This window comes from Aegilops tauschii, chromosome 1 (genome assembly GCF_002575655.3).
Source record: "Aegilops tauschii subsp. strangulata cultivar AL8/78 chromosome 1, Aet v6.0, whole genome shotgun sequence".
In the NCBI taxonomy this organism is placed as follows: Eukaryota; Viridiplantae; Streptophyta; class Magnoliopsida; order Poales; family Poaceae; genus Aegilops; species Aegilops tauschii.
In genome coordinates, this window is record NC_053035.3 from 242,552,214 (window position 1) to 242,624,302 (window position 72,089).

General features: G+C 44.1%; 1 protein-coding gene across 11 annotated transcripts; it reads left to right on the forward strand.

The window, feature by feature from the left end:
* Window positions 1-10,643: 10,643 nt before the first annotated feature.
* On the forward strand, window positions 10,644-16,974 carry LOC109745705 (U1 small nuclear ribonucleoprotein 70 kDa). 11 transcript variants are annotated; one of them, XR_006671397.2, is made up of 12 exons: window positions 10,646-10,875; window positions 10,969-11,083; window positions 11,225-11,304; window positions 11,826-11,901; window positions 11,987-12,051; window positions 12,163-12,225; window positions 13,774-13,855; window positions 13,939-14,101; window positions 14,413-14,481; window positions 14,560-15,208; window positions 15,484-15,545; window positions 15,691-15,817. XR_006671397.2 is itself a non-coding variant. In XM_045234232.2 (11 exons), the coding sequence occupies exons 1-10, from the start codon at window positions 10,777-10,779 to the stop codon at window positions 15,191-15,193; spliced, it is 1,446 nt and encodes a 481-aa protein (XP_045090167.1). In that variant the 5' UTR covers window positions 10,646-10,776; the 3' UTR covers window positions 15,194-15,208; window positions 16,646-16,974. The 11 variants fall into 11 exon arrangements, 3 of the variants coding, with proteins under 3 accessions (XP_045090167.1, XP_020160409.1, XP_020160410.1); XR_012205848.1 differs by lacking the exons at window positions 15,484-15,545; window positions 15,691-15,817 and adding an exon at window positions 16,646-16,974 and having other exon boundaries at window positions 12,163-13,686; XR_012205845.1 differs by lacking the exons at window positions 15,484-15,545; window positions 15,691-15,817 and adding an exon at window positions 16,646-16,974 and having other exon boundaries at window positions 12,163-13,612.
* Window positions 16,975-72,089: the final 55,115 nt, after the last annotated feature.

Genomic DNA, 72,089 nt, shown 5'->3' on the forward strand with positions numbered 1-72,089 from the left:
TTCCATCAAATGGTGTTAGCCCTTGTCGCTAGCTTTCCAACAAACTTGGTTTCGTTGAATTTGGAGTCCGTTTGCAGAAGTTGTGTCAGTTTTGGTGTCCTTATAAAAGCTGCAGCAGTACTACCGCTCGTGGGAGCGGTACTACCGCTTGGAGGGGATGTAATTTTTTACTACCGCTCTTGGGAGCGGTACTACCGCTTGGAGCAGTACTACCGCGGCTACTTCTGTGGCTACTTTCGCTCCGGACCAAAAACTCGTCACGAGTCTAGTGGTGGTAGGCACGGATGTATTTTTTTAGCACCACTCGTAAGCAGTAGTACCGCTACCCTTTGAGGTAGTACCGCTACCCCTAGCGGTAGTACCGTGAGGTCGAGCGGTAGTACCGCTCTGTGCGGGCTGTGAGCATAACGGTTGGATTTTTTCCCACCTATAAAAGGGGGTCTTCTTCCCCAATGAACCTTATCCTTGGAGCTCTTGTTCTTCCCCCATTGTTGACCTTCTTCGAGCTTGCTATCTCTCAATCCCTCCATGGATTCTTGCTAGTTTTTGGGGAAAAGGAGAGAGGAGATCTAGATCCACATTTCCACCAATCACTTTCTCCTCTATGTGAGGGGAACCCCTTGGATCTAGATCTTGGAGTTCTTGGTGTTCTCCTTCTTGTTCTCCCTCTCATTTTACTCCCTAGCATTAGTTGCTTTGGTGGGATTTGGGAGAGAAGGACTTGGGCACTCTGTGTGCCCTTGCCATTGCATTTGGTGCATCGGTTTGAGTTCTCCACGGTGATACGTGGAAGTTACAAGTTGAGAAGCTTATTACTCTTGGGTGCTTGGTACCCTTGAGCTTGTTCCTCTTGGGTGCTTGGGCGCCCTAGACGGTTGGTGGTGTTTGGAGCTCAATCATTATGGTGCAAAGCTCCGGGCAAGCGTCGGGGTCTCCAATTAGGTTGTGGAGATCGCCCCGAGCAATTTGACGGGTACCGGTGACCGCCCCAAGGGTTGCCAAAGTGTACGGGTTCGGTGACCACCCCCAAGGGTTGCCATTTGTACGGGTTCGGTGACCGCCCTCAAGGGTCCCTTAGTGGAATCACGACATCTTGCATTGTGCGAGGGCGTGAGGAGATTACGGTGGCCCTAGTGGCTTCTTGGGGAGCATTGTGCCTCCACACCGCTCCAAACGGAGATTAGCATCCGCAAGGGTGTGAACTTCGGGATACATCGTCGTCTCCGCGTGCCTCGGTTATCTCTTACCCGAGCCCTTTACTTATGCACTTTACTTTGTGATAGCCATATTATTTCTTGTCATATATCTTGCTATCACCTAGTAGTTTATCTTTCTTAGCATAAGTTGTTGGTGCACATAGGTGAGCCTAGTTGTTGTAGGTTTTGTGCTTGACAAGTTAACCGCTAGGTTTATTCCGCATTTGTTCAAGCCTAAACCGTAATTATTTTAAAGCGCCTATTCACCCCCTCTAGGCGACATCCTCGATCTTTCAAATAGCTCTGTTGATTTCAATTTCAATTGTGTATACAGTTGACTTCTCATATCATGCACATTACTAGCATCACAACAGAGCCAATAGTGTTGTTGTACATGTAGACCCGTGGTACCCATCTGAAATCTTGTTGTGTCGTGTAGTTTCCCACGCTTTGTATTCTTTCACTGCTGCTTTGTCTTAAACTGATATGATTTGAACCGTGTCTCTATTTTGATTTGGCAAGACAATGCAGTGACCATAGGACATATATATATATATATATATATATATATATATGTTTGTTTGATGCTTTTATTATGTACTAGTACTTGGCAATAGAAGACTTGGTTGTTTAATCCTGTCCACCTTACTACTGAACTGGTTCACCGAAATGAGTTTCATATACTAGTACATGCTAAACCTGTTATGTGTCTGCTTGTTTCTTCTTTTAGAATGCTGACAGAATATTGGGGAAGAGTGCCTTATTAAGCAATGGTAAAGGAAGTAATGCAGATAAGGTTCAGGATAGTGACACGTCCTTGTTGGTCTCCAACAAAGCTGATAAAACAGCTAAGGAAGACTATCTCGAAGACAGTGAGACAACCCCAAAGTCCTGTCTTGGTTTAGTGTTCGAGTTACTGGCCACTACCGCTTGCACAAGCTATTCAAACTCACTGTCTGAATCAGTTCGGTTTCTTGAGTCTCAACTACAAGCTGAAAGACATCGATCAGCTGTGCTGCGACAAGAAGCGGAAGGACTGCGGAAGGCCGTGGAGCATTTAGATGCATACTTTATGGTGCAACATCAAGCGTTGGAGGATTTTAGCGCCAACCAGGACAAAGCTAATAAGCTTGCTAAGCTTATTGCCAGCATGGTGGATACCCAGGATAACGTTTCTTGAGCTCTTCTAAAGTTGTTTCAGTTATGCTCTTGTTTTGCTACTGCGTTTATTTGCACTGGTGGCCAATTTTGACGGCCAGTGTATGTAATATGCTGCTTTGTTCCCTATATTTGCACTGGTGGCGAACTTTGATGCCAAGTGGATGTAATATGTGTAATAGCGGTAATAGGCTAGCGTTAATTGCTTGCTTATTTATTTCCTTATTGTCTTGTTTAGTTGTTTGCTTGTAGTCACTGCAGTTCTTTTTCTGTGTGTTTTCTAGTGGCCACAATAACCTATTTTTGGAAACTAGGCCAAAATAATCATGGCAACACACGGACTGTTGTAACCATGGGCCTCCTGCGGGCCGTATGATCCATGGACCTTCTACGCGCCGTGGGATCCATTGACCTTCTATACGGGCCGTAGGATCCATGGGCCTTCTACGGGTCGTACGATCCATGGGCCTTTTACGGGCCGTACGATCCATGGGCCTTTTACGGGCCGTAGGATCCATGAGCCTTCTACGGGGCGTATCATCATTTCACCAATCATGGGTTGTACTATTCATGGACCATAACGGGCCGTTAATAGGCCGTATTTGTAGCGACCAGACCTCAAATGGTCTGTGCTGCTGTGCACCAGTGTCATCCCTGGATCAGTAATGCTGACACGCACAGTACAAATGGAGGATTTATAACAGAGTAGCAATCACACTTATTACATCGAATATCTCCGAAGAAAAAATAAGTATGATAAATATGGCTTAAGGCCATCTAAATACGATAACAGCGGAAGACTTGGAAGATAAGTGAGTCCATCAACTCCAACGGCATCACTGAGTATAAGACCACGACCTAAGGCACCTTACTCGTCGTCTGAAAAGTCTGCAACATGAAACGTTGCAGCCCGAAAACGGGTCAGCACATGGAATATGCTGGCAAAATAACACATAGAGAATAATGAACATGATAATGCTATACTACATGCATGTATGGCTGGTGGAAAGCTCTATGGTTACAGTTTTGCGAAAAGCCAATTTTTCCCTACTGCAAAGGAATAAATTTTATTTAACTATCATGGTGGTTGTTGAACATTGAGATGGTTGACAGCATCTCAATCCCAATTAAGAATCATCATTAAACCCAACAAAATTAATTAAAGTAACATGATGAGATTCACATGATAATCCAGTACTAGATACTCAAGTTGTCCATAACCGGGGACACGGCTAACCATGATTAGTTTGTACACTCTGCAGAGGTTTGTGCACTTTTCCCCACAAGACTCGATCGCCTCCGCTTGATTCTCGCACTACATGATGTTTGAGAAACGGATGACCGAGACACAGTCTTTCAGAAGTGTTTGCACCTTACGTATGGGTAGACAGTTACACCTACTTTCCCCTACATCTGCTAGTCTACCACTGTAAGAGTTCACACAACTTAATCAACTATGCTAGAGCCCATAATAGCTTGCGGCTGCACACGGAAGTTTCTAGCATGAAAAATCTTATGATCCCTTTGAACCTGGGTGGCGGTCCAAAAGAAAAACAGGCAATCCTGGAATACCCAGGTACCTCAATCCACCCAGATGTGAGTTTTAGTTGCCACCTTAAGTAAACCATTAATTAACAATCTCACATCTGTCATGGAAATCTCTCAAACCCAATCCACGTCTACGAGCATAGCATGGCAATATAGTAGCAACGTAGAAGTAACTCCCAAGGGTTTGATAAATAAAACAGGTAATAGGTACTACCTCAACTACTTCCCAATACCCACAGTTTAATTAGATCCTAATCATGCAATGTTTGAGGAATTGATCTAATGCAATAAAACTGGGTATGGAAAGGTATGATCAAAGTGTTACTTGCCTTGCTGATGATCCGCGAAACCTAGCGATTCGAAGTAACAAGCGGCGCACTCCGGGTACTCTATCGCAAACAAACAAGCAAACAATAAGTACTCATCTAATGCACAGGTAAAACTCGAATGAAAGATCCAACCAGAAAGTTCAACTTAAGAACTCCGGTTTGCAAAAAGAATCAACTCGAACGAAGCAACGAAAGTCAAACGGCGAAAGAAACAAGCTTCGTTTACTAATCTAGATCTAGGTCAAATTTTACAGTAGCAAAAACTTGTTTGAGTAGGTTAAACGGAAAGAGAATTTCAAGACGAAACTCTAGGCGCTTGAATCACCTGATTCCGATAAACGAGCGAAAAGTTAAACGAAAACGAAGATCCGATCAGAAATTGAGATCTGAAATAATCGGAAAAAAATCCGACGAAAAAGAAAAACTGACGAACGGTTAAAGAATGGACGTTCGTTAACAGAGAAAATCCGACGAACACGTTCGTTGAAACGAACGGGTCGGTGAACGTTCACAAAATAATAAAACTGAAGAAAATAAACCAATCTAGGTTTTTTTTTTAAAAACGAACGTTTTTTTTTCTTTCAGAAAACCGACAAACGGCATCGGGACGATACCTCGTCGGGACGGGCTCCGGCGAGGTCGGCGGGGTCCGGCGAAGGGGCGGCGAGGGGCGGCGGGATGCGGCGGGGCTTGGGGTGGCGAGGGGGCGGCGAACGGCGGTGGCCTTCGGGCGTCGGGGCTCCGGCTCCGGCGGGCTCGGCTCGGGGCGGGTGCGGGTACGGGGTGAGGGGGGGGCGGCAGTATATAAGGAGGGGGGCCTGCTTGGAGGAGGGGAAAGGCGGCGGCGGCGGCGGGCGGCGTGCGCGCGGAGGAGACGCGGGGATGGGTCGGCGGCTCGGCCGGGCCTCGGCCCGGTCGGGCGCGGCGCGAATTTTTTTTAAACATTCCGCCGAGAAAAATTCATAAAAAATAAATAAAAATCCAAAAAAATAAAACAAAATTTTCCCCGTCTAGTTAAAATAATTAGAACAGGGTGAAGATTTTTTTGACATAAAATGCAGTTTTGAAAACGTGCAATTTTTTGAATGCAATTAAAATTGCAAATAAAATCCGAGTAAAATCCAATAAATGATTTTAATATTTTTCCTCCAATATTTCAATTGTTTTGGAGAAGTCATATTTTCTCCTCTCATTAAATTTCAAATGAAATATTTTTCCGGAGAGAAAAATAATTAAAACCAAAATCCCCGTTTTATTATTTGATGAAAATCAAATATGAAAAATTCGGGAAAATCCCCAACTCTCTCCGAGGGTCCTTGAGTTGCTTAGGATTTATCGAGGATTTGTCAGAAATGCAAAAAAATTATGATATGCAATGATGATCTATGTATAACATTCCAAATTGAAAATTTGGGATGTTACAGTATTTGATAACTCTATGAAAACAGCCCAACGGGTTTTTTTGACATGAAAACGGCACAACGTATTAACGGGCCACAAACGGGCCGACTGTAACCATGGGCTGAATTTGGCCCACAAGTAGAAAATGACAGTAACGGGCCGTAAGTAACCGAATGCTGGAAATGAGCCCAAGAATAAATGGGCCCTGAGAAGGCCGAAAGATAACATGGGCTGGAAACGGCCCAATGGAATAATGGGCCATTAATGGGTATGCAGTGATACACTGTTCATTACGGGCCAGTTTCACCACGGGCCGTTAATGGGCCAAGAGTTACAAAGGGCCTCATATGGGCTGAAAGATGTCATGGGCCATACATGGGACGGAAGTTAAAACGGGCTGGAATCATATTGGACGGCCTAGATGATGATACTGGGCCTAATTCGGAGAGGTCGTAACGGGCCCTGGGTTAGCGGGTTGTAAATGGGCTATATGCGAACAGACCGTTAACAGGCTTTCCGTGGGCCGGCCCGCCACATTTTGACCAAGTCAAACGGGCCGGCCTTTTCACAGGAATGGGCCTCTCTTGGGCCGTGCCACATGTCGACGTATCATAGGCGCCTTGTGTCCAATGAGTGGATGACATCTGTCCCAACGGTGAGCCGACACATGTTTCCTCCAGCCAATGATGATTTTACATGTGGAAAATCCCCATTGGTCGGGGCTGTTAACGGGTTATCGGATCCAAAACCGGACCCGATAGCTTAACGGCGTTCCGTTACGGTGGATGACACGTGTCGGTCACCCTCGACGAAAGCACTTCTGTGACGCGCGATTTATCGTCATGGATGTGGACACTTCCGTGATGATAATTTTGGTAATGTCATGATACACTTCTACGATAGCATAGGTATGACTATCTTGATTCTGTCATAAAATCGTCATGGATGTACATGCATGACAAAAAACGTGACCTACTGTGACAAACACGTATCATCACGGAAGTGTATTTTTTTGTAGTGTGTGTTGTGAAGTTTTCAAGTTTTTGGGTAAAGATTTGATGGATTTTGGAACAAGGAGTGCCAAGAGCCTAAGCTTGGGGATGCCCAAGGCACCCCAAGGTAAAATTTAAGGACAACCGAAAGCCTAATAAGCTTGGGGATGCCCCGGAAGGCATCCCCTCTTTCGTCTTCGTCTATCGGTAACTTTACTTGAGGCTATATTTTTATTCACCACATGGTATGTGTTTTGCTTGGAGCGTCTTGTATGATTTGAGTCTTTGTTTTTTAGTTTACCACAATCATCCTTGCTGTACACACCTTTTGGAGAGAGACACATGAATCAGAATTTATTAGAATACTCTATGTGCTTCACTTACATCTTTTGAGCTAGATAATTTTGCTCTAGTGCTTCACTTATATCTTTTAGAGCACGGTGGTGGTTTTATTTTATAGAAATTATTGATCTCTCATGCTTCACTTATATTATTTTGAGAGTCTTTTAGAACAGCATGCTAATTTGCTTTGGCTCTAAAATTAGTCCTAATATGATAGGCATCCAAGATGGGTATAATAAAAACTTTCATATAGAGTGCATTAATTACTATGAGAAGTTTGATACTTGATAGTTGTTTTGAGATATAAAGATGGTAATATTAGAGTCGTGCTAGTCGAGTAATTGTGGAATTGAGAAATACTTGTGTTGAAGTTTGCAAGTCCCGTAGCATGCACGTATGGTAAACATTGTGTGACAAATTTGAAGCATGAGGTGTTCTTTGATTACTTTCCTTATGAGTGACGATCGGGGATGAGCGATGGTCTTTTCCTACCAATCTACCCCCCTAGGAGCATGCCGTAGTGCTTGATTTTGACGACTTGTAGATTTTTGCAATAAGTATGTGAGTTTTTTATGACTAATGTTGAGTCCATGGATTATACGCACTCTCACCCTTCCATCGTTGCTAGCCTCTTCGGTACCGTGCATTACCCTTTCTCACCTCGAGAGTTGGTGCAAACTTCGCCGGTGCATCCAAACCCCGTGATATGATACGCTCTATCACACATAAGCCTCCTTATATCTTCCTTAAAACAACCACCATACCTACCTATTATGGCATTTCCATAGCCATTCCGAGATATATTGGCTTTGCATGATCATGTAGTTGACATCGTATTAGTGGCAAAGCCACCTTCATAATTTTTTCATACATGTCACTCTTGATTCATTGCACATCCCGGTATACCGCCGAAGGCATTCACATATAGTCATATTTTGTTCTAAGTATCGAGTTGTAATTCTTGAGTTGTAAGTAAATGAAAGTGTGATGATTTCCATTATTAGAGCATTGTCCCATGTGAGGAAATGATGATGGAGACCATGATTCCCCCACAAGTCGGGATGAGACTCCGGACGAAAAATAAAATAAAATAAAAAATAATAATAATAAAAGAGGCCAAAGAAGCCAAAAAAAAGAGAGCCATAAAAAAAGAGAGAAGGCCCAAATAAAAAAATAAGAGAAAAAGAGAGAAGGGCAATGTTACTATCCTTTTTACACACTTGTGCTTCAAAGTAGCACCAAGATCTTCATGATAGAGAGTCTCTTATTTTGTCACTTTCATATACTAGTGGAAAATTTTCATTATAGAACTTGGCTTGTATATTCCGATGATGGGCTTCCTCAAAATGCCCTAGGTCTTCGTGAGCAAGCAAGTTGGATGCACACCCACTTAGTTTTTTTGTTGAGCTTTCATATATTTATAGCTCTGGTGCATCCATTGCATGACAATCCCTACTCCTTGCATTGCCATCAATTGATAGGCATCTCCATAGCCCTTTGATTAGCCGCGTCAATGTGAGACTTTCTTCTTTTTTTGTCTTCTCACACAACCTCCATCATCATATTCTATTCCACCCAAAGTGATATGTCCATGGCTCGCGCTCATATATTGCGTGAAAGTTGAAAGAGTTTGAAAAGGCTAAGTGAAACAATTGCTTGGCTTGTCATCGGGGTTGTGCATGATGGGAGCATTTTGTGTGACGAAAATGAAGCATGACCAAACTATATGATTTTGTAGGGATAAGCTTTCTTTGGCTATGTTATTTTGATAAGACATATTTGCTTGGTTAGCATGCTTGAAGTATTATTATTTTTATGTCAATATTAAACCTTTGTCTAGAATCTTTTGGATCTAAACACTCTTGCCACAATAAAGAATTACATTGAAAATTATGTTAGGTAGCATTCCACATCAAATATTCTGTTTTTATCATTTACCTACTCGAGGACGAGCAGGAATTAAGCTTCGGGATGCTTGATACGTCTCCAACGTATCTATAATTTTTGATTGTTCCATGCTATTATATTATCTGTTTTGGATGTTTAATGGGCTTTACTATGCATTTTTATATTATTTTTGGGACTAACCTATTAACCGAAGGCCCAGTGCAAATTGCTGTTTTTTTGCCTATTTCAGTGCTTCGCAGAAAAGGAATATCAAACGGAACCAAATCTTCGATCTTTTTTGGAACAAACGCAATTCAGGAGACTTGGAGTGGAAGTCAAGGAAGCAACGAGGCGGCCACGAGGCAGGAGGGCGCGCCGGGGGGGGGGGGGGGGGGTAGGCGCGCCCCCCACCCTCATGTGCCCCTCGTAGCTCCACCGACCTACTTCTTTCGCCTATATATACTCTTATACCCTGAAAACATCCAGGGGAGTAACGAAACCAGTTTTCCACCGCCACAACCTTCTGCCGTGAGATCCCATCTTGGGGCCTTTTCCGGTGATCTGCCGGAGGGGATTCGATCACGGAGGGCTTCTACATCAACACCATAGCCTCTCCGATGATGTGTGAGTAGTTTACCACAGACCTTCGGGTCCATAGTTATTAGCTAGATGGCTTCTTCTCTCTCTTTGATTCTCAATACAAAGTTCTCCTTGATGTTCTTGGAGATCTATTCGATGTAATTCTTTTGGCGGTGTGTTTGTCGAGATCCGTGAACTGTGGGTTTATGATCAAGATTATCTATGAACAATATTTGATTCTTCTCTGAATTCTTATATGCATGATTTAACATTTTTGCAAGTCTTTTCGAATTATCGGTTTAGTTTGGCCTACTAGATTGATCTTTCTTGCAGTGGGAGAAGTGCTTAGATTTGGGTTCAATGTTGCGGTGCTCGATCCCAGTGACAGAAAGGGAACCAACACGTATTGTATTGTTGCCATCGAGGATAAAAAGATAGGGTTTATATCATATTGATTGAGTTTATCCCTCTACATCATGTCATCTTGCCTAATGCGTTACTCTATTCTTACGAACTTAATACTCTAGATGCATGCTGTATAGCGGTCGATGTATGGAGTAATAGTAGTAGATGCAGAATCATTTCGGTCTACTTGACACGGACGTGATGCCTATGTTCATGATCATGCCTAGATATTCTCATAACTATGCACTTTTCTATCAATTGCTCGGCAGTAATTTGTTCACCCACCGTAATATATGCTATCTTGGGAGAAGCCACTAGTGAAACCTATAGCCCCCGGGTCTATTTTACATCATATTAGTTTATCATCAACTTGCCAATTTTTATTGCCGTTTATTTTGCAATCTTTACTTTCCAATCTATACAACAAAAATACCAAATTTTTTTGTCTTATTATCTTTATCAGATCTCACTTTTGCAAGTGGCCGTGAAGGGATTGACAACCCCTTTATCGCGTTGATTGCAAGGTTCTTAATTGTTTGTGCAGGTACTAGGCGATTTGCGTATAGTCTACTACTGGATTGATACCTTGTTCTCAAAAACTGAGGAAAATACTTACACTACTTTGTTGTATCACCCTTTCCTATTCAAATGAAAACCAACGCATGCTAAGAGATAGCAGCAACCGACAGGGTTTGGTCGTCCGCCGCACGAGTGTGGGCTCCACAGGTCAGGGTTGGGAGCAGAAGCTAACATGTTTTTTTTTTCTTTTTTTTTTTATAATTAGGAGAAGCTGACATGTAGGCCGCTCACGACTACGGGTCCATCGAATCAGTGACGGAACCGGCCCACGCCCACAGGCTCCGTTAAAAACTGACCAAACCCTCTCCCCACAATCCTTCGAACAATCTCCTCCGAGCTCGCAAATCCGCCGCCGCCGCCATGGGCGACTACGGGAACGCGATGATGAGGAACCAGGATGCGGGCGTGCAGTCTCGCGTGAAGGCGCAGAGCCGTGCCAACCTCCTCCAGCTCAAGCTCGTAAGCCTTCGCCGCGCCCCCTCTAGACCTAACCCTAGCCTTCGATCTGTCTTTCTATCCGAGATTTGATTCTGTGTTGCTATTCGGTGGCAGATCGGGCAGAGCCATCCGACGGGGCTGACGACGAACCTGCTGAAGCTGTTCGAGCCACGCGCCCCGCTCGAGCACAAGCCGCCGCTCGAGAAGCGCAAGTTGCCGGCTTACTCTGGTAATTCCCATCGTGCATCTTGTCAATTTAAGTACTCCGTAATGAAATTGCCCCCTTAATTCAAAAAATCCCCATCGTGCAACTCTGTTTGTGCTTGATGCCAGCGGCCTTGCTGATGGACTGTTTTTGATCGGTTTGCAGGGATGTCGCAGTTTGTATCGCGGTTCGCAGAGCCTGGTGACCCCGAGTATGCTCCGCCCGTCCCCACGTGCGAGACTAGGGTATGTTTTTGGCCTTTGTTGCTGCAGTTTGTGCTCAATCAGCAGGCATGGACATTCTGTGGTGGTATCCTTGTCCCAAGTTGTGTAGTCAGTAATCATATAGATATAGTACCTCTTATGTGCAGCCATTCTGTAGTGGCACTGGTATCCTTCCCCCCAAGTTGTGTGCTCATGATCATATAGTACCTCGTGATATGCAATTATGTTTAGGAGTTTACATGGGGGGTGTGGGGGGGGGGGGGTACTTGGGCTTTTTAGTGCACCTGAAATAATCAAATAAAAAATAAATTACAGTGGTGAGCTCCCAGTAATTAAGTTGTCAATGCTGTCATGTGAATTTTGATAATAAGGCTTTCTAAACAGCATGGACATTTGTGATTGATCCAATGAAATAATGCAAAGTTAATTTCTTGCATGACTACATATAAATTAGCGAGCTATAGATTCAAATATTACTCAAGTTTTATACTTATTTATTGCTAGTCTATCTCTTATTTTACTATTAAATTTTATGTAAATAGGCTGAAAAGAAGGATAGAATTCGTCAACTTAAGCTTGAGGAAGGTGCAGCTAAGGTTGCTGAAGAGCTCCAGAAGTGTAAGTTGTTTCTGAAGCCACACTGCCCTTTTCGTGTTATATATATGTACTACTAACATTGTTATTTTTAAACTATTTTATGTAGACGACCCACAAAATGACCCCAATGTCACTGGAGATCCATACAAAACACTCTTTGTTGCACGACTTGTGAGTATTTTACCCCATCATTCAGATTTTCTTATTTCCTGTGAAAACAGTGCAATCAATAAGTTTTTTTTTTGTAACTTAGTTCTTACTGAATTTGTGAAACTGTTGCAGGGCTACGAGACATCCGAGCAGAAGGTTAAAAGGGACTTTGAAGCTTATGGGCCTATTAAAAGGGTAAGTGTACATGGTAAATACCAGTACAGGTGATGTTATTCCTCATTGGTAAGGTTTTCAGTTATTCTGGTTGCTAAACTATCGTGGGTGAAATCTGGGGAAAAACTGCTTTGCTGCCTTATATAGCCTCCTGGCAGCTGCTGTCACAAAGTGCTACTTGGGAATGAGGTCATTCTGCATGTTCTCTTGTTGCTTCCACCAAGTTCGGAACCTTTCATACCAAGATAGAAAGAACCTTAGACACACAAAACATAATTAAAGCTGTTAGTTAGCTTTGTTCTGTTTAATGTTTTTTGGGGAGTACAGCATGTGTTCTTTGGAACTTTTTCCAAAGAACGTTGAAAACCTATTTTTCCATGTTCTATTTCCTTACTCTTTCTTGTTCTTAGCAAATTTAGTATGCGAGCCGACATTATATTTTCTCTTTGCTGCGTATTCGTGTACGTTTTTTTGGGTAATATATTGGATAGGCATCTTTCAATTTGGGGGGTCATGACACCATTTCTCCCTGTAAGCCATAGATGTCCATATGGAAATCGTTGCATTCCTTGGTAGATAATTAAACAGAGTTCAGACGAGGCAGCAATCAGTTTGGTATACTGTATGAATCCTTGGCAAGCCATTTAATCTGTGCACTGTTGGTAGAACATTTGAAGACTGTAAATTTCTCTGGTAAAAGAAATGTGCATGCAAAGGTAATTTTGATGCTCGATTTCTTGAGAAAAATAGTGAGGAACAGAGCAAACAATTTGCTTTTGCCATGGCACCACAAGGTAGTGTTGCTTTCATGATTGGTTCTTTCCTGCCCCACAAAATCTCCCATATTGATTAACTGGAGCTGACAAAGCATGAAGAATTCTTACAATGGCAGAAGTGTAGATCACTTTTGTCTTAAAGAGCAGCTTATCTGCAGGCGATTTCTACGCCCTGTGACCTAATTGGGTAGGTCCACTGGTGAGTAGTATTTGTAGTTACTTTCCGTGAGCTGTTATGGTACTAGCGCTGCTGCCAAGTTCTGCTTCTCATGGAGGAAACAACACAAAAGTATAATGCGTATGGTATCTCTCAACTCCTAGAGTTGAAGAGTCTACTCCATTTCCATGTGTGTAAGGAATACTTACCTACCCTGCACTATTATCACCTTGATTAATGTAATTGCTTTGGCTATTTTGTTTTCTTCGCCACAAAGGTTGAACAAATTATAAGCAACAACGGTGAGGGCAACTTGTTATAGTATTTAGTCTCTGCAGTACATTTTTTCCCTTTATTAAGCAAGTTCCCTGGTAAGGGGGTGTGGGATGTATTTTCCAACATGTGCGAATCGGCGAGACTTCATGTTCATGTGTGCTGGATTTCAATCCTTATGCGGAAGCTCTACATATGCAAGGTTAGCACGGCTAGTTAGGCTAGTGCCTTCCTGTCGTGCAACAATGAAATATGTTTTTAGCCAAACAAACTAGTGTATGTATTGATAGCCAGTAGTATTTCTTAAGTTGAATGCAGGTTTATTTCTAAAAAATCTTTAATTACTGTTTTTGAGCTTTGCAGGTACGGCTCATAACTGACAAGGTAACAAATAAACCTAGAGGATATGCATTCGTAGAGTATGCACACACTCGGGACATGAAAAGTAAGTCCATTGGTCATTCAAACTCAATGTAGGCTTGTATGGCTTGTTGATGCCTGACCCATTTCATGCTTTGTTGTCACCAGGTGCTTATAAGCAAGCTGATGGGAGAAAAGTGGATAACAAAAGGGTGCTTGTTGATGTAGAGCGTGGTAGAACTGTTCCAAATTGGCGTCCTAGGAGATTGGGTGGTGGACTTGGATCAAGCAGGATTGGTGGTGAAGATGCTGCCCAGAAGCATTCTGCCAGGTAAGAATACTTAATTTTCTTGTTACTGCATTTCTCTCTACTGTCTGATATACCTTTATACTTATGTATTAACGGTCTATAATGAGTTTGACATTGTTCATCCACACTGATGTTTGATACTGCATTATTGTTGATATATCAGGGTATAACGCGGTATTAACATGCATATGATAGTAACTTTGGTTCTGTTTCTGTGTATAGCTGGTGGTGCAGAACGTTTTGGGGGGCTTTAGGGTATTATTGGTGTTGACCGTATGTTCCATGATGTAATTAGTATCTCGTGCTAATATGTTTTGGTTACCACTTATCAGAGAGCAACAGAATGCTGCTGGACGACCCAGATCAGAAGAGCCTAGGAGGGATGATCGTCCTGCAGATCGGTAAGCATTTTATATCCTTATATATTGCTCACTGTTACCTTGATGCTTATATTATTTGCTTCAATACTTTTGCTGCAGGGATCGTGAGAAATCTCGTGATAGGGTACGGGAAAGAGATCGTGACGAAAAAACTCGTGAACGCTCGCATGACAGGACCCGTGATCGTGATCCAAGGGAAGATAGACACCACCATAGAGATCGTGAGAGAACTCGTGATAGGGACCGAGAACGGGACCAGGAGAGAGACCGTGGGCGTGACCGGCGTGATAGGGATAGGCACAAGGATCATGGCCGGGATAGAGACCAGGATAGAGACAGGAAACGTGAGCGCTCTCATGGCAGGGGCAGAGACCGTGACAGAGATTACGAGCGTGCAAGTCATGAACAGGACCCTGGCAGGGACCGAGATTACAAGCGTGCGCGCCATGAACATGATCGTGGTCACTTGCAGGAGAGTGATGCTGATTATGGCAATGGTGAGCTTGGCTATAACCAGCATGAGCACCACAGAAGTCACGAACAGTATGGTTATGGCCTAGATGGACATGAGCGCTCAAAGCGACATGAGCATTACCGGGATGATCCACACAGTAAAATGGCAACCAACCATCAGGGGCAACCTGAAAATGCAGAACCTGCAGTCCCCGAGGAAGGGGAGGCATATGAAGAAGGGGACTACCAGCATATCCAAGCGAGTGAATACAGGAACTAAAACTTGATAGCTGTGGTAAGGCTTTGTTAACACAGTAATATTCGCATCATTTCAGCTGTTCCCAGTGGTTCTCTCGCCTTTTTCTTGTCGGCACTTCCAGTCTTATCCCACTTATTTTGTGTGTGTTTGTTTGTTGTATGCTATTTGTAATAATTTGCTGGATAATGCTTGTGGTTTGTGTTCACTTGTTAGTGATGTTCTATGTAATTTTGAAGCCAATGGCCAATCAATGTGAACTTGTTACTTGCCTAATGCGGCTTGAGTTTATGCATTTTTGTTGGTTTTGACAGTTCCTGTAGATGCAAGCGTAACATGGGCGTGGTTGCTGGTTATAAAGTGGACTGTGGATCAAGTTACTCATTTCTTTTACTTTGTTTCTTGTTTCCTTGTAAATGATTTTGTTGATCATCTGAGGAATGTAGTTTTTGCTGTTGAAAAAAAGCTTAGGGGCTTTTACTATACTAAATGTTCTTTTTTTTGCTGTTGCGTCTTTGCAGTTTGCTTCTGTCAACATTGTAAACTGAGAAGTCAGAGGCCTTGAAATGGCAAACGGAGCTTAGAGCATCTGTAACTCCTTTTGAATCGGATATTGGATAGGCTAAGCAGTGTAGCCCGATTTCTCTATGGTTTTGCTGAACTTGCCTTTTGGGCCCTTTAGGGGGAACTGGTCAAGCCTTTGGGCCTTTGTGGTTCTTTTTGAAGAAAATGGTAGTGGGTGTAGCCTGATTTCTCTATGGTTTTGCTGAACTTCAAGCCTTTGGGGCCAGTTAGGGAATTTTGATGGATGGTGGCACTAAGATGTACTCCCTCCGTCCAGAAATACTCGTCGGAGAGATGGATGTATCTAGACGTATTTTTGTTTTAGATGCATCCATTTTCATCCATTTCTACGACAAGTATTTCCGGACGGAGGGAGTATAAGGAAGTGTACATCTCCAACACAGCCCGAAAATTGGTGCCCCAAAATGCGCTGTTTTGACACAAATAACCGTTTTCTCGTTGTCCTATGTGATCTTCTGCAACAACCAAAGTGTTGTATATGTGTAGCATTTGTTGTTGCATTTCAGGGCTGCCCAAATTTTTTTAGGGTAAATTTCACAAATAGAACAACATTTGGATCTTCTTTTTGGCTTGAAAAGTGGGGAACCATGGCTACTACCCTATTACAAAGCTGCTATTGCAGATAGTATGGTTGAAAGGGATGGCATGGGTACTTCGGGCCCTTCAAACTAAGTTATTTAATGAGGGATTTATGGGTTTCTCCTGCTAATTACTTAAAATCATGAACTGAGGGAAACCAATGCCTGAGATCCGTTATCTCCTGTGTCTGAGCTTGATTGCACATCTTTTCGCTTGAGACCTCTTTCGCTTGGCCATACGAGGAAAGATGTCTTACGAGGTGAGTTAGACAACGTACGTACTGAGCCTGCTGTTGCATCTGTCTCTTTTCAGGATTGTGTGTGTGCGCGCGCTTGTTCTTAAGGAAACGTGCAAATCACCCAATCATATCAGGATGGATCCAATGGGTGAGATTTTTGTCTGTATTGATCTCTTACCCAAGAAGAAGGGCGCCATGGAAGAGTTTGGGGTCCAAAGCCACACCTTCTTTCCCCCATAGGAATAGAGGTTAGGAGCTACCGGCAGGGGGTGTTACATTCAATCTGACCGATGGCTCTAGATAAGTGAAAGTGCAACTAATCCCGAGTGGTTTTGGTAATCCATAACAACATATATGTCATTGAACTAATGCTTATTCAAGATAGATTCCACAAAAGTTTAATGATTGGCATGGCAAGGCACATGAGAATATGGACCCCTCAAAATACTAAGGACATGGATTGACAAAGCTTTCATACTCTACATTTTTGGTTAAGTAACTCAAGATCACATTGAGTCCATAGGAAAGTCAATACTATTAAAAGGGATGAGGTTTTGATCATGACTCAATTGCTAAGTACTTGATGATATTGCTCCAAAAACCCTCTACCACTTTCTTCAAATCATGTATGTCCAAAACCCTAAATAGCCAACTCGGTCCCATGGAAAACATCTACTCTGGACCCATCGAGTTGATCCTATACACCGCCAGAGCCAAACCCTAGAATTTTGGTCTCACCGAGATTGCGATCGGTCTCACCGAGTTGCAACGACCAAGTTTCTTGTTGCAAGTCGATTTCTGGAGCGGGAGACAAAATGAATCGAACTCTCCTTTATTGATGATCGACATGCTATTTATACAATGGGAACGGTCGCGTCCCTAATTTGTAGAGGCGTCTCTCCAAGAACCGTCATGACAGTTCCTACAATCCTGGAACTACACGTGACGGTCAGAGAGCGGGGATTACCCCCTATAACCGCAAGGGTTATATTTCAACACTCCCCTAATCACCGCTTGATTGTATTATAGTTCATCATCTGTAAAAGTCTCCTCCAAAAACCCTGTGGGAAAAAATGTGAGTAGTGTTTAATATGTTGCCAAAACTCCTGCAAACCCAGTGGTAAAATAAGGAGAAAATAACGCAACATATAATAGTTGTTGTCTCCCTTAACTCAATATGTGAGAACCATAGAGTTTAGAGGACAGTAAATATTTCGTATATACTTTCCTAAAAACCCCGGTGGGGAAAACGGAAAGTATGACATATAATCTTGTGTTGATATTGTTTCGAATTGAGATCGAGAGAGGATCGAATGAATCAATTGTCTTATTCCATTGATGATCACATATTTATACAAGGGGAACCGGCGATACGAGAAGATGCGCCTGTTCGAGGGGATGCGAGGAGCGGATGCGACGGTTGCCTAGAGAGGCTCCCGCACGTACGAGGCAGCGGTTGCCTCGAGAGGATCCCGTGCATACTGTTATTTACAACAAGGATTATCTCTAATAATTAAATCCTAACACTCCCCTAATCCTTGGTTGTCCTTGTGACTGGTCATCCTTTGGAATCATCTCCTCCAAAAACCCTGTGGGAAATATATGAGTAGTGTAGGATATGCTGGTAAAACTCCTTCAAACCCTGTGGGAAAATAAGGAGAAATTGATCCAACATATAATGATTATTGCCTCTGTTAACTCAATATGAAGTATTTCCATAGAATTTAGAGGGCAATAAATATGTCGTATATACTTTCCTAAAAACCCCGGAGGGGAAAACAGAAAGTATGACATATAATTATGTTGATATCACCTCATTAAAAACCTTTATGAGAACCTGTATAGTAAACTCATGAAGGGAAAAAGAGTATAATATGATGTATTGAACAAGAACAATTCAGGAAGATACTCCCCCTGATTCTTGCAAAATTAGAAGCCGTGGCATACTAATTCCATGAACATATTTCTGAAACGTAGAAGTTGGTAGGGACTTTGTGAGAAAATCAGTCACATGATTTGACTTGCAAGATATGCAATATAGTGATATTGCTTATTATGTAACCTGTTTGCATCCGGGCAACACAAGCAACATTATCTTTGAGATAATGGTTGGTGGATGTAGCCACGAGGTATGTTTCGAAGACTCTCATGGGATGGCTACCACACCTAACAGGAACACAAAGCTTGTCTATGATCTGACATAGTAGGGATCTGATCGGTGTATCCAATGATATTGGTTTCCAGATTTCTCTGATAATGAAAGATTAGGACAAGATGTTTGATGCATTGGAGATATCGAAAGATATTCTTGAGTCTCAGCCAATTGCTTTTGGCGGATCCAATGCATGCACTGTGATATGGAACCTTAGGTCCCAACACCTTATTTCCATCTTCTCATGGTCTAGATGAATCTTTCTCTATGGGTAGAGAACAAATAACCATGGAAATTATGAACGCATAAGGCTTGTCCACAATCAATTTCTCCAATATTCTGGATATAGACAACATGGTGTACCATAATGCATGAGTGAAGGTGCTCGAGGTTTAACCAAATCCTTTATCTCAAATTCCGTCATTTAGATGATCACACAATTCGTCGTTGCAGGAGTACTCCTTGTATATGACGATCATGCATGGATAATCATCATTGTAGGAGTAATCCTTGCATGTAAGGAACTCACTACGTCGCTTGTACCAAATGTACCGACAATAATAAGCCATATGATGACTTATTAATTTTACACAATGTATGTTGCGTTTTGCATTTCGATTCAGAAGTGAGATTCCATCGGGAACCATCTATATCTGAATCTAGTGATCCACATGGATATGTAATCACTACATCTATCAACTGTAAAGATAGATGATTTTGTACTGCCAATGATATAAGTTATCGGAAAGAGATTCCACCTCTAGAGAATAGTTGGGTATCTGCGTGAACCCTTGTGCTACAATACTTGCTCTATGTTTCACCACCTCGTTGTTCTCAATTCTGTTTCCAGAAGAAAACTGGTGTAGGTATTGCTTATGAATACCTTCCCATTATCGAGCAATATTATTTCTACCTAGATTATACCCTTTGCTTGAGTTTAGTCCGAGTGTTGTTCACACTTTGCCATGGCTATGGTCTTTGTATCTGAATCACTTGAAAGGTTTTTTCAATCTAGTTGAGAAATATATGTCGACAATTGTAGACTTCTGGTTATATGATTCTCCAGAATCTATATATCAATATATAGTTGATGGAAATATCATTACCCATGGTGACTACTCGCGATTTCCCAATGCGATTGAGTCGGGTATTCCGATGTCCCGGTCATTGTGTGCACCATGACCTGGGTTGGTGGAGGTTTCCCGTCCACTGGGTGTATACTACTCATTAGGTGTCTGTCAACGTGAAGTTGACTTGCATTTACTGATTCACAGGCCTTGATATCCTTGCTTGCGAGAAGCTGAATCCTGATGTACTATTGCCGTACTTCTCCCCCTGTTGCTTTGAACGGGGAGTTGAGTGGTTTTAGTTGGTACCTCCACTCTTTCCGACATATTTTTCAGGATTGTATGACACCTTTATATTTAGTAAATGAATGTGGCAGGTTATTTGCAATGAGTTGCAAATCTTCCGAACGCATGGTTCAGATCTTTGAGTACGTGGATTTGAGGTAGAAATGTGTTGAGCATTCCACTAATTTCCTGGCATTCTTTATGGTACTTGAAATCTCCCCCTAATGCATGGAAATGTTTCTCATTGAATCAACATACTGGCCTTGAATGACTCCCCATGCGAGGGGCTCGAGGTATTGACGGAAACACAATTATTCCTCACATAGATCTCAACTATATGTTGAGGGGCCAATGATGTATGCGGGTGGTGATATCGGTATGCAACCGAATTACCGCAGATAGGAAATACTTGGTAGATATCCACATATCAAAGATAGAGGGGAATGATATTATGCAGTTGTGTCATGATCGTGTAAAACTGCATGACTCCAACGTAAAGTTGGTAAGTTGCAATTCCAAAGTAAAGATAATGCAATGAGCTTAACTCTTTGGATAGGATTCTACCAAACCATTTTGAGTCTAGACATTAGGACAAATTGCGAAACTTCAATCCAAGGGCCATAGAGAAGGCACTCAAGGAGAATTCTGCAATATTATCCATTCGATTTGCTTGAAACCGATGTCAGCATAATGAACCAATGGTTTCGTGTGAATAAAGCACATACTTAAGACTATCATGTAGATATGTCTTTTAGAACCACGGAATACCTGAATAGTCTAGTAAATGGATGGGAAGAGCCACTTACCTCAACTTGATGCATTCAAGGAGTCTGAGTGGTTTAGCGTAGACTTTAAGGTGTGCGAGCCTTAAAATTAGCTTCCCTGTGTCACTTGTAGTGCACATAAAATCCAAATGGTGTTAGAATTTAGCATCATAATAATCCTAAACTACTGGAATTGCTGATAGTTTTGGTTTCAACCCAATGTCTCGATGACGAAGGCGAGTATGCCAAGTTTGTCATGTACAAGATACTCTGGAAAACTATCTCGTACACAACATGTGCTACGGGTGTGTTGTATGTGTAGTACAATCCAGATGATACACAGAGAATGTGCTTGCCATATCCATTGCATATGGTAAAGAGAAGTTATTTATCTTTGTTATCATCATAAGTTTTGCTATGGAAACTATTTTGATGGATACCTCCATAGTTTAGTAGGGTACGATTTAAATCTGTGAAGCAATAAAGCATCCCAGCGTTACTCGAGTACCCACAGGGATAGTAAATATGACTCGAGTTGAGCCAACAAATACCTCATCGCGTCTATCGACTTTAAAATATCTCCTTTCTCTCAATGCGAGTGGAAACATTGGACTTCCCCGAGTATAGAGTTTGTGGTGCATATGTCCACAAGGCACATATCATTTTTCATCGGATTGACTCCCGTAGAAATCTATATATAGACATGAAGATTCCCAATATGAAAATCACTGTCAGATATATAGAATACATACAAATGTATTTGTACCAAAGTGCTGATACAATATATTGTGATATACAATATATGATGACAACAATACTTATGTTCTTATTAGAACATCAGAAATGGACATAAATTTTATTGACCACTCAGGAGATTGAGAGACTAGACAAAGTCTTCAAACATGTTAGTTGATGCATATTCAACCTTCATGTTCTCCATGCTCATAGGGTCCCGTGGCTGCTGATAGTCATGTTGGAGGGATGAAGTGAGATTCAAACCTTTGCCCTTGAGATTCTTTACGTCCCAGGAATAGCTGATACAGAATAACCAGATGCTGAGATCTGGATCGATATAATGCCTTAAGATTTATAAGGCAACATATTTTTTTCTGTTAGCGGTGTGATTCCGACCAGAGGAAAATCCTGCGGTCTTGGATTGCACACATTATTCCACGAGACACAGGAGCAATCATGATGTCCATGGCCCAGATAGGGCAGTGGTGGCCATTGAGGGCTAATGCCTCAAACTCTATAGCCATATGTTACCTCTATGGGTATACCAGAGATAATTAATTTACAACCAATAAATTAAAGACCATCATGGTTGATGTTGTAATGAACTTAGCAAAATCAATGGGTATTTCAAGAAGTTATCTTGAAACCATTAGTGTGAATCTCAAATTGCTAGATATGACATCTTGAAGATAATCACCGAAAGGGAGTAGATCTCGTAGCACTAGGGAGTACAATCTGATGAAATCAGTAGATACTCACTTCTAATGTCTTATGCCATAACATAGTAAAATGCATGGGAGAGCACAATGTTGTGCAATCATAATGTCAAATATGACAAAATGTAGGCTTAAACGGTAGTGGTGATGATCTGCAAAGCAGTAGATCTACACACCACCTTGGGATCCCAATACATCAATTTGAAGAAATCACTAAGAATTTTGCATCTGTATTTGCAAGAAATTGAAAATCTCAATTGCAAATAGACGTATTAATCTCGACATGTGGCGAACATAGAGAAAATATACATCTTTGAAAGATTCCGGAATACATCGTACTCACAGAGAAACAGTAGTGTAGAAGTAATTAATTTATCTTTGCAAGAGATTAAAAATCTCAATTGCTAATAGATGTAATTAATCTCGACACGTGTTAAACGTGAAGATATATATCATCAGTTTCGGATCTGGAATACATTGATATTCAACAGAAGACAGTACTAGATGTACTGATTTTAACAGTTTAAAGTGGGAACTAAATCATCGCTTGAAAATACTGTTAAAGCACAAATCAACTAAAAGATGAAATGCGCTAGACGACATGTTTTAGCCGCTCATGGGCCATGGCTTAATTACCAGCCACATGCCACGTGAAGGCATGGGTGGTAATCCACGGCCTGGTCAACGGAAGAGATAAGGCAGAGCGACCAGAGGTAAACCCCCCAGCCGCTTTCTATCCCAAGTCCACACCGAGACAGGCGGAGACGGCCGGCCGGCCGCATCACCAGCGGCGAGAAGATCTCCCGCCGCGCTTGTCCTCGGAAGAGGAGCCACCGCGAAGGTGGGTGCCGGGAGAGACGTCGTTGTAGGCGCCATCCGCAAGCGCGAGCATTGCTGCTGCGTGGCCGGAGCGGCTGCTCGACGACAGGCTCTCCAGCGGAATGACGAGGGCCACGAGGCGGCGACGAGCGCCTGTGCGCGGGCGTCTGGGACGGCGAGGCAGTGTCGGCATCGACGCCGGAGCCAAAGGTGAAGACGGAGGCCCCGGTCGGCACGGACACGAAGGCGAGCGCGTGACAGGCGACGACCTCGACGACCACAGAGGTCGGAGATGGCAGCGGCGTGGCCACGTGCTCATCGTCGTCAAGAACGACGATGACCGTGCACTTCATGCTGAAAACAGCGGAGTCCGCCAATACCATGGCGGTGGTGGCGAACGACGAAACGGTGGCCACAGCCGTCGTTGCGAAGAAGGCAAAGAAACAGGGAAAGAAGATTCCCAGGCATTGTTTTCCTTTCTCACCTTTTGCCTCTCCTGTTCTCTTCTATTTTCTATGATCAGTGGAGGCCAACGCCTGTCTGTTCTCCTTTGTACAAATTTTTTCCTTCCTAAAGAATTTCTTTCGGTTCTGCTTGCATAGCGATCGATTCTTCTGGCCATGCTCATAAGCGATTCCTTATGCATAATTGAGAACCAGTTATTAGATCGTAGGAAGACCAAATCATATAGATGTTGTCCTGATCGATGAAGTTCTCTAGGAGCATGCATCGCATGCCAGCGCCTGCTTTAACGACATGTTCGCGTGCCCTTGCTGATGGGAAGGCCGAGGGCCTTCAGCCGCGAGGAGCCACGACAGCATGGCGTTGAGGCCGACGGAGTCCATCACGCCAGAGAGCGTCGCGCCATGTCCAGGTCTCGTCGTTGGCGTTTGGGCGTAACCGCTGCCTGGTGAGATCCCAAATCCCAATATCTCTCTCGGAACTCGGTAGAGCGTGCAGTGGCCATGGGCAGGAGAGTGCGCAGCCGGGTGCTACCTCTTGAGCATGCGTTGGTTTTTCCTTGAAGAGGAAAGGGTGATGCAGCAAAGTAGCGTAAGTATTTCCCTCAGTTTTTGAGAACCAAGGTATCAATCCAGTAGGAGACTACACGCAAGTCCCTTGTACCTGCACAAATAAATAAGAACCTTGCAACCAACGCGATAAAGGGGTTGTCAATCCCTTCACGGCCACTTGCAAAAGTGAGATATGATAAAGATAATAAGATAAATATTTTTGGTATTTTTGTGCTATAGATAAAGATTGCAAGATAAATAGTAAACTAGAATTGTAGATTGAAAACTTATATGATGTAAAGTAGACCCGGGGGCCATAGGTTTCACTAGTGGCTTCTCTCAAGATAACATGTATTACGGTGGGTGAACAAATTACTGCCGAGAAATTGATAGAATAGTGCATAGTTATGATGACATCTAAGGCAATGATCATGAATATAGGCATCACGTCCGTGTCAAGTAGACCGAAACGATTATGCATCTACTACTATTACTCCACACATCGACCGCTATCCAGCATGCATCTAGAGTATTAAGTTCATAAGAACGGAGTAACGCATTAGGCAAGATGACATGATGTAGAGGGATAAACTCAAGCAATATGATATAAACCCCATCTTTTTATCCTCGATGGCAACAATACAATACGTGCCTTGCTGCCCCTGCTGTCACTGGGAAAGGACACCGCAGGATTGAACCCAAAGCTAAGTACTTCTCCCATTGCAAGAAAGATCAATCTAGTAGGCCAAACTAAACCGATAATTCGAAGAGACTTGCAAAGATATCAAATCATGCATATAAGAATTCAGAGAAGAATCAAATAATATTCATAGATAATCAAATTCATAAACCCATCGGATCTCGGAAAACACACCGCAAAAAGAGTTACATCGAATAGATCTGCAAGAGAATCGAGGAGAACTTTGTATTGAGATCCAAAGAGAGAGAAGAGTCCATCTAGCTAATAACTATGGACCCGAAGGTCTGTGGTAAACTACTCACGCATCATCGGAGAGGCCATGGTGTTGATGTAGAAGCCCTCCGTGATCGATTCCCCCTCCGACAGAGCGCCGGAAAAGGCCCCAGGATCTCACGGGTATAGAAGGTTGCGGCGGTGGAAACAGGGTTTCATGGTGCTCCTGGATGTTTTCAGGGTATATGAGTATATATAGGCGAAAGAAGTAGGTCGGTGGAGCCACGAGGGGCCCACGAGGGTGGGGGGCGCGCCTACCCCCTGGGTGCACCCTCCTACCTCGTGGCCTCCTCGTTGCTTCTTTGACGTCCACTCCAAGTCTCCTGGATTGCGTTTGCTCCAAAAACGATCCTCACGAAGGTTTCATTCTGTTTGATATTCCTTTTCTGCGAAATACCGAAGTAGGCAAAAAAAAACAGCTATTTGCACGTGGCTTTCGGTTAATAGGTTAGTCGCAAAAATAATATAAAAGTGCATAATAAAGCCCATTAAACATCCAAAACAGATAATATAATAGCATGGAACAATAAAAAATTATAGATACGTTGGAGACGTATCAAGCATCCCCAAGCTTAATTCCTGCTCGTCCTCGAGTAGGTAAATGATAAAAACAGAATTTTTGATGTGGAATGCTACCTAACATAATTTTCAATGTAATTCTCTTTATTGTGGCATGAATGTTCAGATCCAACAGATTCAAGATAAAAGTTCAATATTGACATAAAAATAGTAATACTTCAAGCATACTAGCCAAGCAATTATGTCTTATCAAAATAACACAACCAAAGAAAGCTCATCCCTACAAAATCATATAGTTTGGCCATGCTTCATTTTCGTCACACAAAATGCTCCCATTATGCATAACCCCGATGACAAGCCGAGCAATTGGTTCATACTTTTTAATGCGCTCCGGCCTTCTCAACCCTTACGCAATACATGAGCGCAAGCCAAGGATATAGCACTATAGGTGGAATAGCATATGATGATGGGGGTTATGAGAGAAGACAAAAAGGGAGAAAGTCTCACATTGATGCGGCTAATCAGCGGGCTATGGAGGTGCCCATCAATTGATGTCAATGCGAGGAATAGGGATTGCCATGCAACGGATGCACTAGAGCTATAAGTGTATGAAAGCTCAAACTGAAAACTAAGTGGGTATGCATCCAACTTGCTTGCTCACGAAGACCTTGGGCATTTGAGGAAGCCCATCGTCGGAATATACAAGCCAAGTTCTATATGCCACTAGTATATGAAAGTGACAAAACAAGAGACTCTCTATCATGAAGATCATGGTGCTATTTTGAAGCACAAGTGTGGAAAAAGGATAGTAACATTGTCCCTTCTCTCTTTTTCTCTCATTTTTTTGTTTGGCCTTCTTTGGCCTCTTTTTTTATTTGGGCTTCTTTGGCCTCTTTTTTATTTTTATAGTCTTTCCTCACATGGGACAATGTTCTAATAATGATGATCATCACACTTTTATTTACTCATAACTCAATGTTACAACTCGACACTAGAAAAAAATATGACTCTATGTGAATGCCTCCGGCGGTGTAGAGGGATATGCAATGAATCAAGAGCGACATGTATGAAAGAATTTATGAAAGTGGCTTTGCCACAAATACGATGTCAAATACATGATCATGCAAAGCAATATGACAATGATGGAGCGTGTCATAATAAACGGAATGGTGGAAAGTTGCTTGGCAATATATCTCGGAATGGCTATGGAAATGCCATAATAGGTAGGTATGGTGGCTGTTTTGAGAAAGATATAAGGAGGCTTATGTGTGATAGAGAGTATCGTATCACGCGGTTTGGATGCACCGGCGAAGTTTGCACCAACTCTCAAGGTGAGAAAGGGCAGTGCACAGTACCGTAGAGGCTAGCAAATTGCGAAAGGGTAAGAGTGCGTATAATCCATGGACTCACATTAGTCATAAAGAACTCTTATACTTATTGCAAAAGTTTATTAGCCCTCGAAGCAAAGTACTACTACGCATGCCCCTAGAGGGATAGATTGGTAGGAAAAGACCATCGCTCGTCCCCGACCGCCACTCATAAGGAAAGCACTCAAAGAACACCCCATGCTTCAAATTTGTCACACAACGTTTACCATACGTGCATTCTACAGGACTTGCCAACTTTAACACAAGTATTTCTCAATTTCACAATTACCCAACTAGCATGACTCTAACATTACCACCTTTATATCTCAAAACCATTATCAAGTATCAAATTTATCATAGTATTTAATGCACTCTATATGAACGTTTTTATCATACCCATCTTGAATGCCTATCATATTAGGACAAATTTTATAGCCAAAGCAAATTACCATGCTGTTCTAAAGACTCTCAAAATAATATAAGTGAAGCATGAGAGATCAATAATTTCTATAAAATAAAACCACCACCGTGCTCTAAAAATAGAAGTGAAGCACTTGAGCAAAATTATCTAGCTCAAAACATATAAGTGCACATAGAATATTCTAATAAATTCCGATTCATGTGTGTCTCTCTCAAAAGGTGTGTACAGCAAGGATGATTGTGGTAAACTAGAAAGCAAAGACTCAAATCATACAAGACGCTGCAAGCAAAACACATATCATGTGGTGAATAAAAATATAGCCTCAAGTAAAGTTACCGATAGACGAAGATGAAAGAGGGGATGCCTTCCGGGGCATCCCCAAGCTTAGGCTTTTGGTTGTCCTTGAATTTTACCTTGGGGTGCCTTGGGCATCCCCAAGCTCCTTATTCCATAATCCATCAAATCTTTACCCAAAAACTTGAAAACTTCACAACACAAAACTCAACAGAAAATCTCATGAGCTCCGTTAGTATAAGAAAACAAACCACCACCTTAAGGTACTGTAATGAACTCATTCTTTATTTATATTGGTGTTAAACCTACTGTATTCCAACTTCCCTATGGTTCACAGCCCCCGATAGTAGCCATAGATTCATCAAAATAAGTAAACAACACACGAAAAATAGAATCTGTCAAAAACAGAACAGTCTGTAGTAATTAGATTTGTTCGAACACTTCTGGAACTCCAAAAATTCTGAAAAACTAGGACAACCTGGATAATTTGTATATTTATCTACTGCAAAATTAATTGGCAATTTATCACGTTATGGTAAATTTTAACAATTATTTTTGTGAGTGCAAAGTTTCTGTCTTTTTCAGCAAGATCAAACAACTATCACCCAAGAAGATCCTATTGGTTCTACTTGGCACAAACACTAATTAAAACATAAAAACACATCCAAACAGAGTCTAGATGATTTATTTATTACTAAACAGGAAAAAAAAATCAAGGAACAAAAAATAAAATTGGGTTGCCTCTCAAAAAGCGCTATCGTTTAACGCCCCTAGCTAGGCATAAAGATTTCAATGATGCTCACACGAAGACAAGAATTGAAGCACAAAGAGAGCATCATATAGCACGTGACAAACAGATCTAAGTCTAACATACTTCCTATGCATAGGCATTTTATAAGCAAACAAATTATCAAGACAACCAAAAACTAGCATATGTAAGGAAGCGGAAAGAAACAATAGCAATCTCAACATAACGAGAGGTAATTTAGTAACATGAAAATTTCTACAATCATATTTTCCTCTCTCATAATAATTACATGTAGGATCATAAGCAAATTCAACAATATAGCTATCACAAAACATATCCTTAACACGATCAACATGTATGCAAAGTTGACACTCTTCCAAAATAGTGGGATTAACATTAACTAAAGTCATGACCTCTCCAAACCCACTTTTATAAAGAATACCATAAGATTGAACATTCTCCAAATATGTGGGATCTAAAGTTGACACTCTTCCAAACCCACTTTCAATATTATTGCAAACACTATTATCAATCTCATATTCATCATGGGGCTTAAATAAATTTTCAAGATCAAAAGAAGAATCACCCCAATCATGATCATTGCAACAAATAGTAGTCATAGCAAAACTAGCATCCCCAAACTTGATGTTTTGCATATCATTAACACAATTGAGTTCAATAGAATTTATAATAACATCATTGCAATCATGCTTTTCATCAAATGAACAATCAAGTATGGGCGCAATAGCAACGATCTCATATTTAACATAAGGAACTATAGCAAATTCGTCTTCAAAAATATTGGCATCCTGGCCACAAGAATAGCAAGCATCATGTTCATCAAGGGAAATTTCAATCAAATCATCGGAATCATCATTATCTATAGGTTCATGCATATCATTATTTTCTTCTAGAGCAACGGTCATTCTCTCAATAAATTCTTTGACATAGACATTATGAGCATAGTTTTCATAGCAATATTGAAGTATGTCAAAATTTTCAGATTCGTAGAGAGTAATATCATACTTTTCAATCAAAGAAGCAACTTTATAAGCACCCTTAAAGCAACAAATTCTTCAATTCGTTCGATATCGTAGTAACTATAAACACCCTTTGCATAAGAAGATAAGATTTCATTATCATTAAACTCACATAGGTAGGGAAGGTGTTTTTTAGGGTTCTTAGAGCAACAAGTAAAATCATAAATTTCACAAAGATTCCAAGCATAACACAACAATCTGTTTATTTGATCCCATAAGAGTCTCCCTTTTTCAGACAAACGATGACACACAAAATGAGCATGCTCATCTAAAGATTTCCCATCAACTAGGCTAGTTGGGGCTTCAGCACGAGCGCATAAGGATCGAAGATGATCCAAGTAGAACACTTCAAGTGGATCCATATCAATAGATTTTTAGCAAGCAAAGATGCAAGAAAATAGAAGGCACATGGAAACACAAGCAAAAAGACATAGGGAAGAAGGCAAAGAAAAGGCAAAGGTGAAGTGGGGGAGAGGAAAACGAGAGGCAAATGGCAAATAATGTAATGCGAGGGATAAGCGTTTTTTGATGGGTACTTGGTATGTCTTGACTTGTGCGTAGATCTCCCTGGCAACAACGCCAGAAATCCTTCTTGCTACCTCTTGAGCATGCGTTGGTTTTCCCTTGAAGAGGAAAGGGTGATGCAACAAAGTAGCGTAAGTATTTCCCTCAGTTTTTGAGAACCAAGGTATCAATCCAGTAGGAGACTACAAGCAAGTCCCTCGTACCTGCACAAACAAATAAGAACCTTGCAACCAACGCGATAAAGGGGTTGTCAATCCCTTCACGGCCACTTGCAAAAGTGAGATCTGATAAAGATAATAAGATAAATATTTTTGGTATTTTTGTGGTATAGATAAAGATTGCAAGATAAATAGTAAACTAGAATTGTAGATTGAAAACTTATATGATGTAAAGTAGACCCGGGGGCCATAGGTTTCACTAGTGGCTTCTCTCAAGATAGCATGTATTACGGTGGGTGAACAAATTACTGCCGAGAAATTGATAGAATAGTGCATAGTTATGATGACATCTAAGGCAATGATCATGAATATAGGCATCACGTCCGTGTCAAGTAGACCGAAACGACTCTGCATCTACTACTATTACTCCACACATCGACCGCTATCCAGCAAGAGTATTAAGTTCATAAGAACGGAGTAACGCATTAGGCAAGATGACATGATGTAGAGGGATAAACTCAAGCAATATGATATAAACCCCATCTTTTTATCCTCGATGGCAACAATACAATACGTGCCTTGCTTCCCCTGCTGTCACTGGGAAAGGACACCGCAGGATTGAACCCAAATGTAAGCACTTCTCCCATTGCAAGAAAGATCAATCTAGTAGGCCAAACTAAACCGATAATTCGAAGAGACTTGCAAAGATATCAAATCATGCATATAAGAATTCAGAGAAGAATCAAATAATATTCATAGATAATAAAATTCATAAACCCACAATTCATCGGATCTCGGCAAACACACCGCAAAAATAGTTACATCAAATAGATCTCCAAGAGAATCGGGGAGAACTTTGTATTGAGATCCAAAGAGAGAGAAGAAGCCATCTAGCTAATAACTATGGACTCGAAGGTTTGTGGTAAACTACTCACGCATCATCGAAGAGGCCATGGTGTTGATGTAGAAGCCCTCCGTGATCGATTCCCCCTCTAGCAGAGCGCCGGAAAAGGCCCCAAGATGGGATCTCACGGGTATAGAAGGTTGCGGCGGTAGAAATAGGGTTTCGTGGTGCTCCTGGATGTTTTCAGGGTATATGAGTATATATAGGCGAAAGAAGTAGGTCGGTGGAGCCACGAGGGGCCCACGAGGGTGGGGGCGCGCCTACCCCCCTGGGCGCGCCCTCCTACCTCGTGGCTGCCTCGTTGCTTCCTTGACGTCCACTCCAAGTCTCCTGGATTGCGTTTGTTCCAAAAACGATCCTCGCGAAGGTTTCATTCCGTTTGGATTCCGTTTGATATTCCTTTTCTGCGAAACACTGAGATAGGCAAAAAACAGCAATTTGCACTGGGCTTTTGGTTAATAGGTTAGTCCCCAAAATAATATAAAAGTGCATAATAAATCCCATTAAACATCCAAAATAGATAATATAATAGCATGGAACAATAAAAAATTATAGATACGTTGGAGACGTATCACCGGGCGCGGGGGCGCATCGCAGCGTGGGGCCGCGGAGGCCGGGGAGCGGCGCCGACGCGGCCAGGAATGGCCACGGCACGGGCGGGCGTGGCCACGGCTGGCGACGAGGGCGCGAGGCGTGGCCATGCGGCATGTTTTGTGGCCTAGTGCTCTCGGTTACAAGCGTGCTGATAACGTGTTTCGAATTGAGATCGAGAGAGAGGATCGAATGAATCAACTATCTTATTCCATTGATGATCACATATTTATACAAGGGGAACCGGCGATATGAGAAGATGCGCCTGTTCGAGGGGATGCGAGGAGCGGATGCGACCGTTGCCTGAAGAGGCTCCCGCACGTATGAGGCAGTGGTTGCCTCGAGAGGATCCTGTGCATACTGTTATTTACAACAAGGATTATCTCTAATAATTAAATCCTAACAGATATTACCTCATTAAAAACCTTTATGAGAACATGTATAGTAAACTCATGAAGGAAAAAAGAGTATAATATGATGCATTGAACATGAACAATTTAGGAAGATACCCCCCTGATTCTTGCAAATTCCAAAGCCGTCACATACCAATTCCATGAACATGTTTCTGGAATGTAAAAGTTGGTAGAGACTTGGTGAACAAATCAGTTGCATGATTTGACTTGCAAGATATGCAATATAAAGATATTGCTTATTAGTAACCTGTTTGCATCCGGGCAACACAAGCAACATTATCTTTGAGATAATGGTTGGCAGATGTAGCCATGAGGTCTGTTTTGAAGACTCTTCATGGGAGGGCTAACACACCTAGTAAGAACACTAAGCTTGTCTATGATCTGACATAGTAGGGATCTGATCGATGTATCCAATGATATCGGTGTTCACATTTTTGTGAAACTGAAAAAAACCCAGGAGAAGATGTTTGATGCCTTGGAGATATCAAAAGATATTCTTGAGTACCAACCAATTGTGTTTAGTGGATCCAATGGCATTATGGTACGTTGAGTCCGCCCAATATCTCATTTCCATGATCTCTTGGTCTAAATAGACCTTTCTCTATGGATGGATACGATTTGTCCACAACGAATTTCTCCAATATATTTTGGATATAGACAACATAGTATACCATAATGTATGAATGAAGGTGCTCAAGTTGTAGTAATGAGCGGTATTATGGTTTACCCAAATCCTTCATTTTAAACTCCGTCATTTAGATGATTACATGTGTCGTCATTGCAGACATACAAACATGGATCATCATTGTAGGAGTAATCCTTGTGAATAAGGAACTCACTATGTCGGTTGTACCAAATGTACCGATGATAATAATAAGTCATATGGTGACTTATTGATTTTACACGATGTATGTTGCATTCTGTACTTCGACTCAGAATTGAGGTTCTGTCGGGAACCATCTATATCTGAATCTAGTGATCTACATGGATATGTAATCACTACATCTATCAACTGTAGAGATAGATGATTTTGAACTGCCAATGATATAAGTTATCGGAATGAGATTCCACCCCTGGAGAACAGTTGGGTATCTGCGTGAACCCTTGTTCTACAATACTTGCTCTATGTTTCACCACCTCGTTGTTCTCAATTCTATTTCTAGAAGAAAACTGGTGTAGGTATTGCTTATGAATACCTTCCCATTATTGAGCAAGATCATTTCTACCTAGATTATACCCTTTTCTTGAGTTCAGTTCGAGTGTTGTTCACACTTTGCCATGGCCATGGTCTTTGGATCTGAATCGCTTGAAAGGTTTTTCAATCTAGTTGAGAAATGTATGTCGACAATTGTAGACTTTCGGTTATATGTTTCTCCAGAAACTATATATCAATATATAGTTGATGGAAATATCATTACCCATGGTGACTGCTCGCGATTTCCCAATGCGATTGAGTCGGGTATTCCGATGTCCCGGTCATTGTGCGCACTATGACCTGGGTTGGTGGAGGTTTCCCATCCATTGGGTGTATACTACCCATTAGGTGTCTATCAACGTGAAGTTGACTTGCATTTACTGATTCACAGGCCTTGATATCCTTGCTTGCGAGAAGCTGAATCCTAATGTACTTCTGCCATACATCTCCCCCTGTTGCTCTGAACGGGAAGTGGAGTGGATTTTGTTGGTACCTCCTCTCTTTCAGGCATACTTTTGCAGGATTGTAGGATTGTGTGACACCTTTATAGTCAGTAAATGAATCTAGCAGGTTATTTGCAATGTGTTGCAAATCTTCTGAATGCATAGTTCATATCTTTGAGTACGTGGATTTGAGGCAAAAATGTGTTGAACATTCCACTAATTTCCTGGCATTCTTTATGGTACTTGAAATCTCCCCCTAATGCCTGGAAATGTTCCTCATTGAATCAACATACTGGCCTTGAATAACTCCCCATGCGAGGGGCTTGAGGTATTGACGGAAATACAGTTATTCCCCACATAGATCCCAACTATATGTTGAGGGGCCAATGATGTATGCGGGTAGTGATATCGGTATGCAACCGAATTACCGCAGAACGGAAATACTTGGTCAGTTTCCACGTATCAAAGATGGAGGGGAATAGTAATACGCAGTTTGGTCATGAGCGTGTAAAACTGCATGACTCCAACGTAAAGTTGGTAAGTTGCAATTCCAAGGTATAGATCATGCAATGAGCTCAATTCTTTGGATGGTATTGTACCAAACCATTTTGAGTCTAGACATTAGGAAAAATTGCTAAACTTCAATCCGAGTGCCATAGAGAAGGCACTCAAGGAGAATTCTGCAATGCTATCCATTCGATTTGCTTGAAATCGATGTCAGGATAATGAGCCGATGGTTTCGTGTGAATAAAGCACACACTTAAGACCATCATGTAGATATGTCTTTTAGAACCATGGAATAACTGAATAGTCTACTCAATGGTTGGAAAGAGCCACTTACCTTGACTTGATGCATTCAAGGAGTCTGAGTGGTTCAACATACACTTTAAGGTGTGCAATCCTTAAAATTTGCCTCCCTGTGTCATGTAGTGCACACAAAATCCAAATATTGTTAGAATTTAGCATCATAATAATCATAAACCATTGGAATTGCTGATAGTTTTCGTTTCAACCCAATGTCAATGATGACCAAGGAGGGAATGCCAAGTTTGTCATGCAAAAGACACTCCGGAAAACTATCTTGTACGCAACATGTGCTACGGGTTTTGTAGTATGTGTACTACAACCCAAATGATACATAGAGAGTGCTTGTCATATCCGTTGCATATGGAAAGAGAAGATACTCCTCTTTGTTGTCATCCAAGTTTCACTATGAAACTATTTTGACGAATATCCCTGTAGTTTAGTATGACATGAGTTGATCCGGACACGATAAAGCATCCTTGATTCTACTCAAAGAGAGTAAATATGACTCAAGTTGAGCCAACAAATACCTCATCGCGCCTAGCGATTTTAAAATATCTCCTTCCTCTCAAAGAGAGTGGAAACATTTCACTTCCCTGAGTGTAGAATTCGTGGTGCATGTGTCCACAAGGCACATATCATCTTTCATCAGATTGACCCCCGTAGAAATTTATATATAGACATGAAATTCTCAAGAAAATCACTGTCAGATACATAGAATACATACAAATGTATTTGTACCAAAGTGTTGATACAATATATTCTGATATACAATATATGATGAAAACAATAATCATGTTCATATTAGAACATCAGAAATGGACATAAATAAATAGATCACTAAGGGGATTGAGGGACTAAATGTAGTCTCCAAACATGTCGGTTAATGCATATTCAACCTTCATGTTCCTCATGCTCATAGGGTCCCGTGATAGTTGGATAGTCATTTTATTGTTCGGTTCTAGAAGAACATCATGCAAACAACTGACTTCCATGATGGTGTCAGGTTGAAGGTTTGAAGTGAGTTTCAAACCTTTACCCTTGAGGTCCTTTGCATCCCGATGGCGTGGCTTGGATTGCACGCGTTATCCCATGGGATGCAAGACTGATCCTGATGTCCATGACCCGCTTAAGTAAGTGGTGGACATTGAGGGCAAGAGCCTCAAATTACTTAGCAAATCACTAAGAATTTTGCATCTGTATTTGCAAGTAATTGAAAAGGCCAACTGCAAATAGAGGTATTTATCTCAACATGCTGCTTCCCTTTCCTCTGGTCTCTCGAGACCTGAGACGAAACCTACTCCCGCTCGACCCCCTCGCGCCGCCACCCAGGGTGACGCGCCAGGGGGACCAACTCCTCGCGCCGCCAGCCCTCCCGCGAGGCAGATCTCTGCCGCCGCTGCCGCCAGCACTGGCCGCGGTGGTGGCAGCGCCCGACGCCTAAAGGGCTAGGGCTGGAGGGTAGCGACGGATCTCGCATCAGGCGGCTGGGGTGCCTCATGCGGGGTGTCTTCGCACGGCAGCCACAGCGGCGTCCTGGCCGTGCGGCGACAGCCGGCGAGCCCAGGGTTGACGAGGTCCTCCGGTGGGATTCTCCGCTATGCGATGGGCGGCGACGATGGCCGTGGATCTACCATCCCGGCCAGATCCGTCGTGGTTCGGCTATGGCCGGCCGGCGGCGCGTGATGGGGCCGGGGTGGGGCGGCCTTCCTCAACTGGCTTTCCGATGACACCATACGTCTACATGGCGAGGGTGTGCTCGGATCCAGTCAGCGGCAAGATCGTGGTGGCGCTACTTCCGGTGAAAATCGCGCCGACTTCGGTCATGGTGGACAATGACGGCATCTCCGACGCCCCCTGTTGAGGCATCTTTGTTTCAAACTGCATCAAGATGATTGGGATGTTCCGGGGGAAACCCTAGATCCGTGTCTACCGGATCTGACGATGACGGCACCTTCGGTGTCGTGCTCCCTCCCGAGGGCATCGTTTTGGAGCAGGAGCTGGCTAGAGGGGACAAGGGGGAGCGGTGTTTCATATACCGCAAGGCCGACGATGGATCCCGGCGGCATGGCGCCGCGGAGTTTTGGCGACGGGTGCGTGTGGATGGATACGTGTAGGATGGTGGCGTTTTCTGGCGCCGTGGTGGCGTCGACGGTAGCTAGACCGGGCAAGGTAGATGCAGTAGTACATCACTGAAGATGGTTCGATGGCAGGTGGTTGCGGCGGCCTCATACCCGGCAGGTGTCCTGGTTGAGGAGTGCGCCGGATTGGTGGGTGCCCCATACCTGGCAGGCGTCCTGGCTGGGACCTCAGGTCTTAGATGTTAGGTTTGGCTGCAAGGTCTGTTTGGTATTAGGCCCAGACTATCACCATCCCTTCATCAACTGGATAATAGTAGCGACAGATGTTTCCTAGACGGTGGCTTTAGTCTTACTGGTGTATGACTTTGTAAGGTCTTGTGTGAATAATTAATAAAATGGCTGCATGCATCGTCCAGATGCAGAGGCCGGGGGTCCTCCTCCATTTATAAAAAAATGTGTTTAACATGGAATTAGATACATCATAGAAATATTCCGGAATATCTCGTACTCAACGGAGAAACAGTACTGCAGAGGTACTGAATTTTCTTTGCAAGAGATAAAAAAATCTCAATTGCAAATAATAGATGTAATGAATCTCAACATGTAAGAAACATGGAAATATATTACTTCACGTTCTGGAATAGAAGGTACTCTACAGAAGTTAGTATTTAAGACAAATACTAGAAGTAACAGAGTCTAAAACATGCGAATGCTAATAAATAGTACTAAATTAATAAAACAGAGAGAGAAAAAACGAACAGCCCATGGCCATCCGGCCCATAGCTGAGCAGAGGGGAAGGGGCAGTAGGAAGGTCGCCCCAGGCGCCTGGGCCTAGGTCTCCACGGCCTTTGGCCGGCCCAGCCGCTACCTTCCACGCCACATAAGGGAAGAGGCGAGGGGTGGGCGGTTACGGATAAGGATCTGCCCCGACCCGCACCACCGCTCGATCTTCCCTACCACCCGCGCTCGATCCCCCACCAATTGCGCTCGATCCCAGTCGCTGACGCCTCCCCTCGCATCTTCGGTGGTCAGCGGCGTGACACCGACGAAACCTCTTTGTTCGAGGAAGAAGAGAAGACGACGGGGGCGTGACGAGCAACGCCGAGGCCAAGGCTTGCCGGAGCCCACGAGCCGACGCAGCGGCCGGGACAATGGTCGATGGTGGCTATGGCGCGCCCGAAGCACCGTTCCACGAGGCTGATCGAGCCCGCTGCCATCTCCGGCTATGGCGGGGCGGTGGCGTCGACACGCTCCATACGGCCCCAAAGCGGAAGACGCGGGAGGCACGGAGACGAAGGCGAGTGCCTCCTCCTCATCCACCACGGAGCACATCGGTACATGTGCGTAGCCAGGGGTGACTCGGTCCAGCAACCTCGGCTGCGGGCGTCGGTGTTAGCAGCGCGACCCACTCCGTCGGTGGAGGAGGGGGTGGTGAAGGCGCGACGGCATCCACGTGGGCGCTCGGGCAAGCCACTGATACGTCTCCAACGTATCTATAATTTTTTATTGTTCCATGCTGTTATATTATCAATCTTGGATGTTTTATAATCATTTTATAGTTATTTTATATCATTTTTTGGGTACTAACCTATTGACATAGTGCCAAGTGCAAGTTGCTGTTTTCTGCATATTTTTTACATCGCATGAAATCAATACCAAACGGAGTCCAAACGCAATGAAACTTTACAGAGATTTTTTTTGGACCAGAAGGAACATAATGAGCCCTGGCTGCGCCTGGGGGTGCTCCGAGGAGAGCACAACCCACCAGGGCGTGCCAGGAGGCCCAGGCGCGCCTCGTGGGTTGTGCCCACCTCGGGTGCCCCCCGGACCGCCTCTTTGCTCTATAAATACCCCAATATTCCCAGAACCCTAGGGGAGTCGACGAAATATTGACCCAGCCGCCGCAGAGTCCAGAACCACCAGATCCAATCTAGACACCATCTCGGATGGGGTTCACCACCTCCATTGGCGCCTCTCCGATGATGCGTGAGTAGTTCTTTGTAGACCTTCGGGTCCATAGTTAGTAGCTAGATGGCTTTCTCTCTCTCTCGCCGAATTCTCAATACAATGGTCTCTTGGATATCCATATGATGTAACTCTTTTGCGGTGTGTTTGTTGGGATCGATGGACTTTGAGTTTATTATCAGATCTATCTTTTTATATCCATGAAAGTATTTGAGTTTCTTTGATCTCTTTTATGCATGATTACTTATAGCCTCGTATTTCTTCTCTGATATTTGGGTTTTGTTTGGCCAACTTGATCTATTTATCCTGCAATGGGAAGAGGCGTTTTGTTGTGGGTTCGATCTTACGATGCTTGATCCCAGTGACATAAAGGGAACCGACACGTATGTATCGTTGCTACTAAGGATAAAACGATGGGGTCTATATCTACATAGATAGATCTTGTCTACATCATGTCATTGTTCTTATTGCATTACTCCATTTCTCCATGAACTTAATACACTAGATGCATGCTGGATAGCGGTCGATGTGTGAAATAATAGTAGTAGATGCAGGCAGGAGTTGGTCTACTAATCTTGGATGTGATGCCCATGTAATGATCATTGCCTGGATATCGCCATGATTGTTTGAAGTTCTATCAATTGCCCAACAGTAATTTGTTCACCCACCGTTTGATGATTTTCTCGAGATAAGCCACTAGTGAAACCTACGGCCCCCGGGTCTCTTTCTCATATTATTTGCCTTTGCGATCTATTTTTCTTTGCTTTTCTTTTCAGATCTATTAAACCAAAAATACAAAAATACCTTGCTGCAATTTATTCTTATTTATTTTATTTGGCGTTCGATCTATCAATCTACTACAATCACGCCCGTTTGTCTATCTTGAGGCGCCGTACCCGGAAGGGATTGACAACCCCTTTAACACGTCGGGTTGCGAGGATTTGTTATCTGTGTGCAAGGGCTGTTTACATTGTGTTGCTTGGTTCTCCTATTGGATCGATAACCTTAGTTTCACATCTGAGGGAAATACCTACCGCTGCTGTGCTGCATCATCCCTTCCTCTTTGGGGAAACACCGACGTAGCTTCAAGCCGCATCAAAAGGAATTTCTGGCGCCGTTGTCAGGGAGGATCTTCAACATATACCAGGTTCCTAATCACAAATCTCATCTCCTCAAAATTTACATTATTTGCCATTTGCCTCTCGTTTTCCTCTCCCCCACTTCACAAAAATTTGCCGCTTTATTCGCCCCTCTTTTTCGTTCGCCGTTTCTTGCCGGATCTGTTTTTAAGTGCAATCTTGTTGTGAAGTCATCATGACTCAAGAGAACACCAAGTTATGTGATTTCTCAAATACCAACATAATGATTTTATTGGCACTCCAATTGCTCCTCCCGCCACTAGTGCGGAATCTTGTGATATTAATACCGCTTTGCTGAATCTTGTTATGAAAGATCAATTTTCCGGTACTCCTAATGAGGATGCCGCGTCCCATCTTAATACCTTCGTGGAACTATGCGATATGCAAAAGAAAAAAGATATGTACAATGATGTTGTGAAGATGAAATTATTTCCGTTTTCTTTGCGTGATTCTGCAAAAAAATTGGTTCTCTTCTTTGCCTCGCAATAGTATCGATTCTTGGAATAAGTGCAAAGATGCTTTTATCACTAAGTATTTTCCGCCCGCAAAAATTATTTCCCTTAGAACCCAGATCATGAATTTTAAGCAACCTGAATATGAGCATGTTGCACAATCTTGGGGAAGGATGAAAATGATGCTAAGGAATTGCCCAACTCATGGGTTAAATCTTTGGATGGTCATACAAATTTTTTATGCGGGGTTGAATTTTGTTTCTCGTAATCTTTTAGATTTTGCCGCGGGTGGTACTTTTATGGAAATTTCTTTGGGTGAAGCCACCAAATTGGTTGATAATATTATGACAAATTATTCGCAATGGCATACCGAAGGAGCTCCTACTAGTAAAGAAGTTAATTCGGTTGAAGAAATTTCTTCTTTGAGTGAAAAAGTTGATGCTCTTATGAAATTAGTTGCTAGTAAAAGTGCTCCTATTGGTTTTAATGATATGCCTTTGTCTACTTTGACTGAGCAAAATAGTGATGCCATAGATGTGAATTTTCTCTCTCGAAATAATTTCAACAACAATGCTTATAGAGGTAATTTTAATCCTAGGCCTTTTCCTAGTAATTCCTCTAATAATTATGGTAATTCCTATGGAAATAAATCTTATAATAATAATATAAATACCTCTGATCTTGAGAATAATATTAAAGAATTTATCAACACGCAAAAAGTTTTCAACACTTCCTTAGAAGAAAAGTTGAGTAAGATTGATGATTTTTCTAGAAGTGTTGATAGAATTGCTCATGATGTGGAAAATCTCAAGATGATTTTTTTGTGCCTAAAGTAGACGAATCAATTAAAGCTCTTTATGTTTCTATGAATGAAAGTAAGAAAAGAATCGCTGTGCTTAGAGCTAAAAGAGAATTTTTAGAAAAAGCATTTTCTAGTGATTACTTTCGCAAAAGTGATGAAGATCTTAAAATGATTGGTGTTTCTTCTATTGATTCCTTGTTTAGCAAAGTTAAGATTGATGAAAAAGGGACTGGAGAAGAGTCAACTTTAGGTAAGGCGTCCCAATATTTTGGAGGGTGAAAATCTTATTGAGAAAATTGATGAAAGTGGGTTTGAAGAGGTCAAAACTTTAACTAGTGATGTGCCCACTCTTTTGGATTACAAAGACTTTAATTACGATAGTTGCTCTTTGATTGATTGTATTTCTTTTTTGCAATCCATGATAAATTCACCCCATGCTTATGAACAAAATAAAGCTTTTACTAAACATATTGTTGATGCTATGATGAAAGCTTTTGAAGAAAAAATGGAATTAGAAGTTTCAATTCCTGGAAAATTGCATGATGAATGGGAACCTACTATCAAAGTCAAGATTAAAAATTATGAGTGCTTTTCTTTGTGTGACTTGGGTGCTAGTGTTTCTACAATTCCGAAATCTTTATGTGATGTGCTTGGTCTTACCGATCTTGAAGAATCTTCTTTAAATTTGCACTTGGCGGATTCTACTATTAAAAAGCATATGGGAAGAATTAATGATGTTCTTATTGTTGCAAATAGGAATTATGTTCCCATAGATTTTATTTTTCTTGATATTTATTGCAATCCGTCTTGTCCAATTATTCTTGGTAGACCGTTTTTACGCACTATCGGTGCCGTAATTGATATGAAAGAAGGCAATATTAAGTTCAAATTTCCTTCGAGGAAGGGTATGGAGCACTTCCCTAGAACAAGAATTAAGCCACCATATGAATCAATCATGAGGGCATCTTATGGATCTCAAAACAAAGATGACAAACCTTTGATCCTTGCTTTATGCCTAGCTAAGGGCGTAAACTATAGCGCTTGTTGGGAGGCAACCCAATGAATAAAATTTATTTTTTCTTTTTTCTTTCTGTTCTTGAGTGTTTGCACAATTATGCTACTGTTATGATTGTTGTTTTTATGTTTTAATTAGTGTTTGTGCCAAGTAAAGCCTTTAGGATCTTCTTGTGTGATAGTTGTTTGATCTTGCTGAAAAACAGAAACTTTTGCGCTCATGAAAACAATTCTCATTTTTTACCAGAGCGTGATAAAATGCCAATTCCTTTTTCAGAAGATTAATATACAAATTTCTCAGGTCGTCCTAATTTTTCAGATTTGTTGGAGTTCCAGAAGTTTTCGAAATAGTCAGATTGCTACAGACTGTTCTGTTTTGACAGATTCTGTTTTCTTTGCGTTGTGTGCTTATTTTGATGGCTCTATGGTTTTCTTTGATGAGTTTTTGGCATAGAAAAGTTGGAGTACAGTAGATATAATGCAAAAACAAAATATTAATTGGTTTGGTACAATACTTATAGTAGTGATTTGCTTTCTTTTACTAACGGATCTCATGAAGGTTTTGTTGAGTTTTGTGAGATTGAAGTTTTCATGTTTTGGGTTATCTTACAATGGATGAAGGAATAAGGAGTAAGAAGAGCCTAAGCTTGGGGATGCCCCGGCATCCCAAGCTATTATCCAAAAATGAGAAAATAGTTAAGCTTGGGGATGCCCACGAGTGGCATCCCCTCTTTCTTCTAACGACCATCGGTATTTTACTCGAAGCTATATTTTTATTCGTCACATACTATGTGTTTTGCTTGGAGCGTCTTGTATGATATGAGTATTTGCTTGTTTTATTTTGTGTTTTAAGTCTTGATTCCTTGCTGGACACACCTATTTGAGAGAGCCAAAATTCTGTCATGACTTGTTAGAATTGCTCTCTATGCTTCACTTAAATCTTTATGAGCTATGGACTTGCTCTAGTGCTTCACTTATATCTTTTTGAGCACGGTGTGCTCAAGTATTTTTGAAGAAATGCTCTCTTGCTTCACTTATATTTATTTGAGAGTTAGTAAAATTTTCAAGAAATTATCTCTTGCTTCACTTAAATTAATTTGAGAGAAAGAAAGAAAAATTATGCTCATGATCTTCACTTATATTTGTTTGAGCTTATCAAAAGAAACACATAAAAATTAGTCCCAAAGTGATAGATACCCAAGAAGGATATAATAAAAACTTTCATGAAGATCATTGGACAAAATAAACTTGACTCTTAGTAATAGTTTTGAGATATGATGATGTGATATGTGAGTTATGTTGATGAGTAATTATGCTTTAGTAAGAATATTGGTGTTAAGGTTTGTGATTCCCTATGCAAGCACAAAAGTCAATAATTATGCAATGAAATTATATCCGACTTGTGGTGCATTATTTGGTGTTAATTATGCTTAATGCTCGCTTATGAGATTATTCATTTCTTGGTTGGTCGCTTCTCAATCTTTTGCTAGCCTTCATTTTGCACTAAGTATGATCACTACTTGTGCATCCAAAAACCTTTAATCCAGTTTTGCCACATGAGTCCACTATATCTACCTATATGCGGTATTCTTTTGCCGTTCTAAGCAAATTTGTATGTGCCATCTCTAATTTTCAAAATAAACTTCTCTTTTGTGTGTTCGGTTCACTCGCGGAGTGGTGAGGGGTGGCTAATATTTTCCGTGCTAGATGTGTTATTCTCAAGATGAGTGTTTATTCACTTGTCATTGCACGAGAGTAAGGCAAAGGTATTAGGGATGCCCAGTCCTGAAATGAAAAATGAATTCACTTTATGTTGTCAAATAATAAATTCCTTGGAAAGTGTTGGTTTGGAAGGCACTCGTGGATACGGTTAGCCATGGAAAGTGAAAGTATGGTTGAAAAAGGAATAAACTTTATTTTCTGTTTGGGAACCGCCTAGGATATACTCCATCTTCCAAAATGCTTTCGTTGGTGGGAAGGATACACCTCCCAAAATGTTTTTATCTCTAAGTTTTTCGCTTTGAGCTCTGGCACCTCTACAAATCCCTACTTCCCTCTGCGAAGGGCCTTTCTTTTACTTTATGCAACTTTTATTTTTGAATTTGAGTCGCCATGTTCTCTTACAAAAGCACCAACTAGGAGGCAATATGATCGTACTTGAGTACTGGGTGTAGCTAATATGCGAGTGTGTTTCATGAATGGATCAATGATTGAGCATAATGGGCTAGGGATAACTTATATTAGCGTTGACATTTTGAAAGACATGGTTGCTTGTTTATATGCTTGAGTATTTAAATTATCATCTCAAAACTAGACTATTGCTTTGAACAATATAAAAGTCCAAATGTCCATGCTACAAAGAAAGAAATATGATATGACATGATAGGCAGCATTCCACATCAAAAATTCTGTTTTTATCACTTACCTACTCGAGGACGAGTAGGAGTTAAGCTTGGGGATGCTGATACATCTCCAATGTATCTATAATTTTTTATTGTTCCATGCTGTTATATTATCAATCTTGGATGTTTTATAATCACTTTATAGTCATTTTATATCATTTTTGGGTACTAACCTATTGACATAGTGCCAAGTGCCATTTGCTGTTTTTTGCATGTTTTTTACATCGCAGGAAATCAATACCAAATGGAGTCCAAACGCAATGAAACTTTACGAAGATTTTTTGGGACCAAAAGGAACATAATGGGCCCTGGCTGCACATGGGGGGGGGGTGCTCCGAGGAGAGCACAACCCACCAGGGCACGCCAGGAGGCCCAGGCACGCCCTGGTGGGTTTGCGCACCTCGGGTGCCCCCCGGACCACCTCTTTGCTCTATAAATACCCCAATATTCCCAAAACCCTAGGGGAGTCGACGAAATATTGATCCAGCTGCCGCAGAGTCCAGAACCACCAGATCAAATCTAGACACCATCTCGGATGGGGTTTACCACCTCCATTGGTGCCTCTCTGATGATGCGTGAGTAGTTCTTTGTAGACCTTCGGGTCCATAGTTAGTAGCTAGATGGATTTCTCTCTCTCGCTGAATTCTCAATACAATGGTCTCTTGGTGATCCATATGATGTAACTCTTTTGCGGTGTGTTTGTTGGGATCGATGAACTTTGAGTTTATGATCAGATCTATCTTTTTATATCCATGAAAGGATTTGAGTTTCTTTGATCTCTTTTATGCATGATTACTTATAGCCTCATATTTCTTCTCCGATATTTGGGTTTTGTTTGGCCAACTTGATCTATTTATCTTGCAATGGGAAGATGTGCTTTGTAGTGGGTTCGATCTTACGATGCTTGATCCCAGTGACAGAAAGGGAACCGGCATGTATGTATCGTTGCTACTAAGGATAAAACGATGGGGTCTATCTCTACATATATAGATCTTGTCTACATCATGTCATCGTTCTTATTACATTACTCCGTTTCTCCATGAACTTAATACACTAGATGCATGCTGGATAGCGGTCGATGTGTGGAGTACTAGTAGTAGATGCAGGCAGGAGTCGGTGTACTAATCTTGGACGTGATGCCTATGTAATGATCATTGCCTGGATATCTTCATGATTATTTGAAGTTCTATCAATTGCCCAACAGTAATTTGTTCACCCACTATTTGCTACTTTTTCGACATAAGCCACTAGTGAAACCTACGTCCCCCCCGGGTCTCTTTCTCATATTATTTGCCTTTCCGATCTATTTTCCTTTGCTTTTATTTTCAGATCTATTAAACCAAAAATACAAAAATACCTTGCTGCAATTTATTCTTATTTATTTTATTTGGCGTTCGATCTATCAATCTACTACAATTTATCTCACGTCCGTTTGCCTATCATGAGGCGCCGTACCTGGAAGGGATTGACAACCCCTTTAACACGTCGGGTTGCGAGGATTTGTTATCTGTGTGCAGGGGCTGATTACGTCATGTTGCTTGGTTGTCCTATTGGTTCGATAACCTTGGTTTCACGTCTGAGGGAAATACCTACCGCTGCTGTGCTGCATCATCCCTTCCTCTTTGGGGAAATAATGACGTAGCTTCAAGCCGCTTTAGCCACCAGCCAGGGGTCAAGCACCGTGTTCGCTGGTGTGCACTCACAACGTGCAGCGACGTCGAGGCCACGTCTAGGAGCATGGTGAGCACCACAGGAGACGCGTCCTGCGGTGCAGTGGCCGCGTCCAGGGGCGCGACGGCTGAAGTGGTGACCGGCGGCCATCGCTGTGGATCAGACAGAAGAAGAAGGAGAAGAGGCCGGACATCTCCCCGGTGAGTGCTTGCTCCTCCCCTCTCTATTGTGTGTGTTTTTGCTCTTTGGTAGAACTAACGTGGCTGACAACGTGTTGCAATTCGATTTCTGGAGTGAGAGACAAAATGAACCGAACTCTCCTTTATTGATGATTGACATGCTATTTATACAATGGGAACGGTTGCGTCCCAGATTTGTAGAGGCGTTTCTCTAGGGAACCGTCATGACAGTTCCTACAATCCTAGAACTGCACGTGACGGTCAGGGAGCGTGGATTACCCCTATAACCGCAAGGATTATATTTCAACATTTATCTAAGCAAATTCGTTCACTTCGAAATCACTGAGTTGAACTGACCAGAATTACCGAAACCAAGTCTTTCCTAGGTCATCACATTTCGGTCTGTCTGAGATTTTCACTTCGGTCCCACCGAAAATCCCAACATTCATATCTTTTACACAGGTCGGTCTCTCCGAGTTTTTGGATCGGTGTCACCTAGTTTAGTCAACGTGTGTAACGGTTGGATTTTGGTTGAAGGCTATAAATACCCCTCCACCCCTCCTACTCTCTAAGAGAGCCATCCTAACGTATCTACACTTCCACCATTGATTTTCTAAGAGAGAACCACCTACTCATGTGTTGAGATCAAGAGATTCCAATCCAACCATTTGAACCTTGATTTCTAGCCTCCTCAAGTTGCTTTCCAATCCAATCCTTCTCCTACCCAAGCCAAATCTATGAGAGAGTGATTGAGTGTTGAGGAGACTATCATTTGAAGCACAAGAGCTAGGCGTTCATTATCAACAACACGATCTATTACCTTTTGGAGATTGGTGTCTCCTAGATTGGTTAGGTGTCACTTGGGAGCCTCCAAGATCTTGTGGAGTTGAACCAAGGAGTTTGTAAGGACAAGGAGATCGCCTACTTCGTGAAGAGCTACCCCGAGTGAGGTGTAAGTGCATCAAGTGCCCCCTTAGTGGTTTTGGAGTACTGAAGACAAATAGGTTGAGGGACTAACGTGTTTGTGAGTGTACACAGGAGATATAGTCCCTGAAGATTTGGTTTAACCCATGGAAGACGACCCTTAAAAATGGATTTCTTCAAGTGAAGAATTTGGTGATAAAATTGGTACGACCTTTGAAGAAATTGATGTGAAGACTTGAAGCTTGGAGACTTTTGTTTTTGTAGTTTCTTTCTTCTTATTTTGAGTCATAGGAAAAACCGTACTGTTAAAGGGGGTCTAGGTGAATCATAGTTCACATTTCCAAAGTGATCCGCAAACTTATACATACACAAGCCGCTTTGAGTGAAGCCTTTGGAAATCTTCGGAACTGCTGATGCATTTGCTAAGCGACAGTGACAAAGTTCATATGGTCACTGACGAATTTGGTCAGGCTGAGGAGTTAGGATTTCGCCAGTGCGATCTGCCTAAAAGTGAGGAAATTGAGTGCCCCGACGAACTTGAGAGTTCAAATTTTGACCGTTGCTGCGCCATGGGCCAGCTGTCGAGTGGATTCTTATCCTGACAACGGTCATATCATATAAGGGCATTTATGACAATTCATTTCGGGTTACCCCTTGGCTATAAATAGCCGCCCCCACAAACACTTGATGGTTGGCTACTAAGAGAGAACTTGACACTTGTCATTTGAGAGCAACCCATCCTCTGATGACTTTGAGAGAATTCTAAGTGAGGAAAAACCCAGAGCCAAAGTGATTGAGCATCACTGAAGAGATTGATCTGTGTGACCCGACGCCTTTTACCTTTGAATACTGTCATTCTTCCAGACGGTTAGGCATCATGTTCTGAGCACCCATGAGTCATTGTGGTGTGCCAGTGAACAAGTCTGTGAAGTTTTTGGAAGTCTACCTTGAAGACTTACCACGAGTGATTGGGTGAGGCCTATGTGACCTTAGCTCAAGAGGAATACGGTGACGACTGTGTGTCCTCTGAGTTCATCTCAGTTGCCTCAACCGGACGTATAGTTGATAAAACAACTAGAACTAGTCTACCAAATCGTTGTGTCTTCACCGAGCCAACCTGGGTTCAAATTCCTCACCCTTTCCTTCATATTATTCCACTGCCAAAGAATTTGTGATCTATTTTCTGAAGAACTTGAACTGAAGACTTTCATCATGTTGTATTTTATTTCTTCAGTTCATCTTCCTCATGCTTGTATGCCCATATGTTTGCATGTTCTTCATCTGTAGGTATCTTGTATGCATGCTTTTCGTTTCTGTGATGATTTAGTTCCCTCGCGTTTCTATTTCTTCACTTTGATCTTCGTCAAATTCTTCAGAGTTTGATGAATTTCTAAAAATCTCCCATTCACCCCCTCTGGGAGTAAACCCGCGCTTTCAATTGGTATCAGAGCAAGGTACTCTCTTATTATGTGTGATTTTGGTTTAACCACCTAGAGTTTTAGTTATGTCAACGCAGGTATGATCAAGGTCCTCGCTGCGTGCCCCATCTTCGATGGCATGGACTATTCTTACTGGAAGAACAAGATGCGCATGCATCTTGAGGCAATTGACAACAATCCCTGGTTCATAGTTGAGAATGGCATCCCACCTGTTGGCCCTAGCATCAGTGCTGCTGATGTGAAGAGATTCAAGCAACTCAATTGTTTAGTGAAGAACATCATATGTGGACATCTCAACATAGGACAGTATGGTAGAGTGAGTGCACTAGAAACATCAAAGCTTATCTGGGATAGGCTCTCCAAAGTCAATGAGGGAGTTTCCACTCAACGTGACTCTTGAGTTGATGTGCTTCGCAATCTCTTCCACCGCTTCAAGAGGCTTGACAATGAGAATGTTCAGCAAACCTTCGATCGCCTCACTAATATCTCCAATGAGCTACAGGCTCTCGGTGCTGCTGACATTACTGACCACGAGGTGGCAAAGAAATTGCCGAGGTCTCTTGACAGGTCCTTTGACACCTTGGCCCTGATGATTCAAGAGCGTCCTGATTACAAGTCACTTGGTCCCGCTGATATTGTTGAGAGACTCAGCACTCATGAATTTCAACAAGCTGAGAAGAGAGATATGTATGGTCCCAGCTATTTACGACCCTGTGCTCTGAAGGCAGAAGCTAAAGCCAAGGCAATTTCTTCATCTGAAGAAGAAGAGTCTGAATGCAGTTGTGATAGCGCCGAGGAAATTGGCAGAGAACTAGGCATGCTTGTGAGGAAGTTCCAGAAGTTTACCAAGAGGAATCACTTTGGAACATTTTCAAAGTATTGACATACAATTCTTTGATGCTTTGCAACCCAAGAATTTTAGTATCAAATTGTGAGAGTAAAATATGGCATCTAGACAAAGCATCAGCAAAAACATTATCTTTTCCTTTCTTGTACTTGACAATATAAGGAAAAGATTCTATGAATTCACTCAATTTCGCATGTCTACAGTTCAGTTTTTGTTGACCCCTAAGGTGCTTTAAAGATTCATGGCCGGAATGTATCACAAATTCTTTAGGCCACAAATAATGTTGCCATGTTTCCAAAGGTCTCACAAGTGCATATAATTATTTGTCATAAACTGAGTAATTTAGAGTTGGACCACTTAGCTTCTCACTAAAATATGCAATAGGCCTACCTTCTTGCATTAGTAGACCTCCAATACCAATACCACTTGCATCACATTCAATTTCAAAAGTCCTACCAAAGTTGGGTGGTGCAAGCAATGGTGCAGATGTCAATTTTCCTTTCAACTCTTGGAAGGCCTTCTCTTGTGCGTTTACCCACTTGAAGGGAACATCCTTCTTGGTTAGCTCATTCATTGGGGCAGCAATGCTGCTGAAGTTCTTCACAAACCGACGGTAGAAACTAGCAAGGCCAAGAAAGCTTCGTACTTGGCTTACATTTTGTGGAGGCATCCACTCATGGATGACTTTGACCTTCTCTTCATCTACCTCCACACCTTTACCTGAAACAACAAAGCCAAGAAACACAACCTTGTCTGCACACAATGTGCACTTTTCCTTGTTAGCATATAATCTCTCCTCTCTTAGGACACAAAGCACACACCAGATGTGTTCAACATGTTCATGCAAAGTTTTGCTATAAATCAGGATGTCATCAAAGTAAACAACCAAAAACTTGCCAATGAATATTCTAAGCACATGATTCATTAATCTCATGAAGGTACTAGCTGCATTTGTCAATCCAAATGGCATAACTAACCACTCATACAAACTATATTTTGTTTTGAAAGCAGTTTTCCATTCATCACCCTCTCTCATTCTAATTTGGTGGTAGCCACTTCGCAAGTCAATTTTAGAAAAGATGGTGGCGCCACTAAGTTCATCAAGCATATCATCAAGATTTTTTGGTACTAAAGAACGGTTACAACACAAGGAGAGAGACTTTCCCCTACATAACCTTTGTTTTAGTAGGCCTTCAACTTGTCGCTAAATCTCCTTGGTTTCCTCCGGGTTCATGCAGTATGGTGGTCGGTTCGGCAATGGGGCTCTTGGAACCAAATCAATTTGGTGTTCAATACCTCTTTGTGGTGACAACCCTGGTGGTATTTCCTCGGGGAACACATCTTCATACCCCTACAAAATTTCAACAACAACACTAGGAGTGGTAGAGGATAATTCGTTAGTAGAAAGAAAGTTGTCCTTGTACAAAAGTACAAACACCATGGAATTGGGTTCTCTCAAATCTCTCATGTCCCTTTTCCTAGCCATCATAACTAATCCATGTTTTTCCCATGTCTTGGTCAATTTAAGCTGTGGGGTTTCATTTGGCTTTGGATTCTCCCGCTCACTATATTGATGGATGTCGCTCAAGTGTTTCTCACCCACTCTCTCTTTCTTTTTCAGATCACCCATCAATATTTCTTCGGGTGTCAAAGGGAGCAAAGATATGCGCTCTCCCTCGTATTGGAACGATAGAAGATTAGCACGACCGCTGATTTGCACATCGTGATCATACAACCAAGGTCTTCCCAACAGCAATTGGCATGCTTGCATTGGCACCACATCACATTCCAGTTGATCTCGGTACTTCCCAATGGAAAACTAAACGGTGACTATGTTTCTTACTCGAAGTGTACCACAATCATTGAGCCATTGCGTCTTATATGGACTTGGATGCCTTCTTTGTTTTAGTCCCAATTTCTCTAATAAATATGAACTTGCAATGTTTTTTGCAGCTGCCATTGTCTATGATAATTCTGCAAAACTTGTCCTTGATGGTGTCACGGGTGTGAAAAATATTATGGCGCTACCCTTTCTCTTCTCTAGCTGCATTGACATTAAGAACATGACAGGAAACAAAGCAATCTCCCATGTCAGCTTGAATATCACAACCACTCTTCTCATTTTCTTCATCCTCATGATCATCCGGTGCTCCACTATCTTCATGTTCACTCTTAGATTCCCATTGACCTTGTTCATTGATAAATAGAACTCTCCTGTTTCAACATTCAGAAGAAATGTGACCATGCCCTTTGCACTTCCAACCCTCAATATCTCGGCTTCGAGATGATGGTACAACCGTGGGTTTAGAAGTACTTCCAGCAGCAGAGGGAGCATGCTTGTCAACATTCCTAGGAGCCGGTGATGATGCCGATGATGCCGCTGTTCGCCAGGTGGCAGTAGGGTGTGAAGTATGCTGAAACTAAGAACCACCATGAGAGGCACTTGGCTGCAACCTTTGCCATGGTGTGGTGGTGCAGTTATGAGATATTGGTCCATGACCCACTCCACTGCACCTTCCTCTCCGTGCACTTTGCTTGCTCTAGAATATCTTGTAGAGTGTTATAGGGAAACATCTCCACAAAATTAGAAATTTCATTGTTGAGACCATGTAGAAATCTCGCCATCTTTGACTCTTCATATTCATGAATACGAGCACGAACAAGCAGTAATTCCATCTCTTTATAGTACTCATCCACCGTTCACATACATTGGCTGAGGTGCTGCAATTTGTTGCGGAGATCTCTTTGATATTGTGAAGGAACAAACATTCGCCTCATGGCTTGTTTCATCTCTTCCCAAGTGTTAATGTGGTCACGGCCTAGCAGCAGCTGATTTTCTTGTAGTTGATTCCACCAAGTGAGTGCATAACCAGAAAACTCAACACAAGCAAGATTTACTCTCTTCGGATCAGCAAGGTTATGGATGCGAAAAATCTGATCACACTATTCTTCCCAGTCAAAATATGCATCGAGGTCTTCCTTTCCTGTGAACTTGGGGACATGCAACTTGATTCTTGCCATGTCATCTCGACCATCTCGATCATGACGTTCTGCACGACGCCCATCTTCAGCAGCACGACGGTATGAGACACCATCATAATCACCAAAATCATCTCCATGACCACGAGCAACACACTCATGAGGGTCATAGTAGTGCCCACAAGGACCATGGCCTCGCCCTCGAAGTTATCCTCCTCGCTGCCCTCCATGAGCAGCAGCACTGCGCCCACGAGCAGCAACCACATGTCCACCATAGCTGCTGTATCATCCTTGAAGGCACCATCAACAGCAGCATGCACGGAATTCTCATCGCCAACTTCCTCAAGTGGATCAATAGGGTGTTGTCGGTGTCGAACCCTATCACCACCTGCTGGAAGACGCTCGTGAAGAATCCTTTTCATGGCTTGGAGTAAGTAGTTCTCGAGTCGCTGCAGCTCGACACGTGTGACCGAGGCATCTTCTTCCCCATGGTTTTCTCCATGAACACTTGATCTAGATCCTGCCATGTTAGTAAGGCCAAAAGTGGAGTAGGATAATTTTGTGGAATCACACAACCTCACCTCTTACTCACCAAAGTTCTTATGAGTTCACATCAGATTGTGCTTCTCCCGGATGTGTTAAAGCGATTGAAAGATAGGGATCAAAGTACTAGCATCGGTTTTTGTTGGAGCTCGGTGGGGTAAACAAAAAAGGGCTTGTGCTGAAATCAAGTTGATGCAAACCAAGAAAATATGGGGATAGATCTACTACACCTTTGCACCAAGATTTAAAATACACAACACACAAGCTTCTGAAATTTTTCTACCAAGCTGAAACTTTTGGATCTTACACAACACTTTCTTTTTCTCTCTTGCTTTTTTTCTGCCACTCTTTTCTTTCTCTCTTTGATTTTTTGCCACTTTTTTCTCTCTTTTTCCAAAGCACAACAACCAAATATGAAAACAACTATGAAGTTGAACTTGGTACAGATCTAAAAGATGCAGAACATGCAAGGTATGCAACAACAAGATCTCAACACCAACAAGGCTTGGATTTATTTTTGGCGGGGCTTTGGACTTCTAGGACAGAAAATATAGCATGAAAAACACTCGACCTAAAGGAATGATAGCAAGATAAACTTGGATAACAGATCCTACCGTGTCAATGAAGGCTCTGATACCAAATGATAGGTGGGAACCCGATGAACGAGTTCACGCCTGAGGATGGACTGATCTTCCTGTCATATGATCGAATCGGGAGGGATAACTAGCTTTATACCTGCCAAGGTTGGATGCAACCCGTACGTTGGGGATGGCTGACCGGAGCTATTAGAACTCCAACCCGTTGTTCGAACGATCACAGAACCACAAACCGGGACTAAACCACACAAAATGGACGGAACCATAGAGCACGAATTAGGGGGAACCAGAGGCTCCTTCTCGCGAATCTGGATGAACTCACAAGAGCAAAGGTAGTAAGGATCTATCGGATCTCTCTAGTAGTCTTGCTGCATAAGCTTGTAGTAGAATGGTTTGACAGAAGGTTCCTAAGAGGATGGGGGAGATGGGGTTTTATAGCAGGGACAACCACCTTTAGCTAGATATGAAAATGATTTCAAAACTAAGCAAGTTTGCATGGCTTCCTTGGGGGAATAAGCAATCAAATTTGGGACTTGTTGGAGAGCTCCTCGAAAATTCGCGAAGCCTTGACAGCCTAGACACCTTCCATGAAAATGGCTAGAAACTTTTGACTCACAACTCCAAATGATGTGAGGTTTTTTGCATTGGAAAGTAAATTTGATATAGCTTCTGGTGATGTACCCCCATGGCCCTGTATCTTAACCACATGGGTGTGACACAACGAAATATCATAGGAAAAAACTGACAGCATCAACTTCACTTGAAACTTGTTTTCTCCGAACTTGTTCCTCCAAACCGGTTGCTTCAAGTACTCATAGGTTGTTGGATTTCTTCCATGTGATACCTAAGTTCAACCAACAACAATGGGGATGAAAGCATAGTTGTGTCATCAAGGTTACCAGGTAAACTTAAGTTAGCGTTCACCTGGTAACTTATTAGTTTAGTGCGACTTCTTGTGATTTAACCTATAATTGTTGGAGATTTGTCAATGGTTGTGGTGTCCTCATCACTTCCAGCAACAAATTACTAGGGGTATTGAATTGCAGTGGATTCAATTCACTTATCGGCGTTCACGAGTGACAAACAACTCAGAACCTGGGGAAAACTGAAATTGGCGAGAAGCAATACTTGATGAAGAACTTATAAGGAGTAATGCAGTTCTGTAATATTCTCGAGATACCAAAAGGGTAATACTCAAAGGTAGATCATAATATAAGTTGAACTTGGCCGTTGACTTGTGACAGAAGATACTTTAACCTTGTCGAAAAATAGACAAAGCACTGGAATGGATTTCTTTCAGATATATTGAATAAGGTCATCTTGGTCAGAACCATAACTGCACGGGATCAAATTTAATGATACTAGAAGGATTATTCAGATGATTAAATATTTTACAAGAAGCTTCTATGACAGTCTACATCGTTTCCATGTGCATGAACACAAAGTTCAAGGTCAACTCCCACTTCTTCAATGCATAACCTTTCATTTACTTCCCGCTTTTGAAGAAGTTGTAGTGTTGAAATTTTATCTGTCGAAACAACAGTAGATTATGACCCATAGAAGTTTCTGGGTTCACACAGATTAGGGAAGGCATTGGTTCAACCCATAGGGGCATCTCAAGAACATATACCACAAACTTCAAGAGTAAATAACACAAGCTCGATAGTAGAGCATGGTTGTCAAAAGTAGAGGATACAATTTACCAAAGGCATTATGTATCAGGGGAAGAACTCACAAGATTTTGAATGTGAAGGACACTGTCGAATAATAACCCCGCAATGGGTCAGGCGGTGCACAATGGAGCTGATGTGAGTATCGGTACTCAATCAGAGGAAGAAAGAATGCAAAGACACCGGATTGTAGAAACATCCGAATAATTCAATGCTTTCATACAAAGGAATTATGATTTCCAGATCGGTGTATCAGAATCGGAAGCTCTGATCAAAGATGAGTAAGTTGAATAGACTCAGAGGCACAATCGGTCAAGGTTTGATTGGTTGAAAATCAGCTCATATCCGGAATGACGTCAGAGCCAGAAGGATGAATTCTAGGATTCGACTAAGGACTTCGAGCATTCGCAACATATTGAATCAAGGGACTCAAAATGATAGCGACAAAGGATGCCAATAAGATCACTAGACATATGGGGTTTACCATAATGCAAGCAGACAAGAATTTCAAGAGCAATCTGTAGAGGATTTCGTAATGATCGGATAGTATTTCGAAGAATTTTGTGAAACACATGATCACTGGGGATGAAGGAATCCTCGGTAAGTGTGAGAAATTATTCTTAGGTGTATTCATGCAGGAAGGAGCTGCAAGGCAGTAGGCATTATGGATTCTTAGAATACAGGAAAATGTTTCGGGGTATCTTGTAATAACAAGAGCAATGGGAAATGACTGTATGAATGGAAAGTGTATGTAGTTATCCGTAGAGACTTATCGGTGGTAGGGAATTGCAAAGGCGATGGGCACAAGGGTCTCGGGAAAACATCAATGAGTATCTTCGGAATACTTTGGGTGCACCAAGCGATCATCTGGAATGAGGAGCTCTCCGGGAGGAAGTAGTTACGAGAACCTAGAGTTAGAGTTAGAAAAATCTTTAACCCGAATAGAAGAGAGATCATAATCCTAGAGTATAGGAGAGGAATAAAAGATCCTAATACCACCCTGATACGTCTCCAATGTATCTATAATTTTTGGTTGTTCCATGCTATTACATTATCTGTTTTGGATGTTTTATATGCATTAATATGCTATTTTATATTATTTTTGGGACTAACTTATTAACCTAGAGCCCAGTGCCAGTTTATGTTTTTTCCTTGTTTTTGAGCTTCGCAGAAAAGGAATACCAAATGGAGTCCAAATGGAATAAAACCTTCGCGATGGTTTTTCTTGGACCAGAAGACACCCAGGAGACTTGGAGTGCAAGTCAGAAGAGCCACGAGGCGGCCACAAGGGTCGAGGGCGCGCCCAGGGGGGTAGGGCGTGCCCCTACCTTGTGGGCCCCTCGGTGACCCCCTGACCTAGATCTTCCTCCTATATATTCACATATATTCCCAAACAACCAGAAGCATCCATGAAAACACTTTTCCACCGCCGCAACCTTCTATTCCCGTGATATCCCATCTTGGGGCCTTTTCCGGCATCCTGCCGGAGGGGGATTCGATCACGGAGGGCTTCTACATCAACTCTATTGTCCTTCTGATGAAGCGTGAGTAGTTTACCATAGACCTACGGGTCCATGGCTAGTAGCTAGATGGCTTCTTCTCTCTCTTTGGTTCTCAATACCATGTTCTCCTCGATGTTCTTGGAGATCTACCCGATGTAATCTTCTTTTGCGTTGTGTTTGTCAAGATCCGATGAATTGTGGATTTATGATCAGCTTATCTATGAATATTATTTGAATCTTCTCTAAATTATTTTATGCATGATTTGATATCTTTGTAATTCTCTTCGAACTATCGGTTTGGTTTGGCCAACTAGATTGGTTTTTCTTGCAATGGAAGAAGTGCCTGGCTTTGGGTTCAATCTTGCGGTGTCCTCACCCAGTGACAGTAGGGGTAGCGAGGCACGTATTGTATTGTTCCCATCGAGGATAAAAACATGGGGTTTACATCATATTGCTTGAGTTTATTCCTCTACATCATGTCATATTACTTAAAGCGTTACTCTATTCTTCATGAACTTAATACTCTAGATGCAGGCAGGAGTCGGTCGATGTGTGGAGTAATAGTAGTAGATGCAGGCAGGAGTCGGTTTACTTGGCACGGACGTGATGCCTATATTTCATAATCATTGCCTTAGATATCGTCATAATTTTGCGCTTTTCTATCAATTGCTCGACAGTAATTTGTTCACCCACCGTATTATTTGCTATCTTGAGAGAAGCCTCTAGTGAAACCTATGGCCCCCGGGTCTATTTTCCATCATATAAGTTTCCGATCTAGTATCTTGCAATCTTTTACTTTTCGACCTATAAACCAAAAAACCCAAAAATATTTACTTTATCTTTTGTTTAGTTTTATCTATCTCTATCAGATCTCACTTTTGCAAGTGACCGTGAAGGGATTGACAACCCCTTTATCGCGTTGGGTGCAAGTGTTTGATTGTTTGTGCAGATATTGGTGATTTGTGCGTTTTCTCCTACTGGATTGATACCTTGGTTCTCTTACTAAGGGAAATACTTATCTCTACTTTGCTGCATGACCCTTTCCTCTTCAAGGGAAAAGCCAACACAAGCTCAAGAAGTAGCAGGAAGAATTTCCGGCGCTGTTGCCGTGGAAATCTATGCCAAGTCAAGATATACGAAGTACCCATCATAAACTCTCATCTCTTGCATTACATTATTCGCCATTTGCTTCTCATTTTCCTCTCCGCCACTTCTAAAACGATTTTCGAAAAGATTTTCCTTTTTCTTCGCCCGTCTTCCGTTCGTCTTTTCATTTGCTCTGTGTGTGCTCGTGTGTTGGATTGCTTTCTTTGTCACGATGGCTCAAGAGAATACCAAATTATGTGAATTTTCCAACACTAATAACAATGATTTTATTAGTACTCCGATTGCTCCCGCCACTAGTGCGAAATCTTATGAAATTAATGCTGCTTTGCAGAATCTTGTTATGAAAGATCAATTTTTTGGCCATCCTAGTGAAGATGCCACATCCCATCTGAATAATTTCGTTGAGTTGTGTGATATGCAAAAGAAGAAAGATGTGGATAATGATATAGTTAAATTGAAGCTATTTCCGTTTTCACTTCGAGATCGTGCTAAAACTTGGTTTTCATCTTTGCCTAAAAATAGTATTGATTCATGGATTAAGTGTAAAGATGCTTTTATTTCCAAGTATTTTCCTCCCGCTAAGATCATCTCCCTTAGGAACAATATTATGAATTTTAAGCAACTTGATCATGAACATGTTGCACAATCTTGGGAGAGGATGAAATTGATGATACGAAATTGTCCTACTCATGGTTTGAATTTGTGGATGATTATACAAAAAATTTATGCCGGATTGAATTTTGCTTCTAGGAATCCTTTAGATTCGGCTGCGGGAGCTACTTTTATGGAAATTACTTTAGGAGAAGCTACTAAACTCCTAGATAATATTATGGCTAATTATTCGCAATGGCATACCGAAAGATCTTCACTAGTAAAAAAGTGCATGCGATTGAAGAGATTAATGTTTTGAGTGCAAAGATGGATGAGCTTATGAAATTATTTGCTAACAAGAGTGCTTCTATTTATCCAAATGATATTCCTTTGTCTACTTTGATTAAGAATAATAATTAATCTATGGATGTGAATTTTTTGGTAGGAACAATTTTGGTAATAACGCGTATAGAGGTAATTTCAATCCTAGGCCGTTTCCTAGTAATTCCTCTAATAATTATGGTAATTCCTACAACAATTCTTATGAAAATTATAATAAGATGCCCTCTGATTTTGAGAATAGTGTTAAAGAATTTATGAGTTCGCAAAAGAATTTTAATGCTTTGGTTGAAGAAAAATTGCTTAAGATTGATGATTTGGCTAGGAACATGGATAGAATTTCTCTTGATGTTGATTCTTTGAAAATTAGATCTATTCCACCCAAGCATGATTTCAGTGAATCTCTAAAGGCTATGATAGTCTACATTGATGAGTGCAAAGAAAGAACCGCTAAGATGCGTGCTAAACGAGATTGGTTTGTAAAAGCATGTTCTTCTAGTTTTTGTGAAAATAAAGATGAAGATCTTAAAGTGATTGATGTGACTCCTATTGAATCTTTATTTTCCAATATAAATCTTGATAAATATGGGACTGGAGATGAGTCAACTTTAGTTACAAGGCATCCCAATGATTCGGAGTTTTTAGATCTTGACGCAAAAATTGATAAAAGTGAGATTGGAGAGTTCAAAACTTTAAGTAGAGATGAACCCAATATTTTGGATTTCAAGGAATTTAATTATGATAATTGTTCTTTAATTGATTGTATTTCCTTGTTGCAATCCATGTTGAATTCTCCTCATGCTTATAGTCAAAATAAAGCTTTTACTAAACATATCGTTGATGCTATGATGCAATCTTTTGAAGAAAAGCTCGAAGTTTCTATCCCTAGAATACTTTATGATGAGTGGAAACCTACTATTAAGATTAAAATTAAAGATTATGAGTGCCATGCTTTGTGTGATTTGGGTGCTAGCGTTTCCACGATTCCAAAAACAGAAACTTTTACGCCCAGTCCCAGAATTTTTAAAAATCACAGAAGCGTGATAAAATTATGAATTCTATACACAAGATTGATATACAAATTGCCTCTGTTGTCCAAAATGTTCAGAATTTTTGGAATTACAGAAGTATTCGGAGTATCCAGATTACTATAAACCGTTCTATTTTTGACAGATTCTGTTTTCTATGTGTTGTTTGTTTATTTTGATGAATCTATGGGTAGTATCGGGGGGTATGAACCATGGGAAAGTTGGAATATAGTAGATATTACACCAATATATATAAATAATGAGTTCACAACAATACCAAATGTGGTGATTTATTTTCTTATACTAACAGAGCTTATGAGATTTCCTGTTGAGTTTTGTGTTGTGAATTTTTCAAGTTTTGGGTAAGGATTTGATGGACTATGGAATAAGGAGTGGTAAGAGCCTAAGATTGGGGATGCCCAAGGCACCCCAATGTAATATTCAAGGACAACCAAGAGCCTAAGCTTGGGGATGCCCCGGAAGGCATCGTCTTCGTCTATCGGTAACTTTACTTGAGGCTATATTTTTATTCACCACATGATATGTGTTTTGCTTGGAGCGTCTAGTATGATATGAGTCTTTACTTTTTAGTTTACCACAATCATCCTTGCTGTACACACCTTTTGAGAGTGACACGCATGAATTGTTATTTATTAGAATACTCTATGTGCTTCACTTATATCTTTTCAGCTTGGCAATTTTGCTCTAGTGCTTCACTTATATCTTTTTAGAGCACGGCGGTGGCTTTATTTTGTAGAAATTATTGTACTCTCATGCTTCCCTTATATTATTTTGAGAGTCTCTAAACAGCATGGTAATTTGCTTTGGTTATGAATTTAGTCCTCATATGATAGGCATCCAAGAGGGATATAATAAAAACTTTCATATAAAGTGCATTAAATACTATGAGAAGTTTGATTCCTTATGATTGTTTTGAGATATATAGATGGTGATATTAGAGTCATGCTAGTGAGTAATTGTGAATTGGATAAATACTTGTGTTAGGGTTTGGGATTCCTGTAGCATGAACGTATGGTGAACCTTATGTAACGAAGTTGGAGCATGGGGTATTTTTTTATTGTCTTCCTTATGAGTGGCAGTCAGGGACGAGCGATGGCCTTTTCCTACCAATCTATCCCCCTAGGAGCATGCGCGTAGTACTTTGTTTCAATTACTAATAGATTTTTGCAATAAGTATGTGAGTTCTTTATGACTATGTTGAGTCCATGGATTGTACGCACTCTCACCCTTCCACCATTGCTAGCCTCTCTAGTGCCGCGCAACCTTCGCCGGTACCATATACCCACCATATACCTTCCTCAAAACAGCCACCATACCTACCTATTATGGCATTTCCATAGCCATTCCGAGATATATTGCCATGCAACTTTCCACCCTTCCGTTTTATTATGACACGTTCCATCATTGTCATATTGCTTTGCATGATCATGTAATTTACATCATATTTGTGGCAAAGCCACCTTTCATAATTCTTTCATACATGTCACTCTTGAGTCATTGCACATCCCGGTACACCGCCGGAGGCATTCATATAGAGTCATATTTTGTTCTAAGTATCGAGTTATAATTTTTGAGTTGTAAGTAAATAAGAGTGTGATGATCTTCATTATTAGAGCATTGTCCCATGTGAGGAAAAAAATAAAAAGGAGGCCAAAGAAGCCAAACCATAAAAAGAGAAATAAAAAAATGAGAGAAAAAGAGAGAAGGGGCAATGTTACTATCCTTTTTTCCACACTTGTGCTTCAAAGTAGCACCATGATGTATAGAACTTTCATATGCCCTAGGCTTCTATGTTGTCACTTTCATATGCCATACTTGTGCTTCAAAGTGGGTGTGCATCAAACTCTCCTATGTTGTCACTTTCATATGCTAGTGGGAATTTTTCTTTATAGAACTTGGGTTGTATATTCCAACGATGGGCTTCCTCAAATTTCCCTAGGTCTTCATGAGCAAGCAAGTCAGATGCACACCCACTTAGTTTTCTTTTGAGCTTTCATAAACTTATAGCTCTAGTCCATCTGTTGCATGGCAATTCCTACTCACTCACATTGATATCTATTGATGGGCATCTCCATAGCCCGTTAATACGCCTAGTTGATGTGAGACTATCTCCCTCTTTTTTGTCTTCTCCACAACCACCATATTCTATTCCACCTATAGTGCTATGTCCATGGCTCACGCTCATGTATTGCGTGAAAGTTGAAAAGGTTTGAGAACACCAAAAGTATAAAACAATTGCTTGGCTTGTCATCAGGGTTGTGCATGATTAGAATATTTTGTGTGGTGAAGATGGAGCATAGCCAGACTATATGATTTTGTAGGGATAAGCTTTCTTTGGCCATATTATTTTGAGAAGACATAATTGCCTTGTTAGTATGCTTGAAGTATTATTGTTTTTATGTCAATATTAAACTTTTGTTTTAAATCTTATGGATCCGAACATTCATGCCACAATAAAGAAAATTACATGGATAAATATGTTAGGTAGCATTCCACAACAAAAATTCAGTTTTTATCATTTACCTACTTGAGGACGAACATGAATTAAGCTTGGGCATGCTTGATACGTCACCAACGTATCTATAATTTTTGATTGTTCCGTGCTATTATATTACCTGTTTTGGATGTTTTATATGCATTAATATGCTATTTTATATTATTTTTGGGACTAACTTATTAACCTAGAGCCCAGTGCTAGTTTCTGTCTTTCCTTGTTTTTGAGCTTCGCAGAAAAGGAACACCAAACAGAGTCCAAACAGAATAAAATCTTCATGATGATTGTTCTTGGACCAGAAGACACCAAGGAGACTTGGAGTGCAAGTCAGATGAGCCACGAGGCGGCCACAAGGGTGGAGGGAATGCCCAGGGGGTAGGGCGCGCCCCTTACCTTGTGGGTCCCTCGGTGACCCCCTGACCTAGATCTTTCTCCTATATATTCACATTTATTCCCAAACCACCAGAAGCATCCACGAAAACACTTTTCCACCGCCGCAACCTTCTATTCCTGTGAGATCCTATCTTGGGGCCTTTTCTGGCATCCTGCTGGAGGGGCATTTCAATCACGGAGGGCTTCTACATGAACTCTATTGTCCTTCCGATGAAGCGTGAGTAGTTTACCACAGACCTACGGGTCCATAGCTAGTAGCTAGATGGCTTCTTCTCTTTCTTTGATTCTCAATACCATGTTCTCCTCGATGTTCTTGGAGATCTATCCGATGTAATCTTCTTTTTCGGTGTGTTTGTCGAGATCCGATGAATTGTGGATTTATGATTAGCTTATCTATGAATATTATTTGAATCTTCTCTGAATTCTTTTATGCATGATTTGGTATCTTTGTAATTCTCTTCGAACTATCGGTTTGGTTTGGCCAACTAGATTGGTTTTTCTTGCAATAGGCGAAGTACTTGGTTTTGGGTTAAATCTTGCGGTGTCCTCACCCAGTGACAGTAGGGGTAGCGAGGCACGTATTGTATTGTTGCCATCGAGGATAAAAACATGGGGTTTACATCATATTTCTTGAGTTTATTCCTCTACATCATGTCATCTTACTCAAAGCGTTACTCTGTTCTTCATGAACTTAATACTCTAGATGCCGGGAGGAGCTGGTCGATGTGTGGAGTAATAGTAGTAGATGCAGGCAGGAGTCGGTCTACTTGACATGGACGTGATGCCTATATTTCATAATCATTGCCTTAGATATCGTCATAACTTTGCGCTTTTCTATCAATTGCTCGACAATAATTTGTTCACTCACCGTATTATTTGCTATCTTGAGAGAAGCCTCTACTGAAACCTATGGCCCCCGGGTCTACTTTCCATCATATAAGTTTCCGATCTACTATTTTGCAATCTTTTACTTTCCGATCTATAAACCAAAATAACCAGAAATATTTACTTTATCTTTTGTTTAGTTTTATCTATCTCTATCAAATCTCACTTTTGCAACTGTCCGTGAAGGGATTGACAACCCCTTTATCGCATTGGGTGCTAGTGTTTGATTGTTTGTGCAGGTATTGGTGATTTGTGCGTTGTCTCCTACTGGACTGGTACCTTGGTTCTCTAACTGAGGGAAATACTTATCTCTACTTTGCTGCATCACCCTTTCCTCTTCAAGGGGAAAACCAATGCAAGCTCAAGAAGTAGCACACCCATTTGTTGTCGGCGTCCTGGGAACGGGGGTACCCAGACTTGCCTGCCTGCGGCCTAGGGCGTGGCTCCACCAACAGCCTGGTATAACCCATCTTCATCAGCAACCACTCAAGACCCTCGCGAGGGGCCGAGCCTCACGAGGCGGACGACACAAGCCCTCCTCAGGGGCAGCCTCGCTAGGCTGGCTCCCGAGGAGCGGAGATATCTATGTGAGAGGAACCTCGCGAGGTCCGCGTGACGTGAGCCATGACGACCAAGGCCAGGCGGGCGCCAGCGGGCGCAGAGCACCAGTTGCCACTTTGGTGCTAAAGGGGCAAGCGCAAGCGAGGAGTCCCGAGGCGTCAGGCAAAGGTTTCCATATCGGTGCAACGAGACCAAGACTAGCAGGACGACAGGACGGAGGTCACCGCGGAGCCCACGACAGCGTCACCACTAGAGCCTTTGGCAGACGAAGACCACCTTTTGTCAGGACAGCTTGTACTAATTGTCTCCCTTCAAAATTGGCCGTTGTGGGATCCCTTCCTGCCTAACATTTGGGGAGAGGACCAGGGCCTCTATAAATAGGACTAGCCACCACCGTGGTCGAGGACGGATCATTCGGACCATCCTCACACACACGAGCTCACCAAGCTCAAGGACACCTCTCCTCAGGAGGCTGTTCATCCCTTGTACTTGTTCATCCTCAGCCCACGAGGCAATCCACCACACCACACTGGAGTAGGGTATTACACCACAACGGTGGCCCGAACCAATATAAACTCTTGTGTCTCTTGTTCCTTGGGTTCGGTGAGCTAGGCCTTGAGATTGTTGCGAGAGCGAGCTAGGGAGAGAGAGATCTTCGTGCGCACCCGAGTGTTCGAACCTCAAAGCTTTGCCGGAACCCGTAATCCGACATTTGGCGCGCCAGGTAGGGGTGCGCTGAAGCCTTTCTTCCGTTGATCCACTCTCCACTGCTCCACCGCAACCATGGCTGACGCTCGCCGAGCCCGTGCTGAGCGCTGGGCCGCCCTCACCGCCCGCGTCACTTAGACGGCGCCCGTCGACGGACCTCCCTTCCGTTCTCCATCACCCGCTGCCAACGCCGCCACCGGCCGGGCAGGGAACGAGCAGCAAGCTTCATCGCTGCTCCCCTCCGTGTGGCGGGACGGACGCACCGCCACCCCGTCGCTGACTCCGGCCGGCTCGTCGTCCCATGCTCGTCGCGCGCCCACGAACGCGCAGGTCGCGCTGCTCATGGCACGCGAGCTCCTGCGTTACCGCCCGGTCGACGACCTCTACGACGACTGGCTGGACCGCATCGCCGAGCTCGTAAGCGCCGCTAGGGGCTCGCCTGCACCGTCCCTCTCGCTACCTCGCCCATCTCCGGCCGCGGGTGACATAGCTCACGGAGCGCCTCCTCCACCTCAGCATCAAGATGGCACCCTCGCACCAAGACACACGGTCCCGTGGCGTGACCCGCCACGCCGGGCGCTCGCGCATGAAGGAGGAAGCTGCCAAGAAGTCCCAAGGCCGGAAGAAAACCCTCCCGCGCTCCCAGCACCACTGCGTCAAGACCGCGTGCTGCCTGCGGCGGTGGCGCGAGGATATCAAGATCAGGCTCCGCCTCCGCGACGGGCTCCGGTGACCACCGTAGGCTGCCGTGCTTTCACTCCCGAGCTGCGCAACATCGTCTGGTCCGGCAAGTTCAAGCCAGACTTGCCTTCGCGCTACGACGGCACCCCCGACCCTGCGGAGTTCTTGCAGCTCTACGAGCTGAGCATCGAGGGGGCCAACGGTGACGAGAAGGTCATGTCGAATTGGTTCCCCATGGCCCTTAAGGATGGCGCGCGCTCGTGGCTTCTGAACTTGCCCACGGGATCAATCTCCTCCTGGGGCGAGATGCGTGAGCGTTTCGTCGCCAACTTCCAGGGCACTCGTGACCGCCCACCGGCCACAGGTGACCCGCGGCGCATCAAGCAGTAGCCAGGGGAGACCCTGCAGAAGTACATCCAACGCTTCAACAACGTCTGCCTCAAGATCCCCAAGGTGACGGACGAGGCCATCATCTCCGCGTTCTCCGATGGCGTCCGCGATGTCAAGATGAAGGAGGAGCTCGCCATCCACGAGGAGCTATGCACGGCCCTGGAGATGTTCAACATGGCGACCAAGTGCGCAAGGGCTGAGGAAGGGCGCCTTTCCCTCCTCGAGCTCCCAGCTGCCGATCAGGAGGACAAGAAGGCCAAGATCAAGGACGTGAAGCGCAAGGGGGCCGCCGTGCTCGCAGTAGAGCCGGAGATGAAGCACAACCGCGACCACCCTGAGTCGTCCAAGGCCAGCCGCCCATTCTGCGCCTTCCACAACATTCACAGCCACAACAAAGCAACTGTCAGGAGCTCAGGGCCATCCGCGATGGGCGCTTCGGTCGACGCCCCGAGCGCAATGACCGAGGCTATGGCTGAGGAGGAGGACGAAGTGGGGGACGCTGGGACGACCGCGCCCCCCACTAGGAGTGGCGCGATCGGCCTCGTGAGGACCGCCGATAGGATCCGCCTTGCGAGGGCGCCTGGAGAGACCAGCCTTGTGAGGACCGTCCTCAGGGCAACGCAGGGCTCCCTCCGCTGCCGCCACCACCAAGGAGGAACGACGGCCATCATCAAGACGAAGGGGCTGGGGGCTTCCAGGAGCCACGCGCCATCGCCTGTATCTTGGGTGGTGCTCAAGCCCCAGCCTCTCAGCGTATCTGCAAGCAGTTTGCACGCGAGGTGAACGCGGCCCTTCCCAGGCTCGAGGCCACGCGCCCGCTCACTGGTCCAAGTGCGCCATCACCTTCAGCTCGTCAGACCAGCTCAAGTGCGCGGCAACCGCTGGCGCCCTCCCGATGCTCTGCTCACCCGTCATCAGCAATGTTCAAGTCACCAAGACCCTCATCGACGGCGGCGCAGGGCTCAACACCTTGTCTGTCGAGACATTCGACAGCCTCCAAGTGCCATACGATCAGCTACAGCCTACCAAGCCCTTCTCAGGAGTGACCGACGGCTCCACCACCCCGATAGGGCAGGTACGCCTCCCTGTCACCTTCGGCCACCGTAACAACTACCGCACCGAGCTCATCGACTTCGGCGTCGCCCATATCCGCCTGCCGTACAACGCCATCCTTGGGTATCCAGCTTTGGCCAAGTTTATGGCAGTGACCCACCACGGCTACAACGTCCTCAAGATGCACCTTGTACTCTCCTGAGGCCATCCCCAAGAAGAAGAAGCAGCTACTCCACCCAGGGCCTCAGGAGAGCGGCATTTCCAGCGGCACCACCTCAGGATCTGCGCTCGCGGCCGGGGCGCCTCCCTCCCTTGCATAGGAAGGCGTGCCCAGCGCCCTCCTCAGGCTGGGCTCAGGGGCTCTCTTCTGGAGGGCCTCAGACCTAGCCAACGTCACGAGGGAGGCGCTCGGGTACCATGTGGAGGCGTGCTTCGCCGCACGTTTCCCTCAAGAGGGCACAAGGCGTGGAGCGCCTAGTGCTTAGGAGTTCATCAGCAAGGCGACCCAGGAGCTTCAAGAGGCAAGGACCATACGCGGCGACCGCCGCCCGCCACCCGACGCAGCTCCCATCCCGGCGAGGATGGCGGGCTGCGCGTCAGCGTCGACATTCCAGGGCTCAACAGGGCCGCATCTCAGTGATGTTTCTGGCCTTCGCGTGTTGGACGGTGCGAGGGTCCACCCCACAGCTATGTTCGCATGCCATTTGGCCTGCCGAACGCGGCTGTCACCTTCCAACGTCACTTGCGGAGCATTCTGGCAGCTCAGGAGGCCAGTCATCACGCTGTCCTGGCGGAGATCGCGACAGTTCTTCAGGAGCCACCTAGGCCTGCGGAGCCTCCCGAGGCTCAGGACCCTGGCGGCTCGTGAGGAGCAACTTCTTCGGCACGCATCTTGGGCTACTCCAACACCACTCCAGCTACGGTATCAGGTGACTCTTTCCAGTTCATTCAGTTGGGGGCGCCCTTCGGGCAGCATTATCTCCAAGTCGCATGGGCCTGTCCCTGCGAGGTGCATCCTTTTGCATCTTTAGCTTACTCTGTTGGGAGCGCCTCTCAGGTTGCATCATCCCCAGGCCGCTCGAGTCCGTCCTAGTGGCATGTATCGTTCTTGCATCTATCATAGCTAACCCGCCTCGTTGCTTGAGTCATTCCATGATTATCACCTGCCTGTCCGGTACTTCGATACCATGAACATTGCATGCCCTTGCAAGCCCGCCCACGACCGCCTCACGATTAAGGACTGGCACGGCGTCCGTGCTCGGGTCCGTCCCTGCAGCATCACCAAACCCAAGAGGCTGAGCTCTGGCTCGCGGGCCTGCTCCCGTGTACGTCACCTCCCATGGCCCTTGGTGCCTTGTTCTCGCGTGAGCTAATCATGGACGGACAGGCCAGGGCGCGCGACCCGGTACCTCGCCACCACGGGAGCCGCGCGCCGGTCGTCTTTCTTTAGGATTTTTCGCATGAGAAGACTAGGCATGGCGTTTGTGCTCGGGTCTGTCCCTGCAGCGTCGATAAACCCAACGACTGAGCTCTGTCTGGCGGGCTGGCCCCATTCACGTCACCTCCTGGGGTCGTTGGTGTCCGGCCTTCTCATGTGATCGCCTCAGGAGATTCGTCTGGCGTAGGTTGCCTAACCATCTCACAGGGCCACAGCAGCCACCAAGAATCAAGACCAGGCGCAACCCGCCTTGAGGTAGGGCCCCGTGAGACCCGCGCTGGCTCATGAGTGCCCAGACACATCTCGTCTAGCCCTGTCGTGCAAGCCACGTGTCAGGGCAAGGCTGTACACGCCCAGGGGCTCCACTCAGAGGGAGCCCTCACCCATGCACCAGTGGAAGCACCATGCTCCGTGCTGGCAGTCGACACAGTCGAGGAGCGGCTATGCCCGTGCAAGTGCGGAATCGCTACGCTCCGCGCTGGTGATAAAGAACTGAGGGCGGCCCTGTGGCCGCATCAATCTCAGGGAACCACCCGGCTCAGTGTCCAGCCTCACCGCAACGCTTTCCCCTCGGGAGAGTCGCGCGAGGGGGCTGGGCATGGGGGCTATGCTCAGGTCACGCCTAGCATACGCCGCCCTGCCAGGTCCCTCGGACATGGTTGACGCGCGCCCCTCCCGAGCGGGACCTCGGCGAGGATAGGTATGAAGGTCTGTTTGAGCTTCAAGGGGGACTCCTGAGCATCGCGACTCAGGAGCCTAACTGGCCACGTAGCCCCTCAGTCCTTGGTCCCGTCCTGGTGATCCGGACGGCCCAAACGGCGGCTGAGGTATGCGCGGGGTCGGGCCCTGCCGACGCAGAACGCTAATGCCAACCTTCACATCTCCTCCCCGTAAGCCGTTTGCGCGTCAAGGGGGACTCCTGAGCATCGCGACTCAGGAGCCTAACTGGCCACGTAGCCCCTCACCCCTTGGTCTCGTCCTGGTGATGCGAACAACCCAACGACGACTGTGGTACGCGCGGGGTCGGGCCCCGCCGATGTAGAACATCAAGCAAACGGAAAGGAAATCGCAGAATCTTAACCAAATATTACAAAACATATTGTTCCCCAAATACCAAACAAAGTTCTAACGCCTCCACGAGGCACGTCGCATGTCGCAGGAAAGTAAAAGCAGGAGGGAGCACCATTGTTCACCAGCAAGCCTCCTCTTCAGCCATGGGTGCCGTCGTCAGGAAGTGCTCGCTCGTCGGCAGCGTTGCCGTCGCCCGTGCCGTCGGTCTTGGTCGAGGGGTCGGCAGCACCATCAGCTGGAGCCGCGGGGTCGACAACGAGGAACTTCTTCAACAGAGCCTCCACCTGGCCCTTCGTGGCTGTGGCGGCAGCTGCGCGGCGCTCTTCCTCCACGGGCTCGAGCAGCTCACCAAGGTTTGCGTCGGGGTCGCGAAGATGGTGGTGGCTGAAGACGCGCGTCATAGCTGAGGAAGAGAGTGCGCGGGATTCCCCCTCCACCATGCGGACGATCCCTTCGACGATGCCCTCGAGCACCGCGACAAGATGGGGGAGCAGCTGGGCGGGGCCCTCGTCATCAGTCGCCAGCGGCTTCTCCAAGCCGTTCTCGTAGTGCTCCTGCAATGCCTTGCGGGACCTCTCCTCGAGAGACTTGAAGGACGCGCGATCCTCAGCCAGAACCTTCGCCTTGGCTTCCAGCTGATCCTTCTCCGCCTCCACCTTCTTCTCCAGCTTCTCCAGATGGCTGCGTTCTGCGGCCTGCGCCCTCGCCGACTGCTCCAGCTCAGCATCACGATTGGTGACTGCGTCTTCTCGGGCCTTCATCTTCTCCTCCGCCGTCTTGCGATCGCGTGCCTCGGCCGCGCGCTCATTGCGCATGGTCTCCAGCTCGGCCTCCATCAGCCGGCAGCGTTCACTGGCGGCTTCGGCATCCTTTTCCGCCACGTCATGAGCGGCAGCGGCCAGGCTGGTGGCCCGCTCCCCTTCCTGGGAAGCTGCCACGGCCTGGCTCCACACGGCCCTGAAGGACGCGTCGGAGCGCAGCCACCCCGAAATCAGCTCCAAGCACCATGACGCCGGGCGGCGGTCAAGGCCTTGGAGGTCGTTCTGGAGTTGGGTCAGCACGGAGAGAGCCTCCCCCAGGGCGTCAGGCGCAGCGGAAGGATCATGAGCCAGCGACATTAAGGGAAGGAGGAGGAGGCGGCGTTACAGCCGTGACCTGCGCGCTAGCGGCGACAGTAGCAGAGACTGGGGGCTCCTGAGCCATTGAAACATCGACGGGCGAGTTGAGAGTAGGCGCCTCCGGAGCCGACTTGGCAGTGGAGGTAGCCTTGTCCTGAGGCCGGTCCACTGGGCCTCGCGAGGAAGACCGGGCTGGAGAAGCATGGGCGTCGTCGCCACCCTTCCGCGCCGGAGGAGTCGTGGCCGCGGCAGGCTGCTGGGTCACAGAAGGCGTAGGCACTTCATCTTTCTTCTTCTTCGCCGTCGACATTGGCCTGGCGGAACAAGGAAGGGCGTCAGGAGCAGCAGCAAGAGCAAGGACGAAATCAGGGCGAGGCACTTACTGGTCCACGACGGCGTAGTCCCTCGGCCTCTTCTGGAGCGTAAGCCCGAAGGCTTCGCAGCCTGGGGCGTGGGCGCACGGATCGCAGGAGCAAACGAGAAGGCAGCAGTTGGGCCTGCAGCGACGCTGGCCGACATCAGGGCAGGAGCATCGCCTCGGGAGATCAACGCCGACCTGCTCTTCGTCAGGACCCCAGCCGGCGGCTTCTTCGAGGGGGTGACCCGGGACCTCGTGGTGACCCCAGCGGGAGGCAGGTCCTCCCTCACCGGATGGTCGTCAACATCGTCGTCGTCGGGCAAGGCGCGAAGGAGATCAGCCTTGCGTGGAGGTGAAGTCTCCCCTGCCCCCTCCCAGGTCGCCTCCGATTCCCGCTCCTCCTCCTTGCCGGAGTCACCGGAGGACACCACCACCGGAGCCGTCGCCACCAGGACCTCGAAAGCGCCAGCGGCACGAGCCCGCGCCCGTCGAAGATAGGCATGGCGGCAGCCACCTTCGACCCATCCGGGCGGCGGTACAAGGGGACATGGGTGTCCGGCGGATACCCCTGATCATCCCCGACCAAGAGGCGGAGAGCCGCGCCCAGCTCCTCGTCCGACAAGGCACCTGGGCGCAGGCAGAGGTCATCCTCCTCGCCCCCGAGCTTCCACAAGGGGCGCGAGCGTGCCTGGAGTGGAGCTACGCGCTGTGCCAGTAATTCCTTGACGATCATGGCCCCCATCAGCTTCGCCGCCTTCGGGTCGTCAGGCTTCAGGTCAGCAGTCATGTTCTCCAACACCTGCTGCGTCTGGGGGTCGGTGAGCCTCGCGCGGAGCCACCCGTCGTGAGGCGAGGGCATCTCCGTTGGCAGCGCCAGCCGAGGGTGGGAGCACTTGGCGTCCATAAGGACCCACTTGCTCCTGAAGCCCCCGGCCTTCTTCCCGGCCTTCGAGATCGCATTGGCCCCGTTGGCCATGACGAAGTTGGCGCACCCCGAGCAATGGTCGTTCTTGTTTCGGAGGTAGAAGAAGTGGCGAAGCAGCGCCACGGACGGCATCACCCCCACGAATGCCTCGCAATAGAAGGTGAAGATCGACAGGAGGAGGACGGAGTTGGGATGGAGATGAAGG

Coding starts and splice junctions, on each gene's coding strand:
- LOC109745705 (XM_045234232.2), top strand. CDS start 10,777: ATGGGCGACTACGGGAACGCGATGATGAGGAACCAGGATGCGGGCGTG. Junction 11,902..11,986: donor TGCTGAAGAGCTCCAGAAGT/GTAAGTTGTTTC, acceptor TATTTTATGTAG/ACGACCCACAAAATGACCCC. Junction 12,226..13,773: donor CTTATGGGCCTATTAAAAGG/GTAAGTGTACAT, acceptor TGAGCTTTGCAG/GTACGGCTCATAACTGACAA.